The 72,089-nt window shown below is 33.6% G+C and overlaps 3 protein-coding genes across 3 annotated transcripts; 1 reads left to right on the forward strand and 2 right to left on the reverse strand.

Moving 5' to 3' along the window:
* Positions 1-1,466: 1,466 nt before the first annotated feature.
* LOC123538569 (uncharacterized) lies at positions 1,467-2,243 on the reverse strand. Its single transcript, XM_053529850.1, has one exon. The coding sequence runs from the start codon at positions 2,241-2,243 to the stop codon at positions 1,467-1,469; it is 777 nt and encodes a 258-aa protein (XP_053385825.1).
* A 7,672-nt stretch (positions 2,244-9,915) lies between these two features.
* On the forward strand, positions 9,916-32,362 carry LOC123538390 (guanylate-binding protein 1-like). Its single transcript, XM_045322462.2, has 13 exons — positions 9,916-10,161; positions 15,882-16,027; positions 17,503-17,686; positions 18,492-18,568; positions 19,953-19,984; positions 20,329-20,516; positions 21,716-21,849; positions 22,593-22,702; positions 26,318-26,745; positions 27,403-27,677; positions 29,420-29,635; positions 30,760-30,856; positions 31,679-32,362. The coding sequence occupies exons 1-13, from the start codon at positions 10,116-10,118 to the stop codon at positions 31,849-31,851; spliced, it is 2,106 nt and encodes a 701-aa protein (XP_045178397.1). The 5' UTR covers positions 9,916-10,115; the 3' UTR covers positions 31,852-32,362.
* A 7,516-nt stretch (positions 32,363-39,878) lies between these two features.
* LOC128550583 (neuronal acetylcholine receptor subunit alpha-2-like) lies at positions 39,879-55,173 on the reverse strand. The gene is made up of 9 exons (XM_053529851.1): positions 55,110-55,173; positions 53,065-53,207; positions 48,575-48,619; positions 47,383-47,492; positions 46,081-46,186; positions 42,642-42,766; positions 42,077-42,192; positions 41,562-41,762; positions 39,879-40,793 (listed from the first exon to the last, which is right to left on the reverse strand). Exons 1-9 carry the CDS (start codon positions 55,171-55,173, stop codon positions 40,309-40,311), a joined length of 1,395 nt encoding a protein of 464 aa, XP_053385826.1. The 3' UTR covers positions 39,879-40,308.
* Between the last annotated feature and the right edge of the window lie 16,916 nt (positions 55,174-72,089).

The raw sequence follows: 72,089 nt of genomic DNA on the forward strand, positions 1-72,089 counted from the left end.
TTCCACAATAGACTTTATTCTGTCAAAGACCTCGATATCCACGGTTGAAAAAAAACAACTCTAGCCTATGATATATATGGTCATATATGGTTGCTTCTATCTTAAAAAGAGCGGACAGTGGTCCAGTGGAAACACTGACTATGAAACCAGGGGTCGTGAGGTCGAGCTCTGGCTCCTACAACTAAAGAACAAATATACTATCAATGGGATAATAGTCCCAGGTATAGGTGTTTTACACCTTTCTCGTTGAAGAACCAGCGAAGTATCTTGAATTAGAGCTCGCTATCCTCCAGCTAACAGCCGTCTGGAGGAGTCGCCCGTATTGGATACTAATAGCGGCTGTAAATAAGCTTTCATGTGAGGAAACCATCCAGATGGCTTACAGAACTTCAAGGCAGGTACCCGCTCGTGATGAAATAATGCACGGAGGGACACCTAGGGTCTTCCTTTACTATCAAAGCTGGAAAGTCGCCATATGACCTAAAACTGTGTTGGCGCGACGAGAAACTCAACAAAAAAAATTAATAAGCTTACACCAAAAACCTATCCTGTAACTATTACCTGTTGAATGTAAGGATCAGAACAGATGAACAAAGTGAATCTGACATAAAAATCAGTATACGTATTTGTAATTCGCTTATTCGATGAATATTTCTGACAACTGTTCGTAGGAAGATAGATTGGTAAAACGCATCATTTAAAAAAATTTTTTTCAAACTTTTTCCTCATTCTGCATTCTTAGTAAACTTGTAGGAGATTTGCCACCAGGAACGTATGAAGTATATACAAATCAATCTATAAGAAGATCTTTTTTAAATCTGTTTATAAGATGTATTGTGCAACAACAATGGCCATGACGCCCCGTTTCAAAACATACCAACGTAAAACGTGATTAGCCTAGAATTCTTAATGCGTTATGGTGTATCACTTGACAGCGAATGTATGTAGTTATATTTAATAACAATAGTCTGAAGTTTACGATAGAAATGTATTATACACAATACGATAGATCTGTACGCACGAACGAAAATAATTTTCACACATGCAAACATTCCGGACGAAAGGCAAACAATGTAAAGATACATAAATGCAGCAACATGATTAAAAATGACAATTATTTCATGCTCAAACAACAGTACTCATACAGCAGTTGCATCCAAAATGACATAAGCTTTAACATTATCTAACTGCTACCTAAGGTAGTTCTATATGTTAAGATCAAAATTGTTTACAAGGTAGAATAGACAGTGTAAGAAAATTTATATCTAGATTTTAATGAAAGTTCTCACAAATGTAAACTAACTTATTATCAAACGTACAGCACATTCATTTAGAATTTCCCTTTCAGTTGATTGCAATAATTCACTGTTAAATAACTGTAAAATTCGATAGAAAATAATTAATAATTAATTCTTAATGTCTCGCACATTACATTTCCTCTAGCTTTAAGATCATGTTTGATAAATTTAGAGTTCAATGACTTCACACATGTAGTTATACACATCCAAACAGTGCACGTCCTGCCATTGCATCTGGTAACCCTTGACAACTAAACACGATTCGCCCTCTCCGTTGCTAGGTTCCCCAGGGTACCAGTTGAAAAATCCCTCCGCGGAACCATAGCCGTACTCCCATGTTGAACTATCATTACTACGGAGTCCGTCTACCCAAAACTGAGACGTGAACCATTCTTTGTCGATAACTCCTTTGACATCTTTGTATTTCCTCATGCAGTCGATGTTTACAAGGTGGCCACCGTCGCTTTCACACTGCCGTTCCGCTTCCTCCCGAGTTGTCTGCATGCCACGATACAATTTCACACAATATCCGCTATTCGTAATGTTATAGTCGTCTGGACAGTAACCGTGACATATTTCAGTTTCTTCAGTCTTCGCTTTTGTATCGGAGTCGCAAGCTTTGTAATTTACACCGCATTCCCGGGTACGGAATTTAGCCCCAAAGTCATTGACATGCGCAAAGCATCCTGTCCATTCTTCCCACTCGGAACATGGATGAAGATCACATATTTTATCATTTATTTTGCTCTCTAGCTGTTCAATTGCTTTACCAATCAGCTGCAGTAATGGTTTGTCGTAGTCTGTCCCCATTTCCTGTAAAGCGTCTCCGTTCAGATCCTGGCTTAAGGACTCTTCATTGTCCGCCATTGGCGCTGAAAGAACGCTAGGGACAACTCCACAAACCAATAAACATAGTACCAGTTTTGCACAGTCTTTAGATTCCATAGTCTTTACGGTAAAATAATTTAGTGTATATTTGTAACTTGTATTTGCCTTATGTTGTCTCCGAACTTTTTATCTACTTGACGTAAAAGCTCTTGCTTGTCGAATATATATCTTCTAACCATACCCGTGTGACTAACCGTTTACGTGAGTTTATACGTGCCATATGGTGTTTATTTCCAATTGTTCATGGCCATAGAAAAATTATATTATATGTACATGACTTTAAGTCACGACTTTGTATATCATTAAGGTTTGTTTGTTGATACTTACTGTCTGCAATCAATATGAAAATATGTGCTTTTACAGTAAGTTGGCATAAATCAACGTAGAAAATAACCAAAGTAATATCCTTGCGAATAGCAAAAGCTGAAAAGAACAATAATAATTGGCTTTTCAAAAGCCCTGTCACAAACAAATGTTATACAAATACTGTTAAGTTGAAAAGGAGACATACTTGTGCGAGAAAGCAAACTAGATTAAGGGGATCTTTGCACTGCAAATAGTATGAAGTGAAAATTCAATTTATTCTTTCAAGCTAAAACCACTAAACAAAGTAATGGCCACTAGTTGCAGCCTCACTGTATACCAACATTTATTTTTCTCACGTACCATACACGTTTGGAATGCCCTACAAACCGCCGTTGTATCTGCACCGAGGCTGGACGCGTTATAAAAAAAAACAAGGAAAAATATCCAACAGGGAAAGCCACTTTCCAAAAACGCAGCCTCCCGTAAGGCACACACGAACAACACTCGCGCACCACACCCCACGCACGCACGCACGCACACACGCACACACACAAGGACAAAACAAACAAGTACAGGAACGCAGTGGGGCACCCCCTTGGAACGGTCTGTGGCAAAATCACCACTGGGGAGTTTAAACCGGTTTATGGTGCACCTAACCTCACTCTTACCCCCTCCATGTTCCAAAGTCACAAGACAGTCTAAATAAAAGTTATCCCACCAGCTGAAACCCTAACATACATAAAGGTAACAGATCGTAGTGTAAATAATGTATATATAATGCAATCCTTAAGAGCCTAAAACGCATTTACTCAATGCCTTTGCAGAAGACAGAGCATCAAGGGAAACAGACTTAAGGGCCCGACGAAATAGGCCAGAAGACGGAAATCATAACAGCTCAGTCCTGGTCGGATTAAAGAACTACTAATTATACTAATCTTCCGACCAGTCGCTCCCCGGACTCACTGTTTAGGTGAAGAATAGATTGTACAGTGTATATATATATATATATATATATATATATATATATATATATATATATATATATATATATATATATATATATATATATATATATATATATATATATATATATATATATATATATATATATACGTTTGGCATAAGCCATTTTGACAACACGTACGTTGAAGACGCAATGCGCAGTTTTAACCCTCTCCAGTCGATTTCTACAGAGGCGTCGGAGAGTATATCACAAATACATGCTTATGCTTTTTGATTAATTTGTACATGTATCGTTTTATTCTGTCTGTGTCAAGCCAACGTTCACATTTTGTTATGTAAAGCTATTCAGCTTGAACATTTAATCATGTTACTTTTGTCTACAAAATATGTCTGTAACAGTCAGTTCTGTGGTGTTTTTGATGTGGTTTGAGGTGTGTCATTGTTTCGATGTACTCGATTACAGAAAGCTGACCTTTGGTCAAAATAACCAGTCTGTACATGATGCAATTCTAAATTCGAATTTTTACCTCTTTCTCGTTTTACTTATAAAGTAAGTAGGTTGAAGTTGTATACAGTGTTATCATAATATATAATGAATCTCTCTCGTAAAGTGAAAGCTCAACAGTTGATATATTTGTCACATGTGTTGTATTTTTGTACAAGTCGAGTTCCACTTCTTTCAAGAGCTCATCCTGAATACATTGGGAACTGTAAACTCATATATAATAAATAAGTTTATATTATTTTCATGTGTATTTCCGACATTGGCTTTGAATATTTAAAGGTGATTAGTCCATTATTCGTGACTGCTATCTCGTAAAGGCACGAACCACAGTATGGTCACACATATTGATGAAGTTCAAAATTACTGGGATAGACGTTACGACTCCCTTGTTTGTCTTTAAAGGTTTAAAAAGTAACACACATTTTCATTGCAAATCTTTTTTATATCTTCATTGAATTATTTAGATATTGTATTATTTTATTTATAAAACAATCAAACAAATACGTAGTCAGTTTATAATTAATTTATATTTTAACATTTCGGCTACATGCCTTCTTCAGGGAAAAATAAGTACTAACAAAGGATATAACGTCATAGTTAGTTACTAGTAAGTGAAAATTGCGGAAACCAAATATATTGAAATACATATACATGCAATTACAAATTAAAATAACTTACAGTGAAATATAATTGATATCATTCACTGGTACGAGAATACAAAGTGGTACATCCACGGTTTTTTTTGTTTCACAATCTTTCATTTCTGAACACCTGTAATTACAATAGCCCCCCTCCCCCCACCCACCCCCTACCCACCACACACACACACTATTATATAGCTGCACTTTTTTGTTTGTTGTTTAATTATCGAACGAAATCTTAAATATTCGCCGTGAGAAACGAGTGAAGTTTTTGTGTGTGCTACTTATAGAACTGTCTTAGGTCATGCATATTAAATTAAAGTAGTCCGACAGCATACAATACAAAATGTACAATACGGATTTTTTTGCCTGTTCATATTTACTTGTGAAATACAAGCTGTATTTTTAACAAAATTTATATAAGGTATATAATAAATAGTGTTATTACATTTGTGGTGCTCTGCTAGCGAGACTATTGCCTCCGGTGTTAACACCCTGTCCGATTACAGATCACTGAACGAAACAATTAACCGGTCAAGATTTGTATTTAGAATTAATTACATCACGATGCTACAAATTCTAAAATAACTTTAAAGGGGTATGGGTGTACACTTATGATAATTATTATTATTCAATTTATAAGTGAAAACGCTATTGTTTCATTATTATTAATGCTTACTGTCGTTAATTGTAAAAAGGATACGCCATTTTTTCCAAAGCACTATAATCAACAACCCCTTGAATATTAAGAACCATTGTGCTGCTCAGAACAGTTATCATGGTCCGGATTTCTCTATACAGAGAAAGAAAAAAGACATTTCAATTTTAAAGTTTCAAATGTCCTAATGTCATATCTTAATTGAACACGTGTTGATGCATTTTCAATGAATAAGTTCAGTCAAAAGGAGCCTGCAGCATTTTGTTTTTGTCGTGTTGGGCGAGCCGGGAGTTTCAACTTTAATTATTGTTTAATTTCCTGCACATGTAAAAATCCGCGATATACATTTCAAACTTCCGCATTAATTATATTAAGGAAGCGATTGTCGATTGGTTTGTGTTCAAATATATTCGATGAAATTAATACAGTAAACAATAAAAGTTAAAATATGGAGCATAGAAACCTATTTATTGTATTGCCTAATGTAACGGGTGCTAATTATCAAATAAAAATTACAATGGCTTTAACTCGTGTAGCTTATATCAAAGAACTTCTCATACAATAAAACTCTGGTCTAGACGCCAAAGAACTTTCACCAGTAGCTGAATTTCGGAAAAAGATGAACTGATTAAAATATATTCAGTGTTATATGAATGAACTGACTTTTATGCGTAGAAAGCCGCTTAAAATCTACTTCTTGGAAATATGTTGTATTTTTTTGTTGTTATTTTTTTGTGGGAGGGGTTGGGGAATTATTTGTGTCGAGATTACAGAGTTCTGTTTTGAAAAGAATAAAATTGATGATCACAGTATTACCTCCTCTGGATCACCTAATCCTTCTGTATTGATAAGTACTAACATTTGATTGTGTTTTCGCGGGTCTGGATGCTGCATGCACCATGCCCATAATCCTTTTGTTTCTGAATGGACTGTGTCCTTAAGAGCAAAGCCTAATATATAATTAATTAATGTACCATTTTGAAATAGAAGAACACGTGCATCCCGTTTTGGATCCATAAGCTTAAAATGAGGAAAGTATCTAAAAGTCCTGCCTGGAATTGAGAGAGAAATAGGTCCAGAACTTTTAATTGATACATATAGCAGAAGCAATGCTTACAGATTATGGTTCACAGTTTACATTTGACCTTATTATAGAAATAAACAATCACGATAATGTTGTGATTTTCTTTTGCAAAACGTTATGTAATTTTAGTTGCAAGTATTTGTGTCTTCATATTTAAGACGCCAAAACATCGCATGAGCCGCTATTAAACTCTACTTTTGTATGGTGTGATGTCATTCTACTATAATGATTTAAATAATGTCAATAGCAAGCGACACTGGTTAAAACGGTAGCATTAATACTAAATGCACAGGGGACAAAGTTGAAGAGCCAGTCTACGTTGTTTAGATGGGGCCCAGTAAGAAAAGCTGCCACTTTTGTCTGACAAATTATTGTTGTTGGTCCAGTATCACAAGTTATAACGAAATATTTTGCAAGCCCGTACGTGAAATTTGTACATAAATGACCTTAGAAAGTCAACATCGGGTAGCATTTTTGGAAAATACCTTTTACTTGATGTTAGTCACGCAAATACGTCAGCTTACTGTTCAAGCATCATTTTAAGCAATGCTTCTAATATGTCTCATGGAACTTGGTATCAGGAAAGGGTCTTAAGTCCTCCCCGCCGAGGAGAGAATGACTAGTAATTAATAGGAGATTGAGGTCAATAATTCATATATTAGAGATTCTAAGAGTACAATGGATTGCAATGCAGGTATATTCAGTATTGGCTAGAAAGGGTCCAATAAGCCAGAAATTCAAGATTTGGACTAAAGTCGTCTTAAATAATTTATTTTTAGGTAGAATGGATGTATACCATGTAGTTTGAATGGTATTACGGGTGGTTAAGACATACGACTAGGGGATATCTTTTGGAAGTGTTAGAAATCGATTACTTGCGTCACAGCATAATACGAAATGCCAATTATCATTTTAATGGACAGCAACGGAACATTAAGAAATGTAACACCGTGGATATTTTGGTTATTCCTGTGTTGAAATATGCCAGTTTGTAAATATTATGTTTTACAAATTGGAATTGGAGCTTTTTTACATAAAATATTGGGCTTATTTACATTCAGATATAGATTCATAATGTGCATGTAAAAATGGGAAAGGAATATATGCAAACCTTTTATTAAAGCTGCAATATGGAATATGGGAAGTAACCTTTATATACATATGCACATGTTCAAGCCAGTGTGTACTGCCTTTGTATATTAGCGTGGATACTGAATACGTTGGCAGGTTTCCTCCCAAGTTACTCAGCATAGTGTGATGTTTCCATGGCGGCATGATGAGTACTGGCCAGTTTGACGGAGACATATTAGCCTAATTTGGAGTAAAGAGCATTGTCAAACAAGGCTGCCTACTGGACCCTCCTCTTTTGAATTTCTTTGCCCTCCTCAAACACGCATTTGGTACATCAAAAGACGGTGTTTACCTCCATTCCAAATCTTAGGGTCGACCATTCAATGTGTCCAGGTTCAAAGTCAAGACAAAGATCAGAAAGCTTCTCATCAGGAATATGCTCGTTGCAGACGACGCTGCAGTAGCCTCACACAAACACGAAAGGCTATAAAGGCTTTTGAACAGATTCTCAAAAGCACGCGATCATTTTAACTCACCATCCCAAATTTTGAGTCAACGCACAACAGAAATTTCAAGAATCACCATTAATTAAGATGAACTTTAAGTACTCCACCAAATCCAATACCTATGTCCTACCACCTCGAACATACTTTCTCTTGATATAGAAATCATCAACAAAAATTGGCAAAGCATCCACAGCCCTCTCAAAGCTCAACAAAGGGTCTGGAAAAAAAACGACAAAAACGACTAAAATTAAAGTCTATAAAGCCCGAGTGATCAGTACCCTACTCTATGGCAGTGAATACGGGACAGCGCATACAGCACAAGAAAGAAAACTCCAGGTATTCCATCTTTGTTGTTTGCACAGAATACTAGGCATCACTTGGAACGAAAGGCTACCAGCAATGAAGTCCTTACAAGAGCTGGACTTCCTTCAATGTACACCCTCCTTCGCCAACACTGGCTCGGTCATGTTCACAGAATGAATGATGGATGCATACCAAAGGACCTGCTGTAACTTGCCACAGGAGCAAGGAGCAGATAGCGGCCACACCTTCGATATGTTTTACTTTCTTATGATATTGGTGAACAGATAAAGGTATCAAAAAAAACTTGTCCTCTGTAGCTAGCAGATGTGAGGAAAACAATGGCTTCCTTAATTCGAGGAGAGATACGATTTCAAAAGAAAGTTGTCTATTTACTGATTAATGACGGTACGTCTCGAAAGATAAGGTGTATTTTGTGTTAATAAAATTATGAGTTAATACATTTAAATGCACGGTACCTTTCTTAATTGACATCAAGAGTAACTTTTAACATTCAGCGACTACAGTTGTGCATAAGACCTCACTCGTTATCTCCGTCATGTCTAGTAGTACAGGCAAAGGTAAATAAAAAGATGAATTCATGCCACTTGCAAATAAAATCGTTATCACCATCATGCAATAAAACTCAAAGGTACTCCCGTAAATAATCTTTGAAAGAAAAACATTACAAATCTTTTTTTGCAGAGCAATTTTTCCATCAGCAGAGTATCGTCCAAAACTATCTTAAATCAACCTCTATGAACAAAGCGTTTTATAATTTTACCAAATCAAACTGGAAATCAACCATGATTAAGATTCTTACGAACTTTGTAGATCTAAATATGTATTGTTGCGGAAGTGTCTGGTAAGCAATATATGGCCCTCGTGCCTCGTTTTATTTCAAACTTACTTTTCCATTCTCATTCTCTTGTCTATTAAGTGTGTATTGAAAGCCTATTGTGTAAAGTTATCCGATGTGATCACACTGTTCGGTGAGTACTACATAAAGATATATAAGCCGTGCCATGGGAAAACCAACATAGTGGCTTTGCGACCAGTATGGATCCAGACCAGCCTGCACTTCCGCGCAGTCTGGTCAGGATCCATGCTGTTCGCTAACAGTTTCTCTAATTGCAATAGGTTTTGAAAGCGAACAGCATGGATCCTGACCAGACTGTGCAGATGCCACTATGTTGGTTTTCCCATGGCATGGCTCAATTATTATAATATAATTCATAAGAAGGCCATTTAGTAGTACAGATTACAACCACGCATACAACAACAGACACCGTTTATAAGAGGTAATGATATGCGCAACGGTTTCACCCCTCAAGCTTCTAACACAGACTTAAGAAGATCTAACGTAATACCAATGAATTAACTCAATGTTTACATAAAAAGGTGAAAATAACAACACCAAAACTGTCCTTTTCATATATTAATAAAATGATGCAAATATGCTGCAGATATAATCACATTCGAAGACATAAACATGTTAAATGGAAAGACTGACAAGGTATTTGTAATTCATTTTGAATTAATTATCATTTTTATTGGTTAACCCGATCTAATTATGCATTGATACATGTCAATGTTTTCTTAAACTTGTATTGTTTATGCATAGCACCTACAGTAAAGGCGTATCAATTTTTTTTTTTTTTTTAACAAATTTATATCGATATCAAGAAAGTTAAATTGTCGCTATGTATCTAAATTAAGCAAAGGATTTCAAGGAAATGCGCTTCTAGATAACAGTACACAATCGGCTCAGTGATACTTGAAATGAAATATTTAAGTGCATGTATTGTTTTCTTAAAATGTATTCATTACAGTCAGTTATTTCAATTTCTATTTAAACGACCACATCATAGTAGTGGACAGTAGATTGGACTTAAATGGTTTTTGTGTCAACAAGTCCAGCCCAGAGTTTCTTCGTGGATTGTGAGTATCTTATTTTATAGTGAAATTCAAAATTTGATATATCTCCTGTAAGGACATTCATTGATACTTTTGTAGTCTAAAACATCTAATTGTTTGACAAAACTTAATGTGATAATTCTATCTTATTTAAAAAAAAATGTAATATCAGAATTTTTGTTTCATACCTAATCATTCCTGTTAATTTTGTAGGTTTCAGTATAATTATGATAAATTAAATGTAGCCGTACTGTATACTTTCTGATAAGATTGCCATTTGCTTAAAAATAGAATTTGTAAGACGATCCATTGGAAGCAATAGAACGCAACCAAGCAAACTCAGTTGTACGCTCGTTTTGACTGAGTCTCTTGATGAGAGGTAATGAAATGTGCTCTCATTGCCATTAGCATCTGCTTAAAGACACTGATTCTGGTATGCCTGGTATGTGGCCTATGGAGATGATAAGGTCTGCGTATTGGCGATAAGGGCCAATACACAAGTCGGGACCATTGGTAGACTTGCTTCTGTTTATCATAATAAGCTACTGTATAACTACTGTGCAGTAAATTAATTGCAGGTGATATTTCTCACCTTTATAGCAAATCGGTTCTCACCTTTATAACCAGTTTAGAAAGCTTGATTGAATTAGGGCTAAATAAACAAAGTGATAAGATACAACAGTGTTTTCATCATATTTTTAATAAAGTAAGTTTTTTAACAATTACATCTCATTATTGCTGTTTTTTATTACCAAAAATATAAAAAAAAATGCATTCAGGCACATAGCTGTTAGAAGTAATAAATGACTGTGTATTTTGAACAATGATATATCTTTATTGCTGGATTTTATTATACATAAAAAAAAGTAAACATTATTTAGACAACACAAGAGGAATTAAGCATTTTAATATATAACATCCTTCTGTCTATATACCTTCTTTATCTATTAAAAATGCAACTGAACGCTTCTTTAATTTCTAATAAAATCCAGCAATTATCTTTTTTTCGTTTTTATTTTGTTACTTTTGATAAACAGATCATAATCATTGAGTAAACAAACTTGTAATGTCTCTTATTAAGTTTTGAATGATTATTTTATAGTGAGAATTGCTTTGCTATAAGAGTTATAATTTAATTGGCCAGGACATTACTCAACATGACTGAGCAATCAAAATTAGTATCTTATCAATTAAAATAATTTTGTGTACATTCTGAAAAAGGACTAAAAAAAACAAAAACAGCATTTCAATTAATAAAATGCAAAACACAGGAAATAACCAATTTACCTGTAGGCAATAAAATTTATGATTCTCTGACAATAATTAGGCTACATGTCAAGTTTACAGGGGTTTTATGGACCCTTATCAGAGTGGACCAGACAAGATCTTGTATATTTGGGATTAAAAAGTCTGATATTTGGGGGGGGGGGGGGGGGGGGGGGTCACTTATATAGGAGATTTTCTTTGCCTTTAAGCGGAACTCTATTATCCGTTAACATTAAACGGAAAGTATAACAACAGTGAGTCATTACGGCAAGTGTGTACAATACGACGTGAAAAGTTTGCTTTCTGAAAGCACCTATACGGGAATTGTAAACTTTAAAGACTAAATAAATAGAATAACTTTTTTTGTCTCAGAAACTGGAGTTATTTTACGTTGAAGTATTAAATGTATTCACTAAATATTCTATCAGTACCAGCTGTGTTGTGATTGTGAAAACCCTTCATGCATATGATATAACCATACCACTGACCGTGTTCTATCAAATGATAAAAATCATTATCATGATCAGCGACACTTTTGCGACGGTCACCATAAAATTATTTTTTCGAGTCATGATGATTTTGGTCCTCTTAGCTGAATTCAGTCATCTGGTTTTTACTGTTCATTTATTAGTATATATATAAATATATTTACTGAATTGTGTTCATCTATTTAGGTATAGTATTTTTAAAGAGTAACATTTTGTTAACTTTGTTACAATGTATCAGACTCAAAAGGCCTTCAAATAAAATAAACGTTGACATGCTTGTGGTAATTATAGGTTCCATTACGTTTTTCTTGCACGTTTTTGTATATTGTGTTTATATGTAAATCATGTACACGTACATGTATACAGTGCTACAGAATTACGGTTTGAGGGGTTTGCGTTCTTGGAGAGTAGCCTTTGCTACTAGATATTTATCCTTGTTTATGAGTATTCTATGATATTTTCGGTTCAATGTCAGATTGTTTAATTTATATCTTCTGAGTATGTTTTTCAATTGTAATATTTTCCTTTTAAAAGTTACTGATATATCGTCGATTATCATGTAAAACTTTAAATTGTTTCTCAAATATAACAAGATAAAGACGCTATTTTGTTTTAAATGTTTCATTATGTGTACACAATTATAATAATCGCAGAAAGGGGGTATATTTCGAAGTTTTTGTTCTATATTTGCTTGAAATGATAAAACTATTCATTATCAATTTTGCGAAAAAATAAAAAGAAACATGTATGTATCAGAAGGAGACTAAAATGTAACGTATTATCAAGTGTTCTAAGTGGGACGAACACTCGACATCACATTTAAACGGAAACGTTCACTCATTTTTATCTAAATGTGCTTGAGTTTAAAGATTAGTGAACAATAGACAGACAATAGATACTACAACACGCTTTTAAATAATGAAAACCTCTAAAATATATGTTGTTAAACAAAATCAGTAAAATAGAAAACTTGGAAAACCACAGTGTAATATGACCCTTTGGCGTCACAGAAAGCAACGCTAAACACGGAGTCTCTTCACGAGATGTAATGAAATGTGCAAAACCCAAACCTTACCACCAGTTTGAGCGGACTATCTATTGCAGTAAAATTAGATGGACTCTATGATCCAAAAAGACCAGAAAATGTATCAACGCTTAAACTTATAATTCGAGTTAAAGGACATCAGCTCATTAGCTACGAAATATTTGAGAAACATAATACATAATACAGATGCCACCTTTGTAAGATGATATTCGAATGAGGAAGTTATAAGCTAGATTGAATGAGGATGTGATAAGCTAGTGTGTAACATCAAATATACATTGACGAATCCTTTACATTTTGATGATTATGTCAGTGAGAATATATGTTTCATAAGAGTTATACACTGTTTCAACTTTCATCATTATTGTGTTTAATACTTATAGACAATAGAAAATACAATGTATGGCGTACAAGGTACACGACCACTTAAATTTACGATTACTTTTGTAGTACAATGTCTGTTACACTTTCCCTTTAATCATAATTATTTTGTTGTTCTTCCTTACTGGGAATCGAAATAATTTTTGATAAGTTTTATCAGTAACCAAATGTTGATATTGGTTTATGTTGTATTGACAAGTATCATGCCTGACAGGTATCTTGCCTTTTTTGTGATTGTGTTTTCGCATCGCATTTCAGTACAAAGACAGTGTTGTTCATATAATGTAAGACAACTGACTTAGTACTGATAAGACAATATCACCTTTCAGATTATTTAGTATTCAGTAGAGAAAGAATTAAGAATTTGTAAAACTTTTTTTAAACTCCTAGCAGATATACATGTAATCAATTTGGTCATGTTCGCGCCATTTTCCGTCCGAACAGGTGTTGTGTTCAAGCGGTCTTAACATAAAATTTAGCCTGGTGACCAATACATTTTAGCCATTTTTATACTCACAATACAATTATTTATACACAAGAAAAAACAGGAAAAAATTCTATGAAACAGTTTTTTGAAAATTTAAAAACATATTCTTCACTGTGGGTATTTTTTCATTGAAAAGAGTTCACAAAAGTGAATATGAAACAATATTAATTTTTCATTTGTACCCATTATTGTAAGGATATAGTATTACAAATATGTCTATGATATCAAATAAGTAAACTATATAACAGAATCTGTAAAAAGAATAAACCTTATTGCGCTGTCTTGATGTATATTTTGGTTGGTATTTATAAAAAAGCAGAAAATTATGAAAATGTTGAAAAATCGCTGGCAGTTTCAGCAACAGTGGGTGTGTTCAAAACAATTTTGTTTTTATTTGTTCATTGTTTAAAATTTTCAGCACAAATTTCGTATCATATATGTGAATTTGAAAAAAAAAATCTATGAAAGAAAACTATAGGAATTCTCTTTTAACGCTTTTTGCAGTATAATAACTAATTCCAAGGTATTCTGCATAATTAAATTATGTTATAGCAATATATCGTGCGTTCAGGTTTTCTTGTAAGAAATACCTCTCTGCTGGTCAGCAATCATTAATTGTTTACTACAAGCGCAGGAATGTCAGTGTAGTCTTCTGATATAACTTCCCGTCAAAATGTGTAATCTTATTATGCGTTCTTAAGATGTAAAACATGTTTGTGTCGGTCATGAACTATGCTAGTGAAATGGTGTAAAATTTTCTTTATCTATATACTTGCCATTATTCGTGAGGAATATATGTTAATTTTAACATAACAAGCCATGTTTGTATTTGGCCATGAAAACGCGTTTCTGGAACGAATTTTAATAGCTGAAGTGTTTAAGAATATGTTAGCACACATTTAACCTTCCTGGTTAAACACACCCTGAACACGACTATGTTATATTTCAAGAACATTGCGTGTTTTGTTTCGTGTAACAACACCTGCAGAAGCCAATTAGGTTAAGGTTCGGTCCCCGCGGATTCTGCAAAAGCCTAAACAAATATAAACTTGTTTTTGTGTTTTCTTAAAGGAAAAGGAAGGCCTGACAATAAGTTAATTTCATATGAAAGCCATACACAAGCCGTACATAACACTGAACGAATTTTTAGATTCGGACCACTATTGAAAAAGATATGGCAGTTTGGAATTTAAGAAAATCACTGATCATGGAGGCAGCCATTTTTTTGTGTTTATGACGTCATTTACACACTGTTGAATTCTTTATTTAGCAAATAACCCTTTTAATAGATTAATATTATATTTTGAATGTAAGGTGTAAAACATGGTAATTTCTTCCACTATAGCTGGAAATAAGTAGAGAACTATTTTACAGAAATCAGTAAATACAACTCAAATATGTGTCTCGAAATTTAATAAATCCGCTAATTTGCTTTTTTGTTGCCATGGGAACAAAATGGCCGTTATTTTGATAAAATATTCAAAAGCTCATAACTTCCTCACTTTTAAGTCGATTTTGAAAATTCTTTCACTTCTTGAAATGCTTACAGAAATTCTAGCAGATGGAATTAACATCAAAACAACACTGCCTTTCCCTTTAATATAATGATGTTGCATACAATCCAAAGACGAGATCGTTTTTGTCAGAAAATTAACGTTATTTGTATGTATTTAAGTCGATAGCCCTTATAAAAGTGTTCTTAGCCACTGTATTCGTGAATAACACCACATCATACCGCATTACAATAAAATGAATAAAATGGCACACAGAAAAGCGCTGTTCAAATATTCCAAACTAACGTAAGCTATGTTTTTAGTTTTTAAGTTATGTACAAATACAATCATATAGATTATCATATGTATAGTGGGTTACAAATGGACACACTTGTGCGGGGGTGCACAATTTGGGCCATATTATGAGGATTCCTACGCTGCACCACCAGATAAATTTCCTTGCAAAGAATTAATGGCAAGAAAGTTAAGATGCGTGAAAGCGAGATCTTCTTGACAAAACAAGTTATCGAAAGGGAAATTGTCCGTGTATGTATGCATTGGAATATTGCTTTTCTTATTTGCAGGGTATCCGAAGATGGACAATATTGCACGAGAATTGTTGAGAACATGTCAGAACGAAATAAAAGACAATTTGATCTTGGATGATGATATTTTAGATAAGCTCGAGGCAGGCGGAACTCTGAAAACAGCTCATGTCGAAGAAATAAAGGTCTGTAAATGATTGATAGCTTGTTTCATTCATCAGTAGAATATGCTTCGCAGTTGGTTATCAAATGGAAAACGAAGTGTCATACATGCGTGTTATCTCCGGTACATATAAATGGCACGGGTTATTGCTTTATTAAAAGTAACCAAATATGTGATTTTATTATTTCTGTTGCCTGTTTCATTAACAGAACACACTAAGGACATCATAGCACATGTGTACTGGTTTTGCTATTTGTTAGATTCTTTTCACGAATCCTTTGATCAGCACAATACCAATGTAAACATGATTTGACAAATTTCGATTTTCTTTAGTGTAATTAAATATTTGAAATGTATGTATAGATGCATAAATAATTAAAACTAGTAGATATGAGAATCCTGCACTGATAGAACATTTATTCTCATTCTGTGATATCGTTGAAAGCTAGTCTCATGGGATTATCGTTCTGTTTTATTTGAAAGATCCTTTGAAAGGGACCATTATTTGAGCCGCGCCATGAGAAAACCAACATAGTGGGTTTGCGACCAGCAAGGATCCAGACCAGCCTGCGCATCCGCGCAGTCTGGTCAGGATCCATGCTGTTCGCTTTTAAAGCCTATTGAAATTTGAGAAACTGTTAACGAACAGCATGGCTCCTGACCAGACTGCGCGGATGCGCAGGCTGGTCTGGATCCATGCTGGTCCCAAACCCACTATGTTGGTTTTCTCATGGCACGGCTCATTTTATGCTTATTAATGTGTCAGACAAACTCAAATTTATACTCTGCGAAATTTCAATGTTAAAAATTGCAGCCAAAACCTCTCACTGTATTTAACAAAGACGAAATATCTTCTTATGTAACTAATATGTCATTTATAACATGATAACAGAAGATTAACATTACATGTATGTCTAAGACTAAGGTATCACACAACCTTTGACAAGATAATTTTAAGGTTTCCCCTGTATTCACTATAGTCTTCTTTATATAGATGAGACAAGGTAGAAATTAAGTGTTTTTTTTTTCGGAAGATACAATTACTAGTCAGGTATTTTAAAGCGAATATATCTCCCCCACCTCTTCGGCACTATGCATATTGTGTATATCATTTAGCGGTTAGATATTGAGACAGTTAGTTATCTTGCTAATATATCATACAAGAGACGAATGCTTCAAGTCTTTCGATATAGAAGTATTTTGCTATGTTTTTAAAGGCAATTTAGAGAACAATATAAAATCATTTGAGCCGCGCCATGTGAAAACCAACATAATGCGTTTGCGACCAGCATGGATCCAGATCAGCCTGCATATCTGCGCAGTCTTGTCAGGATTCATGCTGTCCGCTAGCGGTTTCTTTAGTTGCAATACGCTTTGAAAGCGAACATCATGGATTCTGACCAGACTGCACGGATGCACAGGCTTATCTGGATCCATGCTGGTCGCAAACGCATGTGTTGGTTTTCCCATGGTTCGGCTCATTTTAACTTATTTCAGGCTGAGAATACAAATTCAAAGAAAATATCACGCTTTCTGTCGATATTACCAAAAAGAGGTCCTGATTCTTTCAGTGATTTCATTAAAGCTATCCAGAGAGATTACTCGTTTCTGGCTACAACACTTTTAGAACGTTACAATGAAAAACATGAAAACACAGAGAAACATACAGGCATCGTTGAAGGTAACGTGACTGGAATTCAGTGTAAAGGGTCTGCGTTCTTGGAAAGTGTCTTTTATAAGATATATTTTATCCGTGTTTTAGTAGTTTTTAGTTTTGTTTGATATAAATGGGCATGCCCCACGCAAACTACGTTTCATTTCCTATAAAAACCAAATTGTGTTTATGTCTTATTTCAGAAATGGTCAAATTTAAGAATTTCTAAATTTTTACTCTTGAGTCAAAATCAATTATCAAAACTTACAGTACAGAGTAAATATCCAAGTTATTCCAGCTATCTGTTTGTTTGGGTTTCACGTCTCACCACACACTTATAGATCTGGTGACTTTCAAGCTTTTGATTTTGGGAGAAAGACCCAAGATGCCCCTCCTTCAATTATTTCATCACGGAACCACCGACCTTCTCTAACCTAGCTGGACGGCTTCCTCACATAAAGAATTCAACGCACCGAGTGAGGCTCGAATCTACATCGAAAACCCATTTTTTTAAGGGTGAAATAAATGCCAACTACTAGATCACATGCGAATAACTCATATTGGATATATACTGCATGGCTCAGTAGTTTTCCAGTATCGTATAGGTTACGTATTTTTACTAAGTAGAGGATTGGTCGTAACTATGTGTTACAATAGCTATTTGATTAGATAATTTATTGACGAGATATTTGAAAAACAAATAAAATGTCCACAAGACTTAGTATGATTATATGTTAATTGACATATTCAAACTTCCAGGATCATATTTAAAAGGGCAGCTGTAATAGACCGTTTCTATAACGTTGTATAATGCAGATTACATTTTTTTCAGATACCAAACCTATTCACCATGTGGACAGTTTTTCGTCGGAAATGTACGAAGACGATATTAAAGTCGGTTTGACACAAGTAAGTGAAGGATTTCCATTTGAAATAACCTTATTTTGAATTACTTGACTTTTTTTATTCTTTTTCGAACGTGTTTTTCTCGATGACTTATATCTGTAGATGGTAATGGAGCTATGCTGAAACATACTTTAACAAAGAATAATTGAATATAAAGAACATTTAAAATGACAATAGCCTAGACATTGCTTAAACATGACATTCACCTATCGTGTATAAATTTACACTAGATTGTATCATGTAACTTTGGAAAGAGCGGGAGAGTGATACTCAGTTTAAACTGTCCGGTTGTGTTTTGCCATTGACTGTTCAAGGGTAATACCCCATTGTATACTTTTATTTGATTTGTTTGCTTGTGATCCCATTGTTGTACGACGTCTATGTATTTTTGTGCAAATGTCACTACTGTTTGCTGGCTGTGTTCTTTTTTTCTTTCTATTTTTAGGAAAACAATAGTTCCTACAATCTCCGTTAGGAGACAGTGTAAATATTTATAACATTAAAAATGTACAACACGTTATCAATTTTAACAACATTAATTAGTGGAAAAATAACAACGTGAACGGATTTCCATTTGGGAATGAAATACATTGATTGTATGGAGTTCGGCTTGCACGCACTTAAACGCCCGTGTTAAAGCATAAATCAGGGATATTTGCACGATGTATTTGAACAAATATTTTGCAATTACTAAGGCTATAAATCAGGAATATTTTCAACAGGTTTTTGGCAAATTACAAAGCTACATCTTGAACTATTAGTTTTTAATATTTGCACGATTTTACCATATAAAGGCCTTATTACATGTTTTTTTTTTTTATTTTAGTAAATTATCAAAATACACTGAAATATATCTGGTATTTTCACAGTGAAAAATATCAAATATATTTTTCACTAGTAAGCAACTTTAAAATGGGTAGATTTAGCTAAAACAAAATATAAAAAGATTTTTTTTGTTTTACATATAAGATCAAAATAGCTTTCACTCACGGATACCATATCTTACATTTTAATTCGTGGCTATGCCACGTGTGAAAATATTACATCTGGTGTTCACTTGTGCAAGATATTTCAGTCTTACAATGAGACAAAGAGAGACTTTAATTGTAAATGTAGTACCCAAATGCCAAAACACGTTTACACTGTTGATTTATTTGAGCTTTACGATGCATCTACACAGTACCGGTTATGAGGCACCAAACAGAGTTACAACACAACTAAGTGATTAGACCCTATCAGTCGCCTATTACGATTATATAAGGGTAAGACAGTCGTTCGAATTATTTTCATACAAAAGTTGTCCCAACGTCCCATGGACCGCTAAATATATTTACATAATATATTTACAAATACATTTGTTTCAAAATATAACAATCTTTTTTTACAGGTACATCTATCCGAATCTTTATTACAGGAAAGGTAAGTGTGTAGATGTGTTTCATAATGTATTGACATGTGTTTTCAAATATTGTATTTATTCTTAAAGTTGCTCTCATAGTTAAGACGCTTCATAGTTTCAACAATGATCATTTATATGTTTGAACAATAGAGATGTGCATATCGTTATATAGTATACAGAAGTTGAACGAACTGAAATCTTTCTAACATAAAACAGTGTTATAATCTAGGTACTAATATAAACAAATTTTGATAAACACATATCGAATTTTTATCTATCTATATCGTATGTTTTGTATTGTTAGGTACAGAATTTCATTATTGCATATAACCAAAAAAAGATATTTTTCTGGTTTTAAACGTAGACAAGCTGAACTTTTAAACGAACCAGGATGTTTGATTTTTACGGATGATAAAGGGCGACTTGAGATCAATGGAGATGTTTTGAACAAAATTTCGCAAATAGATCACAAACTTAATATCGTTGGAGTATGTGGTTTATACAGATCAGGAAAATCTTATCTAATGAACTGGTTGGCAGGGGAGAAAAAAGGTTTGGAAAATTGATATTTTTAAGGAAAAAAAAAACAAACAGTTCTTTTTAAATGATGGTAAATGATCGGAAACTACGAAATTTTACCTGTAACATTCTTGTACTAACCACTCTCAAATGAGTTCAGCTGGTAATAATTAACTGTAATCCTAGTTTCTCTTAGATTCTTGAATAACACTGATGAAACATCCAACATGTTCTGGCCATAATATTTTATATGATAAGTTGTCAATGAAACCTATCTGAATCCTTAATTTGTATACCTTTTTCGTCAATCTAGTGAGAGTTGTTTTTGACATTGAAATAAACTCATTTGAGTTTCAAAGGCAGTCAAGGGGTCGGCATTTGCGGACAAAGGGACTTGATAAAATCAATATATGATAAAACACTGTATAAAAATAGCTTGGATTTTTTTTATGTGTTTGCCTTACCGCCTTCAACATCTTGTCTACTGAATGCGAACGAAACAAAAGTAGAAAACCCTTACTTCTTATTATAGGTTAAAAATAAAAAGGTTCAGCTGAAAGGGTATTTCTGGGTATATCTGTCAACACCTTTCAAAATTTCTCTAATAATGTCACTACATTTCTTTTACAAGCTATTGGTAATCATATTTACCTATTAAGCGTTACTGTACGGGACATAACATTCCTTTGATCTCAGTACCTATATTTGATAGTTCTTACACTTTCAATAGTCTTTCTGTTTTAATTTAATACAATCTGTTCTTGTCATTACTTCTTCTTAATGTTGCTGAGCTACTTGACAATTATCCTCTAATGTCTCCTATAAATCCATTACATACCCGTAAGTGTTTACTAGCCCATAGCTCTTTTCAGATTGTTCGACCACAAAGTAATTCAAAATGAGAAAAGGCTAATCTCTCCTTTGGGACTTTAAGATACGGAAAGATCATATCGATATTGTCTTAAATAATCCATTACACAAAGCGTTGAACGGCGTTGTAGTCAACTTTCAAAGTTGAAACAAAGTAGTAACATCAGCCATAAGATCAAATATAAACTTTGAACCGCAATGTGTAAGCATTTCCTCTACTATACGTATCGATTAAAAGTTCCGGACCTCTTTCTTTTTAATACAAGGCAAAACCTGTAGATATTTTCCTCATTAAGGAAGTGGGTCCAAAATGGGCTTTGCGTGTTATTCCTGTTACAAATGGTACATTAATTATATATTAGGCTTTGGTCTTGGGGACACAGTTCAGTCAGAAACAAAAGGCATTTGGGCATGGTGCAAGCAGCATCCAGATCCTCGGAAACACAACCAAATGCTATTACTTATCGATACAGAAGGCTTAGGCGATCCAGAGAAGGTAATTTTGTGATAATCAATATTATGCTTTTCTGTTTATGGAACTTCCGAATTCCGACACAAATATCCTTCCCTTGTTTCCCCCCTCCCACGCACCCCCCCCCCACCCCCCACCCCAAGAAAATTTCTAGAAGTACTTCTTAATTGGCTTTCCACTTATAAACAATCAGTAAACGATAAATAAGATCCTTTATTAAAATTGAACACATTTTAAATCAGTTCAGCTATTTCTCAAGTCAAGTCAAGTCAAGTCAATTTCTGAAATTTCTTTGGCGTCTAGGTCAGAGTCATAATGGTTCTTTGCATAAGTTACATGATTTACAACCATTCTAATTATCTATTTCATAATAAATTTAGGCAGTAAAATGAATAGTTTCTATTTTTATATTTCAAAAATAATTGATTACTGCTTTTTTTCGTTGGATATATTTGAGCGCTGATATCGCTGTACAAACCAGTTGAAATGGATATCGTCCCCTTCTCTAATTTTCATCATTTATTAAATATAGTGACTGTTAACAGAAATTTGAAATGTATAACTCAGGTTCTTTAACCGTGCAGGGAATCATAAAATAGTGAAAACTGAAATTCATCTGACACCTCAAATATGAAAATATTATGGCTCGTTTGACTGAGCTTATTCATTCAAAATGTATCATCACGTTTTTAATTAACTTAAAGATGGATTACATATTAACACATTTGAAACTTTCACATTGAAACGTCTTTTTTTTCTCTGTACAGGGAAATCCGGACCATGACAACCAGCTGTTCTGTCTCACTCTGTTAATGAGCAGCACAATGGTTCTTAACATTCAAGGGGTCTTTGATTATGGTGCTTTGGAAAAACTGGCGTATCCTTTTTTACAACTAATAACAGGAAGCATTCACTGAAAAATAGCGTTTTACTTATAAATTGGATAATAATAATAATAATAAAGATAATAATAATGACTTAATTTAAACGGTAAGCACAGTTGGTCATTGACCAATATTCGCTGTGGCCCTTCGTTTACATACACGTACATAATAACATTTTTATATTTGATTGACTTTTTTCTCGATCACAGATTTCGCGGACGTATATCTGCACTATGGGGAAATTTGACTTGTAAACAATTTGGATCAGTACTGTGAATAACTTGGTATATTAATATTGACATTTTGTAATGGATAATTCTTCAAATCTCATCAATTTGAGTTCAGAAAACAGTGTTTCAGACAGTGTGTCTAACTCCTTGTCAAATATATGTCTAGGTGCTTTCTTTTGAAATTTGATAACCTAGCTGGCCCACGAGTTCTTTACTATAATTGCCCTATATTGTACCACAGTAGTCAATGTGTGAAAGTACATAGGTATTGCAGAAGAGCTTCCTGGTTAGTTAATTTTAGTAAGCAGTGCGGAAAGTAACATTTTCTAAATTGTCTTTTTTAACTTGAGCTGACCAGATGAGGGAGATGTCAGTAGTCTCTCCTACGTTTTTCTTTTCCAATAGCCTGATACTTTATCTGTCCTGTTTTTGTTTTTGTTTTAGACAATATCAGCTTGGTATAGAGATGGTACCTACCAAGTAAATCTAAGGGAAACAACTCTGAATTGACCAATAAATTGAAGCTAACATAAAACATTGGACAAAAGTGAAAGAAAAATCAGATGGGTCCTTTTTCCAACAACTGATCAGGCAGACAAAATATGACCTACATTTGTTTAAATCTCATTGTATTCAATATACAATATGCACACTTTTCTCATGGCTTACACTGACAGTTATTTTATAAGTTGTAGTGAGGCCCTGATTGAAAGTTTAGTAATGCATGAAGATAATGCAAAATAATGCATAAATTCCTTTAAAGAAAATTTACGAAATTAAGAAACGTTATTAAGTTCTGATCTTTTAGTCAATGTTATTTATTGTTCTTAATGGTGATACATTGGTTTACACAAAATTTATATATTAAAATGTAAAATTTCTATATCCAACAATGAGAAATAACAAAAAAAAGTTAAACTAGTATCACTTTTGTGTAACAAAGTAGCTAGATTGCGTATATTTATCACTTAAATGAATCATTTTGAAAGTGTTTCTTATGCTTTAGTCATTTGGAAGAGTTTCTCTTACTGTTCAGGAGTACTTTGCTTCAAATAATGTAACACAAAAAATAATTGTAGTCAAATATAATTACAATGTTTTAAGGTAGTGGTTGTAATTACAACATTTGAAGGTGACTAATAGATAATGACTCTATGTAATGTATTTTAAGCAATTCAACATTCTCTGGATGGAACTATCACGATCATTGCTTTAATTGAAAAACAAATAAATGCTGAAAAAGTATATGGAGTTTGCTTTATTTGATGATTTTCGATACAGGTCATATACTTAAACAAGCAATAAGATGTTTTATTTATTGTTTTTAACAAAGTGAGCGAGTAACTTCAGATATCAACAATAATTTTTTACCTAAACTGTTTACAGAACTTGAAAAAAAAAAGAAAAAAGTTTTTGTTAGGGCCTCCCATTTACAATTATATCTGCAATTATCACCTGAATTGAGTGCATTTATGAATGGGAAATATTGATGGTAAAATGGTGTAGGGGTTTGTTTACATTATAAAATCTTTAATAACTTATTTCAGGTAAACTTTTGGTATGGTTTTGGCAAGCTTATGATAAAGAGCATTTCATTCTCTTTCACACAGAATTTTTTCAAGCGTTTTAGACTCTTGGCTAGTCTTGGATTTTGACTTTATTAAAAGACAAAAGGAAGTTCAGTATAGGCTCTTTCAAAGTGTTGAAAGTAGACTAAACTTACATTATACTCTATTGAATTTATCTACCTGTGGAAACTTTTGATAAAGACTATAATGGGGGAAATCCTAAAATCATTGAAAAGCTGTCAATACAAGAGTTGTCCATTTTGCTTCAGATATTTTGAAAAAGTCGTTTTTTAAATATCAAATAATTCTATTTTTACATGGAGAAGAGGAAAGTATAAATATATTTAAAAAAGTGGTGCACTTAGCTATCATTTCACTCTGAAAAAAATATGTAAAGATGAATTTGAATTTTTTAGGTACCATCTCTACTTGGTATGTTACATTTTAATGCCATACTATTCGTGACACACCGTTCCTGCCTACTATGCAGGTCTGCTGAATGGTTTGCCCGATTTTGAAGCGCTTGTTACCACACCCGCGAACGCCCTTCGAAAAGTTTTCCGCTATTTTATCAGTTGTTTCATCCGTAGCAGTTACAATCGGCAAATATATTGAAAATCGAAAGTCTAGTGAACATATGTAGAATTAGTATGACCATAACCACCTGAATTATGACAAATGTGACGTAACTGAAGACATTGATACAATTGTTGATGGTCGATCAAATTAAAAGCTTTATAGAGATCAAGAAATCTGTACATGAGAGGATGATATTGTCTCTAGCTGTATAAATATCATTAACCATTGCAATAAGGACAGTCTGGTCTTAATCCTGATTAAGTTTTCCTAGATATTAAAAATCTAGTATTCTGTTTCTCACAAACCGTTTCTGTTTCTTATGTTTTAGATATGACATTATGACATTTAATATAGATACGGGATGATAGTTATTTTGATCTTGTTTACATCCCTTTAATAAAATGGATTACCTTGGCCATTCTAATTGTTTTTGAATACAGACCAGAAAATATGCTAAGAGGTTTGACAATATTATGATAGGCCTTCATTATGATTTAAAATTAAAGATACATTTTGTACATCACAACCTAACGACCTACTTTCTCTCTCCATATAACCTTCATGAAAATTACGAAAATGATGATACAGATATGATACAGCTAAACATCAGGTGGACAATTTTGGCCTTCCTGAATAAATATATTTTCACAACTTCTTATTCAATTCATCTCTTTTCAGTATAGTTTAAGAAATTGAAAGTGCTGTACATAATACTGTAATAATTCAATATTAGGTTTAGTTGTTAAACCCATTGTCTTGACCTACTATATACCAATGTCAATTTGTAACTAGATACATACATTTATAAATTCGTTCATGCAAACCATGCATTACTACCATCTTGTAAAGATAAAAAGTACATGGCGGCTTTGATTTCAGTAGTTATCTCAGCGGTAGGTCTACTTCCTAGTTTGCAGAGGGAATATTAAAACTCCCTAGAAGATGGCAAAAGGATACAGACGTAGAAGAGGAACTACAAAAATAATTTCTGAAAACTATTGAACGGTTTGTGAGAAAGAGCAAAACTCCGGATATTTGGTGATCACCACTTAAACGGAGTATACAACGTTTTCCTTAAATGAAGTGTAATCTAAAAAAAAGATCTCTTTCTACCATAGAACGAGACCAAGAAAAATAATATTGGACTAGATTGAGTCTGTTTAGGAGAGGTATTTAATACTTATTTATCTACAGTATTTTAGAATAAGATTTCTTCCTTAATCATGTTTAGTTTCATCAGCATGCTGACAGAAAATATCAAAGTGATGAGTGGTGATAGCCAGTACAACGATAGGCATGTTCCTATTGTGTCTCCACATTTGGTCATTTGCTTGCGAGATTTTCACTTGAAGTTGGAACGAGGAGGAAGGAAACAGACGGCGGATGAATATTTAGAGACAAATCTCCAAACGACCTTAAAAGCCGAACACGCTAAATTCGACAAAATTAAGGAAAGTATTAAAAGTTATTTTCCGAAGAGAAAATGCTTTACTGTCGCACAACCAGCTGTTGGGGAACAGCTTCAAAATATTGAACAACTCGACAAGTGTGATCTCAGGAAAGAATTTGTTGAAGATGCGGACAAGCTGAAAACATACGTGTATGGAAGAAAGCCAAAGTATATATGTAACGCAAGTAAAAAGGAACTAGATGGCGCAGGTAAAAAATATTATTCTCGTATTGAATTGTTTTCCTTATTTTTTTAACGATGTTACGTAATCTGTCAATGGAAAGAGTATAGAAAGTAACGCATTTGATTAGAAATTTCGTGTAACAACATTGCAAGATTTTGGGATTACATATAACACCCGTGTTTATGTAGTAGTTCGTTTTTTTCTGCTATCAAATGAAGAATAGAATAATACCCTACTCTTCGAGGATGTGTTTAAACACCATGCAAAAGCACTTAATGACCTTAAATACCTCTCGGAGCGTTTACAGATATTTTTAAGCATTATAATATTATTATAGCGCTATTTCAGTCCAATCGAACGAATTTAATAATGTTTTGGTAATCAAAAATAGTTTTTGGCAATTACATGTTTGTAATATATACTGCCAAGACTGTATTCATCCACTGCATTGCATCATTATAACCTCAACCGGGTAGAGCTTTGATTCAGTTCAATACTTTCTTTGACATTTTGTCATTTTTACCAGTCACATTTAACAGTTGTTACTTTTTTTCAATCTGCAAATCTGCAATTTCTTCAAAAAATAAATGTTCTTGAAAATCATTTCCCCGATGTCAATGTTAATTTTGCATAACTTTTGGGTAGCATATACGTACAAAGGAGAAAACATTGTCTTTTCCAGATTTTGCAGCGCTTGTTACAACATACGTGAACGCCCTTCGAAATGGGTCACCAATACACTTCGAGGATGCTTTCACAAAAACCGCCATGCAGCGAAATAAACGCATCTTAAGCAAAGTTTTGTCGCAATTTAAGAGCGATATGAACAACGAAACACTTCCCAAAAGCAAGCAAGCGTTGCAGGATAAGTTTTTAATCGCCTATGAACAAACGCTTAAAAAGTATAGAAAGGACTCTCTTCTGTTTCGTCAGGACGATTTTGAGGACCAAGCAACAGTAAATATCATGTTCAAATACTTGCTTGTTAATTCCGTATATATTCCTGTTGTATAAGTGTTTCACTTGGTTGTAATGAAGCTGGCTTATGTGAGGTTGTGTTTTCTTCCAATGTACGTAACCATGTCTGAAATAATGTCTGGAGATACACGTATCGTCTTACTCCTCCACGGAAAAATTGGTGCCTTAAAATGTCTTAAATCTACCGTTACCTTTCATCTTTATACGTATAAACATTTTACGGCTTTTAAAGTTCTTAAACTGATACTGATACCATTCGATCTAAATAGAAAAAGTGGAAACTCCTGAGGTTGCCAAAAACAACAAAAATGAAAATGTTGTATGCTCGGTTTGATAAAGCTTGTTCGTAGACGGTGAAGTAAATGCAAGGTATCGTTCTCTAGCCGCTGGGTGGCAGCACTGAAAATTTGCAAATGTTCCAAGTACCAAGATAAAATTTAGAAACTTCCCCAGATGTGCTTAAACATGGAACCTTGAGTGCAATACCACGAAAGGCAGAGTCAAATTTAAGAAGAACAAACTTCTAGAATGTATTATATATCTCATTTGGATTGTAGTACGTTTTGTGTGTATCATTGGAACATCCTTTGAAAGCATAGAACGCAACCAAGGAAAATAATAGCAGACTCGGCCTGTTTGTTAGAGATAGTGAATCACGCCTTCCAGCAACAGCTTAAGCGGCACTCTGTCAATACACTCCATGATTCCAAATGAGAAGAATGATATAACAACACAGAGATTAAGTAGGGAAATATTTTTCACGGCTTTTAAGCCATATATTTAATATATTTTGGGAACAAAGGAAGCATACATTATTATGTTGTTACTCACCATGGCACGTTGACTTGCGTGTATCAGTATGTTTTTTTTCTCAGCGTGCGTCTAGATTCTTATTCTTCATAGCACTGATGATTCAATATTTGGCTTAAACTCTCAGCATGGTTTGTAGTTTTACGCGTATGTTCAGGGATTAGGTTTAGGCAAGCTTTCAAGATAATAATAGAATCTATTAGATGATCCTTTGGGAAAATGTAACCAAGCAAAATGATATCAAACTCAGTATGATTGAGTCTGTTCATGAGGGGTACTAATGAAATGTGCACAACATCCCTCAAGCCCACTATCACCGGTCTTATCGGAATTCTATTATAGCAAAACGGAATGGAAGTCATGATCCCAAAGGACAAGAAAATCATGGAGAAAATAAAACAAGATTGTAATAAACCCCAAATACTGTTCAAGCTATTGAGGATAATGAATATTTTTCTTACACTATTTCCATAAGCAGTTCTATCTATTTTAAATATTGAGAGTAGCCATTCATAGACTTGTACAGAAACTTGAATTTTATTTTACTTGTTAGTTGAAAATCATTGTGTAGTTCCAAACTCAATCTGCATATACTAAACACTTTCAGTTAACCACATTAACAACCATTAATACCTTTATCACTGAAGAGCTAATCAGGCTCCCAGGCAGGGTTGATGGTTTTCAAGCTGTAGTGGTCGTACAGAATTACCAAAACTGTAATTGGTCAGTTACTTCATAAGTGGGAGTAGTTATATTAGCGGGATTGACTACCCTACCGTAGCTTTCTTCTGAAAATGTCCTGTTTATTTGGTAATATTCGAAAGGGGTCGGCGGGGACTATTTTTTAGTTATTTATTTCGATCAGGAAATGTGCGAAGTGAGAAGTAAATAAGTAAATGTTTATTTTACAGGCTGAAATGAAAAAACACGTCGAAGGTCTAAGAGTGGAAGTCAGCAAGAGATGTCAAACTGATAGCCACGAGATATTGAAAAGCATGTACAAAGACTTATTTCGAAATGCAAAGGGGAAGTATGAAGAAAAGGATGGTTACCAGCTGTACGAAACTGATATGGCAAAGCTGGAGACAGATTTCTTTCAGAAAATGACAGAGTACGATAAGGACGAGGTATTTATCTTTTAATTCTAAAATAACAGTCGAAGCCTCTTTACAAATATGTTCATATGTGATTCTTATTATATATACACAAATAATTTAGACTCTGCAAACTCTTGTATGTCTTCGCCACTTGTTTGAATTCGCATGTGAATTGTGCTTTCTTTCAAAATAGATTCAGGTGATAAAGCATTATTCTGTGGTCAATATCGTCTGTAAATTATCGTATAAAGTTTGGTTATTGCTGTCATCAATGTTCATGTAAATTACAAACAGACGTCAGTCGGTTTATTTTTCTGAAACCCTAGTGCCATAAACAAATGAAACGACAGCAGGAATTTTAAATTGAAACGAGAAGAGATATTTAAATCAATACACTGCAAGCCTTATCAATTATCAATGCTACATATAATTATGAAAATTCAACTGCATTCTGAGTCTGTAATTATGAACTAGGTAAGACTTGAAAGGTTAGAAAAATGATAGGTTCATGAGAGATAATGACATAATGCAACACCCACCAAAGCCCCCTAGCATTGGCCTTCATTAATATACAGATACATTATTGATTAAAAGCATTTGCTTACTGAATTTAACCTAGTTTTGTTATATTTTCTGGTCATTTTGTATCATGGAGTACATATATTTTTACTTGAAAAGCTTAAGCCTGTGGTAGGGGCTTGAATGGTGTTGCACATACCATAACCTCTAATGAACAGACTCAATCAAACTGAGTCTGCTGTTATCTTTCTGGGCTGTGTTGTATGCTTCGAAAGGGTCGTTCCACAGATTTTATTTCTGTGATGGTTGTGGCTATTTCATACAGGTTGCATTATTCAAATCAAATAGATTCATTAGAGAGATGAATGGCAGTTTTGGCAGACAAAGTCGCGTGGCTTAACAAAGATACATGATATTTTTTATTGCCCTGACTGAAGCCTGGTAAATGATGCAATGTTTAGATAATTGAACCTGTAGTTTTATCTGTTATTTAAACGAAAGAGTCTGTCTGTCTATGTTGTGCATTTACTTTCTTCACATGTATCAAAAGCAAATAACGTGGAAAATTGAATGAATACTCGATTTTGAAAACTATAAGAAGCAACTGAACTATTATGAACTTAACAATTTTCCAGCTCTGTATTGCTTTACGAGAGTTCAAAGCGAGCATTCATGATGATAAAATGAAGATATACACCACAGCAACAAAGCGGGCTGATGACGAAAGATATGGTATGGTTCATTAACATTAAATGCTTGTAGAATTAAAAAATAGATTGTTGTATTTAAAACATTTCAGCGGGTAGGTGCCACCAGGGAAATTATATCACATGGACAGTTTAAAAACGAGAAAGTAATAACGTAAGCATGTTTTTGTTAATAAAAAGTTAAAAACATGTTTCCCATACCATCAACTATTGAATATGCCCGAAAGAAATAACGGGTATTTACTGTTTGTTGTATTGTTGTATACGTTATATTTTAGTACAATATGAGTAACATTGTGGTGCAAAAGCTGTTACATTGTAGTGCAGTACAATATGATTTACATTTTAGATTGTATTTAAGATAAACCTTGTTTTAATCTCCAGATAAATGAACTGTGTGAGACAATGCCAACAGATAGACAACAAACATTTGTTGTTGTTGTTTTTCTCAATTAAAATAGCATATAGTATTATTTTACCAGTAATTCTAGAAAAGAAAATGCCAGCAGAAAGACAACAAACATATGTTGTTGTTTTTTTTTTCTCTGTAAAAATAGCATTTAGTATTATTTTATCAGTATTTCTTGAAATTTAGAAATGGCCTTGCATACAGAAGAGATTCGGATGATATGTTATTTCAAAATTAATGAAAATTTATTGTTTTACTTTGTAAGCAAACTCCTATCAGCTCTAATACCCTAATAACATTGCAACCAGTACAACTGCACTTGCAATTAACATTCATTTAAAACTCTGCATTCAGAGTTCTTTTCAATACGTCTAATGTTTGATTAAGAATAATTATGATATTACACCACGTATTATTCAATTACAATATATGTTACAGAAATGTTACATGAAGAATTGAATAAGCAAATGCAAGAACAAATGGACTATGCTCACGATAGAGAGTTAGAGATGAGAAACAAGTATCTACAAGAAGAGTTGAAGACCCTCCGTACAGAATACGAAGACCTCCATGAACAGATAAACCAAAAGTCACTTTGTGTAGTAATGTAAATACAAGAGAAATGCACCGATGTTAACGTTTTCCTTAACTTGCTGTGATTACATTTGTACATGATTAAATATCAAAGTATAAACAAATAGAAACTGCGTTGGAAAGATATAGAGGAGAGAGTACTTCAGATACCCATCAGCGAGATTCAGTCTAAATATATGAAAACAATGCAAAGGTTTCGAGAAATGTTCACCTAAATATTATCAAAGAAACAACATTTACTATTTCTTAATTGTAAAAATATGTAAACAGATGACTCAAACTGGAATGAAGCGCCTGTGTGATAATTTCTTGAATTTGAAAAAAGACAAAACAAAAAAACGATTGAATACTGAACTACTACTTACTTGATGAAATCTGTAAGAAGATCCTTTAAAAGTATAAAATGCAACCAAGCAAAGTAATAGCAGACTCGGTCTGATTGATTCTGTTATGAGAGGTTATAGAAAATGCAACACCTCTCACTCTCATAATATTCTATTAAATAAAGCATTATCTGGTTGAAACTAATCATAATAATATCATACCTAAAAGGACTCTAATATATTTGCCGTGAGGAATATAATATATTTGATCCCGCGATGTCACACCCGGTATGCAAGATTTTTAAATCTTTATTCCAACCACCATACGTTCTTTGAATAACACGGACCATTTCACAAACAATAGGACCATATAAGCAATAATTCGATCTCCTCCTGGATGTTAAATTACAACATGACAATATGAAGCCTCATTTTTGAGTCGGCTAAACGATGAAATCGTTTTGACGAGTCCTTGCTGTTCAGCGATTCTCTAAATTGACCAAATAACACAGTGAAGGGATGTAGTTCCATTAGATTTCTCAATTCAAACAGTTCAGTGCATGAATGAAGTTAAGTTGTGTGAATTCCCTTTGCTATGACCAATATACGATGTAATCTGTCATATTTATGACTTGTAATTGTGCAATACTCGAATGTAACTCATTAAGCATAAATGTGCATTTTATGAATTGCGCAGGCTTACAAAGCTCGCGTAACATCCAGTGAAAGACAAAAAATAGTTCCACAGGGCTACAGATAAGATGCGTATTAGCGTAAATTACGTATAGAAATAATGCAAAATTTCTAAGCGTATGAAAACGTATATAATATTACAGAAATGCACACAATGCTTTTTTAAAAACAAAATCTGAATCGTCTGGATGCGTAAGGTAACATAGCCGATCCCGATCAGCCTTAATTCTCCCATATTGAACGTATACACGCATCGTATGATTTCTATAAACTTTGCGTGGGTTTCTACACACATACATGAATTTTGCAATCAGTAAACGGATAAATTATCGGAAGAAGAAGCTCTTACTGGTTTGTTTAGTTACTACAGATATTAAAAATGATTTTAATTCTTATTTTTTGAGAAATAAACAAATCGGCGAAACATTAAATTGTATTTTCTTGTAGTTTTTGAAATCGAAAGTAGATCGTCTATGTTTGGCTGCTTTCACGAAACGAAACAACTTTTTTATGAAAAGATTTAAATAAGAGGTAATTTAACCGTAAACTTCAATGTCAGATACTGCCAATTGCTGCAAAATGTCTTCGTATCATCACAATTTGTAAAATATATTGTTGAAACTTGAGAAAAGTGTAATCGTATCCGGATATAATATTTTGGGTAAATATCGAGCTGTGTTATGAAATTGTAACATTCATGTAACATACATGATAGATATTATTGTAACAGAAATGATTCTAGAATTTTTTTTATTACACCTACATATAATCTATGTCAGACTCGTATTCTAGTCCTGAGGCATGATCTGAAAGTAAAAAGATGAAGTGACAGTCATACTTTGGATATTGTAATACTAGAAAGAATTTAGATCGTAACCTTTCTGGAATTTTGACTGGTTTGGATAATTTGCTTACGATTCAGGTTCGCAAAAAAATGAAACCGTCACCCATTCTGCTTTTCATGATGACACATGGCTTGATTTTTGCAGTCAGTAAGGGGATAAATTGTCCCGAGAAAGAGCTCTTACTGATTTGTTTAATTACTACTGATTTTAAAAATAATTTTATTTCTTATTTTTCGAGAAATAAACAAATCGGCGAAACATTAAATTGTATTTTCTTGTAGTTTTTGAAATCGAAAGTAGATCGTCTATGTTAGAGTGCTTTGACGAAACGAAACATTTTTTTTTATGAAATGATTTAAATAATTTAACCGTAAACTTCAATGTCAGATACTGCTAATTGCTGCTAAACTGTCTTCAGATCATCACAATTTGTAAAACATATTGTTGAAACTGGAGATTTTGGCGGTATGAAAGAAAGTGTTATCTACTATATTTGCCGTGAGGAATCTAATATATTTGATCCCGCGATGTCACACCCGGTATGCAAACTCTTTATTCCAACAACCATTCGTTCTTTGATTAACAGCGTTTCACAAACAAGAGGACCACGTCAGCCCTAATTCGATCTCCTGGGTTTTAAATTACGACATGACCATCTCCTGGGCCTTGTGATCGACAGAAATATGATAGAGAGTTAGAGACTGTTGTGGCAGTTTTATTATTTATACTTTAAAAATCGATACATAAAAGTCGTTTATCTAAATATTCCGGTCATCTCGAACACAATTCCCGTCCCGAAAACACTTGCATAAAATATCATTGTAACTAGAATTTCGGATATCTCGAATTAAAATGCTCGACCCCTTGAAATACCGAGTTTCAGCGTATTTGCTAAAAAGATTGATCTAAAAATATTTTTGAAGCAAGGAACCGAACCAAGCAAACAAATGGTTATCTCAGATTGATGGAGTCGTATTTAGTCTTAAGGCTAAGGTATTATTCAAAAATGGTCAGTTCTGCTGAAAAAAAAAACAAAAAAACAACAACAACCGATGAAGCAATATTTTGTCAAAATGAAAGTTACACATTTTACCATTTTGCATTTATTCTTGCATAAAAACTACTTTTTTCACTGGATCCACCCATGTATTAATGGGAGAAAAATCGTGTGCAAACAAGGCAATTCACGTACTGTTAATACCCAATTTTTATTTTTAAAATGCTTTCCCAGGGACGTATATGTATTTCTGCACAGTTTGACATCTGGTATCTGCGTCTTGTTTCTTTCATAAAAACCTCTTTTTGTAGCAGAAAAGATGCAATCTAAACCACAGAATGTTTTGCTGTATCACGTACCAACGCCAAATGCGCTGCCCCCAACAATGTTCGTACTTACTTCTTCTGTTTACTTCCATTTTAGGACTCTTCGTCGTTTCAGTTTTTGTAGCTAACCGTGGATATTTAAGAATCGCGTGCAACTTGTACGATTTTTAGGAATCATATTTATGATTTTGGTAAGTAACAGTCGATATGTTTTTAACTATGACAGTGTAAAACCGAAATCATTACTGATTACACAAATTATTCTTAAAGCGTCGTTGGGCTATATCAGTGCTGAAGTATGGAAATTCATTCTACCAGTCTTTCTTTTTGTGGATTCACTTTCTTTCTTCTAAACAAATATAGAAACTATCTGTAAGGATCTGAGGATAAGTTACTACTCTCTCTGTCAATGCCCTGTCTCTGTCATTTCTTTTTCTTTCCTTGTGAAGATGTTTATCTGATTAATTTGACTTTTAACCCTAACTCAATGAAAGTGTCCATCTTTCAATTTGTATTGTACCATTATCTTTTTAACAGAGTGCTTACCAAAATATACTGACTGAATGGTGAACAGTGTAGATCTTGATCTTACACTGGTCTCAAAGGCAGAATTAGTCGTTTCAAGCATTATAAGTCATTTTTTCTCTACAAAATTTAATGGAGTGTTGGGAGGTCAAAGGTTAGTTTGTGGGGAAAGACGTGTTTTGAAGTTCTCTCTCAATTTTGGAAGAATAAACGTTTTAAGAACAGAATTTGAATTAATTTTCTAACTATCTTAAACGAAAATGGATATATTATACGGTGTTATGTGAAGAAAAAAGGATTTATAAGTCGCGGGAGTGTCTTTAGAGGTTATAGACAAATACACATTTCTGACGTGGTAAAAACCGGTTTTGGCGTGTGGTCAACTATACAGCGGCGGTCAACTATACAGCGGTTTGGGTAAATAGGCAATTTGAGTATATAGTAAATTTGTTTCAATTTGAGCTGAATAGTAAGAATTGAGAAATGTCGAGAAGAGAGAGCGCTAGAGAAAAATGCAAAAGCAAGGACTCAAAAGATGACAATTCTGATCAAAAAGATTCAAAAGACGGTAAAGAGAAAAAGAAAGATAAACCAGACAAACAAACAAAAATTGATTCTTTGCTTACACATATAAAAAGAGAGGACAACGAACCGACAATATCAGATTTAGTTACACTCATTGGTGCGTTAGATATCAAATTTGGAAATCTAGCTTGTAAAGAGTACAATGACCAGTGTCTTAAAAAACTAGTTACAGAAGAATGTGTTAAGTCGAAGCTAAATGACTTAAAGGGGGAAATAAAGCAGGAAATGTAGGAAGAGTTGGATATAGTTCATGAAAAAATGAGGTCCACAAGGGAGAAATTAAAAGCATATGACTCAGAAATCACAGACCTTAAAAACCAACAAAGTGATATTGAAATAAAATTGATTGAAAAAGGTTATGGAAGAAAATGTCAGGCTGAAAGACAAATGAATTTTTCTGACCCAAATATTCAGGTTTTTATAAAACAGATTACACTTCTTTTTAACAAGGAAAAGTTTAGGCAAAGCAATCAATGTCAATGAATAAATTTAATAAAATATGGGGCGGTCATGCATTATTATTTTGAGAAGACAACTAACATAAAAAAGGCATATTATTAATAACATTGTTGTAAAAAAGAAGTCCTATTATCATACACCATTTCCCATTTGACACACTAACCAAAGACTACCTTTGTACCTCTATATATTATAATTTACCATTTATTTTAGATAATAGTGACTTATTACTATACTTGCCAAAAAAACACACTTACAATTTACTTAGAACATTGGAAGGAGTCTGAATATATTAGTTTTGTTTTCTTATGATAAAAGTAAGCAAATTAGAGTATCAGTGCAAGGGAGAGAAACCCTTTAAATACATTACTGAATATGTCTATAAGTTAATTCCCTTGTTTGTATGATGTGATCTTGTGTCTCATTTTCAATTTTCCAAATTGTGGAGTCTTGCCATTTCGAATTTCGTGCAAGGCACGCAATTATTTATCTATCCTGAAATTAAGATGAATATTCTTAAGACTATCCTATATCTATATTCAGAGAAGTATCGGATAGAAGTATGCAAATTGAATAATTGATATAAATGCAGGATATTCTCGTAATTATTCTTAGCTCGTTCATTTATTAACTGTTTTTGTTAAAGTCGCAAAAATGGTTTTGTTTATTTCAACCTTTTTATATTGAATAGTACGATCGAAATTTCTTGCTCACAAGTATATACAGTGCTATATATATTGTTCTCACTTATGTACAATGACATTAATTAAAAAGAAAAATGTTAAGGGACTTGTCCCGTTGATAAAAGGCTAGAAAGCTTGTTTGTATATTGTAAGTGTGGCTGAATCATAAAATGATATAAAAAAATTAATGGAGTGTTTGTAAAAATTGAATGCTGTGTTTGTTTAATGTGTATTTAGTACATTGATCTTCACCCTTTTTCATTATTATATTTTTTATAGAGAAAATCAAATTTAACTGTTAGACTGTTCTCCTCTGGCTGATATCGTACCATACTAATCTGCTATTTTCAACGATCCATTGCCATTATTAGATCAAGCGCAATGTTTTGATAAAATCATCACTGAGAACACAGACCTAGCTAAGATATCTGTCTTAAGACCATTGATCCATAGATCTGTGCAGTCCCTTCTGAGTTAACCATGTTGGTTTTGTATATTTTCTTGTAACTGAATATAGGCTTTATGATCATATGACTGAACAAATCAATAGTAGTGTGTGTTTTATTGATAATGTCATTTACAGTAATTGTTATGTCAATTTAGAATGAATCTGAAACATAGAACGGGTAATATCATTATATGTCAGGAAAAATATATTAAGTAAACAGAAGAAAATTATCTTAAAATTTAATATTTACAATTTAAGTAAATCAGTATGTAATATTTGAAGTTTCAATTACTTCTTACTATAACCTCAATAGAACCAACGTTAACTGTGACGTATCTGAAAGTGCATCACGGAAAAAATATCACTGTCTTACAAGTTATGAAGTGCCCCGTGCCAGACAAGTAAACCTGATGTTGATAATGTTTCTATAGTATATGTTAATAAATAAGTGATTTGATATTGGCCCTGTTATTTGTCTGAAGGCAGTCCCATTGGCCCGATGCTAATACGACTGTCCCGAGGACAAATAACAGGGCCAATATCAAATCACTTATTTATCGACAATTTTATTAAAAATGTATTTACAAGGATTCAAAATTTTAACACTCAATTTATTACTTGCGAATCTATATCATGTTTGGCCCTGTCTAATTAGCCAATCGAATTCCTTAAAATGCGGGCTTTATATCTATATCACTTTTCGGCCCGGGGTCGCTGACTGATATAGATATTGGCACTGTTATAGCGGAGGCTTTTGTATTATTTGACGAGGCAAACGCTGTGTTTAAAGGCTGGTAATAAATAGTTATTGAATAACAGTTTCTATTAAATAACTGAAACAGTAAAGCAAGATTAATAAAATGGTAACACAATATGAGCCGCGCCATGAGAAAACCAACATAGTGTGTTTGCGACCAGCATGGATCCAGACCAGCCTGCACATACGCGCAGTCTGGTCAGGATCCATGCTGTTCGCTTTCAAAGCCTATTGCAATTAGAGAAACCGTTAGCGAACAGCATGGATCCATGCTGGTCGCAAAGCCACTATGTTGGTTTTCCCATGGTGCGGCTCAAATACTGATTCCTCCTTCAATTAACTGTTTACTCTATATTTTCATAAAAATCAGCTCATTTTACCGTCAATCTATTGATTTTAATTAATAATCATATCAATCCGTTTTGGTGATATTTTGTTTTCCTGAGACATTTACTGTAGTACTCATTCATTTTATGCAAACTGGTTAAGCATACCTAGTATGAAGTTACGAACGTACTTTTTCCAGAAAACACTGAGAGATTTTAAGATCAGAAAGTTGTTTAATGTATTGAAATTGATTTAATACGTTACAAATATTTTATAACAATGTTTTTCATTTTGTAACATTCTCTTCAGTAATCATGAATATGCAAATAGTGGTGATGTGGTTAACAAACTGCGTAAGATACTGGGTCATGGTAATTTTCCAACTGTATTTGGTAAAATTATAAAACGTTTTTTTAAAAGAGGTTACGACCCAACTGTTTTGAGGCATACCGCATGTTTAGTGTTCAACCCGTTTATAGTTGGACACTACGCTTCCCTCTTTGATTGTGTCTGACGGAAGAGGGGGAGGACTCTATGATAAACAGTTTTTAAATCCCACTAGGACTGAACTGTTTTGATACCTGTCTTCCGGCCTGTTTCGTCGGGCCCTTAAGGGTGTTTTCTCTTGTTGCTCTGTCTTCTGCAAAGGCATTGAGTATATACGTTTTTGGTTCTTAAGGTTTGCTTTTTATATATTTATACAGGAGCATTTTTGTGTTTTACATGCCATGCCTTTTTGTTTCCATTACGTGTGTTAGAGATTCACCTGGCGGGGATTACTTTTATTTACACTGTCCCGTGTCTTTGGAACATGGTGGGGGTAAGAGTGAGATTGGGTGCGCACAATAAACCGATTTAAGCTCCCCAGTGGTGTTTTTGCCACTGACCGTTCCAAGGCGGTGCCCAACTGTGTTCCTTTATTTGTTCGTTTTGTCCTCGTGTGTTTGCTTTGTATGCGAGTGCGTGTGCGTGTTTGTAGTGTGCATGTCTGCGTGCTGTGGGTTTCGTTTTGGGGAGGCTGCGTTTTTGGAACATGGCATTCCCTGTTTGATACTTTTTTTGTTTTTTTATTAATATACAAACAGTGTTTATAAATAAAAGACTGTATCCAAGCATTCTATTTTGGTACCATTTTTATTAAATGGACAACAATAGCAGCATAAGGTTCTGATATGGTACATTTACTCAAATAGGCGGTCAAACTGACCAGTGACAATTAATATATGATGTTGAACGTTCATAACACTCTGCAAAAACACAATATCTTAGAGTTATTGAAATAGTCAGTTAATTTCCTTTATTTTGTGGAGTATATCACGTCGTACTGAACAGCCTTAATTACCATAATTGAAGAATCAATCAATTTTTATTGATATTTCATATTCACTAGCAGCATTACTTGGAACCATTAAAATAGTTCAACTTGAAAAGAAAAAGAAACACACAAAATATACATAACAGTGCCAACATATCAAACCGTCTAGCTTGGGTTTTGAAGGTAAAGTTTCAGTGTCCGTTTGTTCGGCCGCCTGTAGCAAGAGCAACTACAAACGAAATATTCATTACTACAGTAATGATTAGAAAGACGTAGAAACAAGCTCTGTCTAATATTTGTGCCATAACCATCCATGTGAGTTCAATGCTATTGTCAACGCAAGATTGATCTCTCTTCAGAGTGTCACCTGTGGCGTCATTAAGCTTCTCATTAGATGTTTCACATGTGACGTCATATTGGACGTCATTGAGCTTCTCAGTAGATACGATGCCACCAGTTTCCATTTTTGCTGACACTTTCTTTGGTGAAACTTTGTCATATGACATTGAATTTAAAGCCGACGAATTCCAGCATATCATTTTGGCCGTGCACCTGGTTATTGTAACAACGAATGAGTTCTCTTTTGGTTGGCCTTCTTTGTGGTTCATGATTAGAATAAGAACTGTTATCAAGATGCTAACTGCTGCCAAAATCAGCACAATGCCAAGATACAGACCTGCAAACAAACACAATGTTAGAATTGAAAACGTGACAAAATCATCCCGAAGCAAATAATGATAATGGGGACAAACGCTCCCTGTTTGCTACGAGGAACTGTGTTGCTTGCAGTTTCAGAAAGAACGATCGACTGCAGGTCATTTAACAAGTGAATTAGATGAATGCATGACCGTCTGCTAATATGTATTGAAATTTTATTCTTTTGTTGGTTTGCTTTACCTTCACTTTCTTAAAATTTTGCTTTGTCTATATATCTAGTTTTTTGATGATATTCACGTCCATACATAAACTGTTATATGTTTTCAGTATGAGGAGCGTTCTTTAGGAAATGGTCCCGTAATACTTTTGGGCAATGTACGTCCAAAACGTATTCTCTTATTGTTATTTAGGCACTCTACGACCGCTACGTATTTCATACCAGCAATCAGCCAGAGAATGCCGAAATCACTTACGAAGAAAACATGCTCATTTGGAAATTGCCCAATGTCATTTCATTACGTTAAGGTAATGGACCCGTAAAGTATTTCGATTTTTGTGATTACGTATTCTCCGTATATGACTTCGGCATTATCCGTCTGGGGGCTCATATAAGCTACATAAGCAGCCGGAAAATACCGAAGTAGTATCGGGATATAACGTAATGTCACGTAAATTGCCGATTGTCATTACGGGTCCATTACCTTAAGTTGTGAGCTTTTGTACCGCCCCTTTGTACTTCTTTCCTTTATACTTATACAGTTCAGATAAAAATAACACACTTATTTACTTAAGACTGAAATTGTTATTGAAGTTGGTGGCATGGAATCTGCGACGATGGTCAGAAGAACAGCAAGCGACAAAAAAACCGTGAGAACGTAGGACAGTTTCTCTCCCGAATCAACAGGAACGATAAAAACCAAGGCAGTCATCAGTGATGTCAAAATAATTGGCATCATAACATTCAAGCTGTAAAACTGTGTTCTCCGCCCTGAAGAAAAGAAAGAAATATAGTCGCTCATACTTATGCCAAAAATCATTCTGTGATAGAAATGACGATATCACAAGTAATGACAAAATTATCTACAACTCAGTCAGCGTATACGACATTTATTTGGACGTCAAGATGAATATCAAGCACACATTAATAAATTAGACATACTTAACGGTCATACAAATATTTGAGCTACTTTACCTGCGGTGACAGTTAATGCTTTCAAAAAGTGCCAGTTTGTTTTGTAATTTAACAAATGTACAACAACAATCACTTAAGCCGTTTTGCTCAATAGACGTTGTTGTTCTTACTTAGATGAATCCAGAAATCAAGCTGTGGATACACCCTTACTGTTCCGTCCGGCAGATGTTCTGTTAGATTTTTATCCTCATTTTCTGTATGTGTTATTTCCCATTCACCGTGTTTTCTGAAACATTACTTAAACACGTAAATATATATGTTCAATCAAATAATCCCAGTACAGGAAAGAAAAACGGAAAACGAAATACATTTTGTTATCCAATGAGATTATGTCTATCAATGTAATAATCACATTTGATACCTAATAATTAAGCTTTAATTACGAAATATGGCACGCGCCTAATGACATTAGTTATCAAAGCTACAAAATCCATTAATGACACTAAAATTCAACGTCTCGAACATAATCAGGCTGGTCTGGATCAATGCTAGTCGCAAATGCACTATGTTGTTTTTCACATGGTGCGGCTCATATTTGTTGTTGTTTTTTGTTGTTTTTTTTTTGTTTTTGTCGATTTTTTGTTTTTATTTTCTTTTTATTATTATTATTATTATTTGAAAATGTAGAATAATCACCGACAAGATCAAATTGAAAATCTGGGTTTGACAACTTACTCAAAATCTTCAAGATTAATTTCCTCATATAAGTGGTCAAGCCTAACTTCTTCTATGGTATATGTCCAACTGACGATTTCAATGGCACATTTTTGTTGGTCATACGGGTAGTATGTTATATCCACCTAAAATTGTACTAAATTGATTATACTGAAAACAAAATTTGGCGACCAGATTCAAACATACAGGCTGACTAGTTGTGTCGAAGCACAAGTTCTGAACACCAGATGCAGTATTGTTATGATGATTATTCACCGGTGCTTGGTACGAGAAAGGTTTAACACATTAAATTTCCTCTTTTGAACAGATTTGACCAAACCTTACTTTAATGTTGGATCCCTGCGTTCTATGCTTCCAAAGAAACTTCTAATTGTTTTATTAATAAGAAATAATGTATAGAAAAATACGTATTTAAAAGAAAGAGGTTATACGTCCGTGGAAAAATTTCACAAGCCTTAGGGCTTTTCCCGAGTGAACTTTTCTGGCGACGTATAACCGGTGTATTAATTCAGGTAAATCACGATTTTGCTATACAATCTTTCGATTTTAAAATGCCCTTGATCTAGTAGATAAACTTTATTAGAGCTCTTTCTTGGTCGCAACAAAAACATTGACGTAATCGCACGTTAACATGACGGCATTTATGCGTAAACGTGTTTTAATAGAAACAAGCATATTCGAATTGATTAAGTTTGCATTCTGAGACTGATCTCCAAGTTAAGGTGGTCATGTTTAATATATATACACTGATAAATAACATAAACATACATATGTATGTTCAACAGTCACCGTTGCACAGATGAATAAAATGTACAGAAGTCAATATTAAGCTTGCTAAACACGCCTAAGATTTCTCGTCTTTTAAAAAAGAGCTTAAGAATTAACATTTTTTGTTAATTATGTTTTCAACTTATTTTCTGTATTTAAATGTTTATGAATGTTTAATCAGAACAAATGCATAATCATTTATACGACGTATCGTCCTAGATGTGAATTTGATACACAGTTTTATTTCGAGTGTTAAAGTCAAGTCGGCAAAAAGCTTACATGCAAAGATGTACACAAAAGATAAAAGATAGGGGCAGATATCTACAAATGTAATACAGAAAACAGAAAACAAGCACTAAGCGTCCACGCACCTCACAATGCACAACAAACAACACAGACGGTTCCCAGTCCACCGTACCATCACATTGCAGGCGAAGAAGGAAAGCATCATGTGAAGATATATCTAGATATTGAAAGCTGGAAATTGTAAAAGTTTAAGAATATGAAATTCATATTTTGCGTTTTTACTGCTTTCCAAGTTTGCGCAACTACTAAACCAATTAATTTGCATAAACTCAGTGCAATCCCTCTTATTGGCGTAAGCAAAGAAATGACTGAAAGCGATGTCAAATAAGATTATTACAATATATAGTAGCTTGATCTGGGATGCTATATTCGGCTCAAGTGGGTTTGCCAGTTTGGGTACATGAGGCGCACAACTTAGCAAAATCAATGAGAGCCGAATTAGAAAATCTCAGATCTAGCTAGTTTTGTAATGACCCGTTTAATATATACCTCCACTTTTTTGTTTGTTGGTTTGTTATCAATCCAAATCTACGATGTTAACCGATGTTAAAATAGAACTGAGTGTATAGGTCGACCACATGTTTTAGCCGTGACTAATTTATGCAGGAGAGTTGATTTGCCAAAAAAAGGTAGGAGCATATATGTAATACATAGTAAAGCGGTATAAGTTATCAATGAGTGTAAACGAATGCATGGGCCAAAGATTATGGCGCTGATTTAACAAACCTGCTTTCCGAGGTTCGAGCCTTGGAAAGTTCGCTTTTTGAACATTTTTAAATCGTTTGTATCAATAAACATCGCACTGGAAAATCGTGCAGTTCATTGAATCGATAAGTCAATGAAGTGTTAGCCAGTCTAAAATACATACCTGTTTGTCGTAGTTACCGTGTAATTAAATTAGATTAAATTGAAATAAAAGTAGCAAAATATATTAAAACATAGAAACAATGAAACAAATTAGTCCAACATTTTCATTTAAATACATAAAATGGTTTTTAAAAAGAGTTTTCAAATAGTCTTGACTAAAATAAGATGAAAAATAGTGTATGCTAGAGAAAAATTACGACCGTAATCTGGGCTTGAACTCGCATCTCAAGGTTTGTAGTAATCATTACGCTTAATCGTTGCGCCATTGATATAATCAAGTTCATGGCAAACAACACATACATATCAACTTACTCTATAGTTTTTTTTTCAGCCAGGTATGAACCGAATAACCGACATAACTCAATTGAAAAAGTGTATCATTCCGTTACGGCTCAAAACACGCGGTCGAACTATTTTTTTTGTGTGCTCTATCTATAGAAATGTGTCGGGTCATGCGTAGTAAATGAAATTAGTCCGGCAAAATACAGTACAAAATAAGGATTGTTTCTGCCTGTTCTTATATACGTACTTGTGAAATACAAGCAGTATTTTGACAGAATTTATTTATGTAGATGATAAAAACATTTATTGAGGGATAATCGGTCTGGAACTGTGATACTGAAAGACATTAAATACGCCAGAAATACGCGTACTGAAACTATCTGAAGTGGTGTTTTTGATTACAAGGAATTCCATTTTGTAATAATTCTATCTTGGAAAGGCTTCTCTACTATAAATTTGAAGCAATATATTTTTCTAATAATGATAGAATTATCTTTTTTATTGGCCATTCGATTCCTTTTTATATATAAATTGCAAACATGTGAAATGTCGACAGATTTTATTTATTTTGTTGGGTTTAACTTCGCACCGACACAATTATAGGTCATATGGCGACTTTCCAGCTTTGATGGTGGAGGAAGACCTCAGGTGCCCCTCCGTGCATCATTTCATTACGAGCGGGCATCTGGGTAGAACCACCGGCCTTCCGTAAGCCAGCTGGATTGCTTTCTCACATGAAGAATTCAACGCCCCGAGTGAGGCTCGAACCCACATCGATGACTTGATTTGAAGTCAGCGACCTTAACCACTCGGCCACGGAGGCCCCGAAATGTCGACAGAGGTTGATTTCAGGGTACTGACAGGAATATTTTATGTTAGTAATTTATTAATCCGGTCAGCATATAAGGGGAAAGAAAAAGCTTGTTCAATTAAATTTTGTGTCATATTTTTCGACTTTCATCTTCTAAAACACAAGACATGCAAATATGTATTTCTTCATAACTCAGCCGAATATTAGTAGAGTATAATGCTATTTTCGTGACAAATTTTGAACATATATCTATGCCTAAAATACGAGTTACTAACAACCGCGTGAATGTTGCGTTTTACTGTCTTTCAGTGTGCACTTATAATAACGTCAAAGCGATGCCTATATTGCATAGATAGTCCAATATACTGTGTAGACATACTTCATACAGCTTTGTGCAGTTTTTACCTGACAGTGGGTTGAAATTAGCATCCGGGGCTCCCACTCGACCTCTCCAGTATATTTTACTCTCATTAACAGATCGGTACTCTCTATAGCTCCTAGGTCAGCAAGGCTTTTTAAATGAGATTTTACAATAAATTACGGATATATACGACCTAGTGTATATGTGTAAGTTATTGTTCGATATCTTAAGAGTTGAACTATACATTACCGGGCACATCTAAAACCCTACATTTTATATATTCCATTAAAATATCAACATAAAGATTTTTTTAACTTTTGTAGCTTTTAAGAGCCACCACAAATTAACTGTATTCTTTCGTATTTCCATGGTGGTAATTATACATAGTTTGCATGAAAAATATGAGATATACAAGAATTAAGTTTCAAATTGACAGCGACATATATTCGGCCAAGACAATGTGTTTAATGTCTTAACATTTTATGGAATTAATGTAGCAATGTGTACATAAAACAGTTAAATTTCAATCAAATTTCGTTTCTAGAGTGTAAAACAGTTATTTAGCTTTATTCTTAAAACTATGCTGAAAATTGACTGAATAGGTTTGAAAAAGTAGCGAAAACATATTTATTCAGGAAGGCCCTAAATTGTCCACCTGAGCTATATATTACCTGTATTATAAGGATGATTTACATGAAGTTTTCCGGGTGAAAAAGTAGGTCACTAGGTCGCGGTAGGTCTTTAAGAACAGTGTTACTTCGGGTTTTGCGTCTTTTTCGAAATTTTTAATCTATATAAACAACGATGTCTGCTTGAGGCGGTGCAGTGCACGCAATACCAAACTTTATAGTGCTACTTCGTTGCAATATCATATCGTGGCTATGTGACATAATGCCCCATCCGGCCACATTATCCTCATTCTGGGCTGAGCAGTCCTAGAACTGTCCTCTGAATGTTGAGCGCGAAGCGAGGAAGCTACTAGTATCAGTTTACAATCAACATTGAAATTATTTTGATTATATTTACTTTCAATTAAATGCGTAATCTATATTTAATCCTTAGCCCTTTGGCGGCATCTGATTTTACTTTTGCAACCAGTGCAGACCAAGATCATCCTGCATATCCGGTTAGGCTAATCTTTGTCTGCACTGTTTGCCATTCAGTTAGTATCTCTTTTCGGTGAGCACCCTTTCTAACATTAATGGCACTGTCCAAATTAAAAGACGGACATGTTTATTTTAGAAATTTAGCATGGTAAGAGTGAAATATAAATGTAACTGCATACTTTTATCAAATCTTTGCGATAAAGTACCATGTGAGATGTGTTATTATAAATCGCTACTCACGCATTGTCAACTACAAGTTCCGGTCTCCATATATATTTTGGCTGTGTAAATATGTACTCTATGTCATCTTTGGCTGTCTTGTTCCAAACAATTCTGTCGTCTTTCCATTCCTGTAAGGAATTAAAAGTAGTACTAAGTTTTCTTATATTTTAGTCCTTTGGGATCGAAGAGAATATCCGATTCAAAGAATTCCGGTAAACCAGGCACTAGAGGGCATGAGTATTGTTGGCCATTCCATTACCCCATGAACAGAACCGATCAAACCGAGTTAATCTGTTGTTGAATTGCTTGTATGTGCTTTCTACAAAAGATCTTATTATAGGAAAAAGCAATATTTGATTTATTATTATGTTGTTTAAATGTTCATTCCGTCTCTTATGTTTTCATTAGGCAGTGAAAGAATTTTCAAAATCGGCTCAAAAATGAGAACGTTACCAACATTTGAAAACATGGTTTAAAAAGTTGTCATTTGGTTCCCCTGGCAATGTAAAACAAAATGTCATATTTGATTTCAGTTATAATAATTATTTGAAATGTTTTCCCTTCATTTCGAAAAGAAAAATTCATTTTCAGACTAGAACGAAAGAAGTTATTATGCTTTACATAATGGTATAAATAAACTATTGACACTAATTTCATTGCAAGAGTAACCTTGCTTAATGAATACTTCAACATTGTGTAAATGAAATAATAAACACCAAACAAGATGCCGTCGTGGTAAGCTTTTTCAGTTTATACATAATTCATTTTAGGTCGAATGTGAAGGAAATTATACAACTTATATTAATCACTCTCGACACCCCATTCCTGATGGAATCCATCGCCACGAGGGTATGGGAGAAGAGGCCACTTTCCTTTTTAATGCTGAGCGCCGAGCACGGGAGCTACTGGATCCATTGTTCACGTCTTTAATATGACATTACGGGGTTCAAACCCACGGCCTCCCACACTCGAAGCGGACGCTCTACAACTTGGCGGTATTCTTAAAACCTGGATGAACAGCTGTTACATTAAGCCACTTGTAGCATTTTTCACGTCTTCGGTATGAAACGGTCAGGGAGCGAACCAACGAGTCCCGTATTCGAAGCAGGCGTTCAACCACTAGGCTACCGAGGCGGTTACTAATCCTTAAAAAAGGAATGCATAATCTGCAGTACCTTATTTTATACTATCAAATCCTTGAAGTACTTACAAGTCTCAACCAACCAGCCAATGCGAGTTTCTGTCCCTTTAAATCCTGAAAAAAAATTCATTTTTTGTTATTTTCTCATGCAACATTACATCGTGGGCATCACCAAAACTCAGTACTTGAAGGTAAGAAAATCCTGTTCAAATAACAATGCATTACTTTTTCTGCTACTCATGAAAAAGAATCATAAACTGATGGCAAGACGAATCTGTGCACTTTAGAGTCAAGTAAAATTCCAATGGAAGTTCATCGGCCATAAAGCGGACAGTCTCGTCTATTTATATTAATCAAGACAACACAAATATTGATCATAGGCCGGGGCCTGTAAAGTCTACAATGACCTCTACCCCCGATAATTTTCACATGTACAAAACTGTTTAACATTTCTCATGTACAAAATTGTTTGACAGGGTCATCTGAATTAAAAAATGATCCTACGAAAACAAATCCACCAATAAAAAGTTATAAAATGAAAAAAAGTACCAATTATGGAGCTGAGCCAATCTTTTGCCAAAATATTATGACAATAATAGTTGTCAATTTTCCAGAACATTATGAGAAGGGTTTAAATGGTGCAATTTGATCCCAATAATAATTCTTATCTTATATGGGGCTTTGTTCGAATTAGTTCTTTTAAAGCACTTTGAACTCGATGTGAACTCAACTTTGACATTTATTTTCTTATCTTATAGAACTGATAAGTATTTTATGATAATAGCCTTTGGCAACAGAAACATGATATATATATATAGATAAATATTCTAAAAGGTTATACCTGTCAATACTCGTTAAAATTGTTTTATATGTAATATATGGGGCAGTCACTTTTTTTCCTAACATAGAAATGAAAACTGTAATAAAACCCTGGCTATTAAGACCAGGTATGGCGAACTAGGTATTTCTATATTTTATCATTAAGCATTAATGGGAATAAACTCAATGTTATTCTGGATCACCCACATATATTAATAAAACATAATTATTATATGCATAAAACATTAACTAACAAGAAAATTCGATGAATTGGTATCCCCCGCCAAAGGGCTTGAGGTGAAGAATGGCAAAAATATCTAACTGGCAAAAATTTAAGGATGTTACTAAGAAGCAAATAATTTCATTCGTCAAAATCATTTTAACAGAAAATGAATGCTTTTTATTTTGTAGGGGTGGGGGCAGCTGGGGTAGGGGGGGGGGGTGGGGCAGCTGGGGTGACCAGGTGAGGGTCATAAATTTCACATGTTGATTATAAATATTAATGGAAAATTAAAAATTAAAAAAAAATGGGTGGGGAATGGGGATGCATGATCGGAGTGGTGGGCAAGACTGAGTGGAGAGTGAGGTTGGGGAAAGGTACAACTTTGCATGTTAATAAATTTTCATGGAAGGTTTGAAAAAAAAAGAAATCAATGATTTCTTTTGAGGGGGGGGTGGCGTAGGGGGGAGTGGGTGTGACCAAGGCAAGGCGGTGACCAGGTGTGGGTACAAAACTTCACATGTCTATAATAAATGTTCATGGAAAAGAATGAAAGAAGTTTATTAAAATTCTACCAATTGGTTGGTTTGTTAAGTACAAATCTGTAGATTTTTAAACAATTAAAAGGCAATAACTGTATGGAATATTGACACATTAAAAAAAAAAATATAAACATCATCGAAGTATTGTTGGTTTATATTCATTTCAAGTTTCATGAAATTCTAAATTCTAAAATTCTACCAGCTTGTTACTGAGAAATGGCTGCAGACGTGGATTTTTCATTAAATCAAGGGCAATAACCCTAAGGGAAATTGACCAGTCCAAAAACAAAAACTTAACGCGCATCATCACAGTGTGTTGATGCATGTTTCATGAAATTCTACCAGATAGTTACTGAGAAATGGCTGCGGATGGACATTTTTGTGCATTTTTCATTTAATCAAGGGCAATAACTCTAAGGGAAATTGACCAATGCAAAAAAATAATTGACGGACATCATTGCAGTATATTGATTCATTTCAAGTTCGGACGGACGGACTGACGGACGAACAACGCCATTTCAATACCCCCTCCCTATTTCATCGGCGGGGGATAATTAGTAAAAGTTTTATAAAACGCGTGTGAATTACGACATCTTGTCACTAATTAATTTTCATACACCATTTTCTCCAAATACTAATTTATTCTCCTCAGAGTAGATTTTTTGTAATGATTGAAATTTATCCTTATTTGCTATTGTTTCACGATCCAGTATGTGTACCGAAATATCATTTATGTATGCATACAATTTCCTAATTGATTATAACAGAGAAGCTCAATTGAAATGTTCTCTTTTCTGTCCTATTAACAGAATATTACATTTCGCGCGGTATAATGATTTTTTGTCCTTTAATCAAGCCGTGTTTATAAATCGCGCCCAGTAGCTAATGAAAGTAATTACATGCTTCTATAAAATCTAGAAAATATTCAATACATCAATAAATATTTTACCAGATAAATACAACTGGAAATAATGGTCTTAGTGAAATGTTCATTTCGTTTTTTATGGTTTGATATGTAATTCATTTGCTCGTTCATCCCATTAGTTAATGGTGGCCTGTATTTTGTAACCTCATGCAAGGCATGTTTCCATATTTATCGGTATACTTTCTCCCAATTAATTTGTATATTTGCTTACGTTAGAATTACTGCAATGCATTAAATCACATAACACTGAAGTTTGGGAAGGTCAATACCGGTACTTCTTCAAAGATCTATTAGTTTCAAAAATACGAGTCATGTTTATAGTGTGAGAAGTTTAAAAAATCGTATGTTTGTAAAATATCAAAGGTCGCTTTGTTTAAATATTAAGGTGTGCACTAACATTAATATGATAACCCTACATATATGCTTTGTACCCGCTTAAGTGCAATATTTGTTTGTCTATTAAGTAACACTTACTTGCAAATCTATGAAACATAATTCCTATGATATGATTCATAAATGGTGGAATAGACTAAACTTACATATTCTTGGCATTCGTAAATCATATTTTAACATACAATGTATATAAGTCCCAATTTATATATGCACGACATCTGGAACTTCCACTGTGACATACGTCCCAACTTACCTGTTCCAGGTATCCGTAAATCTGATTGTGGCATATAGTTATATTCTAGCTTACCTATTCCGACATCCGTAAATTCCACTGTGAAATACATTGTATATACTTCATAACTAACGTATTACCAACATTCGTAAACTTCATTGTGACATACAGTTAAATGCTTCCCAACTAACCTATTTCCGACATCCGTAAATTCCACTGTGACATACAGTGTATACTCTTCACAACTTGCCCATTCCCGAAATCCGTAAATTCCACTGTGACAAACAGTGTATATACGTCCCAACTTACATATTCCAGACATCCGTAAATTCCATTGTAACATAGTGTCGTTTCATATTGAATTTATTAAACGAAATAATATAAATGATAAATAAATAATTTTAAATAAATATAAAATAATAATATACGATGCTCTGCTTGGTATTTTATCAATTTTTATTCAGAGAGCTTAATTAGTTCAATTAGAAAGGCACAAATGTAATTTTCTTTTTTCATATGTTAGCCTTCCCTGTCGAAACGTTAAAGATCTTCTTTCTTTTACCATATTATTAAGTCAATTTGACCAACGTCTCCTATACTGTAAACGACGTCGACATCAAAGCTTTATTACACATGTGTATTATCGTGTTAATGTAATGGCTTTTTCATACTCCGGCGACGTCTATGTGCGATAAATATAGTTATATTCGTTCCATCTTATCGTAAATTCCACTGCGATATATAGTGTATGTAAGTCGCAACTTACCAATTCCGTAAGTCACATTGTAATTTTCATTGTAACAATGTCACAAAGCATCTTTTCTCGAAATGCCTAAATTAAACTATGACATACAGTGTATATACGTCACAACTAACAATTTCGTTACATCCGTAAATTACATTGTGACATAGTATTACGGTTTATATTTTTCGCAACCTAGCAATCTATTAATTTCCAAGATCCTCAAACCATATTTTGAAGTGTAGATGAGGTCATTGCATGTTCTCTGCATGGTGTTCTTAATGTCGTATAGACGTATAGCACGTTGACCGTCTCGTGCAATAATCGTGCGAGCATAAGCAAGCCTCCCAGTTTTCCAAATCCTTGCGATGCTCGCACAAGCCTATCCGGGGCCAGTGCGGTACTCGTACGTGGCTCTTGTGAGCTGCTACCAACTTCGAAAAGCCCTGCGAGTTCGTAACGACCTCAGGAGTTCGGTGAAACATTTTCACCCAGTACTAGATTCTTCTACGCGTTCAAAAAATCCGTACGACGCTCGCAAAATTCAAAGATGTCGATACGAACGCCATAAGAGTTTGCCAAGATTCGACTGAAAACCTACTCGTACGGAGCTCGTAGCATTCTTTTCACCAGGGTTTAACAATTCCAACAACCGTAAATCACATAGTAACATACGGTTTACTTACCAATTCATCTATGGCAAGTACATTAAGACCTGCTTTAACGTGCGTTTGTGACTTAGGCCGAGAAACGGGATCATATGAAGCATCAAAAACAGTCTCGGTCCTGATTTCCGTTTCTTTTGCCGCACTGTAGGCTGCATCTGCCACTGAAACAGTAATGGAGACTATGTTTCGCCATATATAGTAAAACTCTTTGAAAAACGACTTGATAGTACAATGAGTTATTGATCCACACACAACTTTGCGGACATACTCGTTAATGTATTTGCAAGACTGTTTTCAACAAATATTTTACTAAAGAAATGTGCGGAGTTTCGCGATATTATATATACAGCACGCTTTTCCATTCAGTTAAAGAATATGAAGATATGGACAAATGTCCAGTAGAGACTACTACGTTCCAAAATTGCATTTCTACCCAAAAAAGAGCCCGTTTTCATCAACGCTTTAAGTCTAAAACTTTTTTTGAAGTGCTAAGATTACTTTTTTGACATATATATGTAAATCTTATACGGATTTAAATTAATATTATTTATTTAATGTCTTCCACAATATGAAAATTGCATATAGAATAAGTATACAGACAAGACAAAGGAACAGTAAAACATGCAAACTTCAAATCATATCAACACATATACAGTATTAAACGATCATTCTGCAAACAAAAGTAGATATCAATGTACATTATATAAAAACAGTCTGTATAAGAGGATCAAAAATGCCTTAAACTGACAAAAATCTAAACATAAATATAAACGTGTATGAGGTTTAGAATGCGAGTATTCCTGTAAAAGTAGGTTAGAAGCCAGCAAAATACTTTCAGATATGCTCGCACAACGAAATTTAACATTATTATGTCTAATTGTTTATGCGAAATTGTGAAATTTACATTGCAACTCTATTCTTTATGTTAATAAATAAAGCAAATAAGACATAGAGTCATGTACATTAAATATATTAAGAGAACTATTGTTCCTTAATAACTGCTTTCTGATTATTTTACGACACATTTATATATATTTTACTTAACTGAGAAGCATACTTGAACTTAATCTAAAAGCAACTTGTATGTAACACTACCATTTAACCACTTGCTGAAACAAAACATATGAGGCCAGAAAGCCAAACAAGTTCTTCTCCTATCAATGCCGCGACCTTCATCTTAAATCCTCTAACACTTCATGCAAAACTTTCAAAATTCTAATAATTTTAGAAAATACCTGTATCGTGCATTCATCTACAACGTCAGTATTAATAAGATCAATCACAATTATTATGGCTTGCTTTGACGGGGTTTGCAAGGTAAATTGTTGGAAAAAGCTCAACCCATAATTGTCTACAATTAGACTCCATAATTTCATAGTGTCGCATATGTTTCCATGACAATGGCAAAGCATGTGAGACAAAAGATCATTTACTTACCTATTGCATTTCAAGCAAGTCTGAGGGAATGTTCGTGAATAGATCTAAATTTAGTCTTAGAACTGTGATGAATACAGCTCTAGGGTATTTAAAGTGCAGTTTGAATATACTGAAGATAAACATTAACTGGCATTAAACATTTTTGGAATTACATACAAGTTTGTCAAAGTTTCAAGTAGCACATTTAAAAAAACAGTAAGCTGAAGAACGTTCAAAACTGCAATACTTTTGAAATGCTGAGATACTTTTTTAAAGTTTTTTTACCTCTATATGCAAATCGTTTACGGATTTAAATGAAACTTTATGGTTAAAGTCGAAGTCAAAATTTCAGACGTAAAATTATGATAAATACAGCTCTAGGTTATTAAAAGAGTAGTTTGAATATACTGATGATTTAAACAGTTGGCATCAATAATTTGTAGCCTCTTGAATTGTAATGTTTCTACTTCTATTTTTGGCTGATTTTGTCTCAATTTCAAGCACCACATTGAAAAGGAATCTGCTACAGAACGTTCTAAACTGTATGCAAAATTTAAAACTGTTATTTCTGTCATTTTTAAGCTATTGGTAAATATGAAATGTGCACAAGTACATTCCGTACACCATATACCGCTGCTTAAACAAACTTGGTCCTGTTTCAAGGGCTTTGAAAGAAGTTTCCATAGCCATTGAAGTGTATGCATTGATCATGATTGATAATTACTTGCAAACTTTTATTCGAGTTATATTAATTGATACACTTTGTAACAATAGTTGACACAACGTTCCTAAAATGCGATTCTAGCTAATATCTGACATGGGTACAAGTAAAACTATTACCTTCACAAGCTTGTTTACATATTGAAATATTTCATAGGAGAGTATATTATATCAAGGAATACTGTTTATTTAGCATTTGAGAATCTGTTGACAGTCTCTCAGGTAGCTCAGTCTCATGCTAAGCAGTTTTTCAAAGACATATTTTCTTAATGCAAATTGTACGGGGAAACTTTTAAATTGAAACTGAAATAATACTTGTAACGAAAAGTTGGTATGGTGTACATGGAACCTAATATCTTTATGTTTCGCGATGGGGGAAGCTTGTAAAGACGGCTTCATCCGTCCATATGTCCATCTGTCCGTCCTGCAGTTCTTGGCAAAAAAATTCTCAGCAACCACTGGTTGGAACTGAGCAAATTGTCATAGGAAAGCTTCACTGACAAGAGGAGATGCGCAAGTTACTTTCACATTTAGGTGTGATGACTTTTTACTGAAATATTTTCCTTTGGTTATTCAAAGTCTGTATACCAGAGCAACATCTCTTGTTCGGGAGTATTTGTAGGAAACCAATGACGCATACAAATATAATTTACATAGAGAGTTTCACTCCCTAGAGGGGATGCGCATATCATCTTCCTAGAGTTATTGCCATTCTATTATTCAACATTTTTAGACTTTATCGCCACTCCTTGACCAAAGTAATCCTCAACAACCATCACTTGATTTCGAGGAAACTCCATACGGAGCTTCACTCAAAAGAAGAGATGCTCGTATTATTTCATGTTCCGGTTGCTAAGTCATGACCTTTTCTTTATTCGACATTTATAAACTTTAGCGCAGATCTTATCATGAGTGTTTCTCAGCAACCATTAGATTGAATCCAGACGCTTCGCTGTCAATACGAGATGCGCATATCTTGTACGCACTTCTTCTGAAAAATACTTGCTAGAAATCTACAAAATTCTTAGAAGCATCATTATGAAGACGAGGTGTGTGCCCATTCGATGATTTCCGCTTTTGTGATTTTAATATCTAATTATCATATTTCAGGGTGCATCCATATGTTTTAACAATATTTTATGTGTAAATGTGGGTGTCCATGTTTCATATCACCAGCTCTATTGAAACACCACAGCTCTATTGAAACACCAAAAAAATCTCTGTTCTTAAAATCACCTGTAGTGAGCCGTAGATTTAATTATTTGCCTACCTGGCCAATTCTGATAGACACAATAATTGCAAAATAGTTTTACAGACTTATATTATATAATATGTATACTGAAAATGTTTGCTGTTTTGGGCACAATGTTTCTATTTATATTTGTAAATGGTCATTGTTATGTACCGATTTACCATAACATGACATAAATATTTGGTAAAACTTTAAATTGATGAATGGTAATGTATCATAATCATATTGTAAAATCTTTAACATTAATGAATAGTAATGTAACAGAATTATATAATGAAACTTTAACTCTATTAATGATAATGTTACATACATGAATAATATTGTAACAGAATTATAACGTTAAAATTTAAATTTATTGAAAAATAATGTTCACATTAATCACACAGCTGATAAAAAATTCTGAAATTTCCAATTTTGAAAATATAAAAACAGAAATACTTACATTCATAAGTCATTAACATCTCGATTATAACATTTAATAAAAAACAGGTAAACGTATTTCTTCTGGCGTTCATGACTTCTTATTTATTTTTTTTATTTTTTTACATTTTCAAAATATTTTTGAACGTCTATGATACATTTACAACCTTTATCAAAACATTTTTAATTCAGAAGATTCATGCTTTGGATACGAAATGATGCCTCGATATCGATTTAACACTTGCTGCACGTAACAGACACGATAAATTAAAAATATCTTATGTCTTCTGAAAATGAAATTTTATATCAATAACTTCTGACTTGAATTTTTTTAATTTCCATGTCACTTTGTATTTGTATTTTTCTGCTCTATCCTTTCGTTAAATAGAGATACTATCTCGCTGTGAGTAAAGTGATAGTTAATACCAGTCTGCGATTTGAAATTTAGTTGTATAAACTAATTTTTTTTCTTGTTAGACACAAATAGGGCTTAGAGGACCTAGAAATGCTACAGGGTGAAAACTAATTTTCTTTTTTTGTTGTTGTTGCTGTTGCTAGGTACAATTAGGATTTAGAGGACTTACGCTAGAAAGCAGCTTGATAGCCTGATTAGTCCACTAATACACTGGTCTTTGGAAAGTGTGGCATTGGAGATTATTGCATTACTGCTCTTGCGTACACTCAATTAAACCGCGTCCGCTTTAGGTATATTCTATTCATCCAGAAGAAGATTGTTTTTAAGCTAGGAAAGCTTTCAAAATTGCAATTAATGCTTTTAATCGGCAGAAAAACGCTGAAAAGTGAGGCTTTGGTAAATTCCCGAACCTATTAAATCAAGGTGAAAAATAAAGCAAAAAGGATATTTAAAATTAATGAAGGTAAGAGAATCTCAGATCTAGCAAAAAAAACCTAGAAAGTTTTGGAACAATGTAAAAAGCTTAAATAAATCAAATTCAGTTAAGGCAGAAACATTGAGAGTAGATGGTCTATTTGAAAATTTTAAGCATTCATTTGGCAAATATATCCCGGGAGACGGAAACGCCGAACCTGACTTAGAGCAAAACGTATTAATCGATCGTGAATTAAATGGACAAATACCGAATCAGACTTCCACAGTGCAGTATTCTCACAAAATAATAAATATGCCGGCCCTGATAACCTCATAGCAGAATTCTTTAAAGCATCGTATGATATTCTATCACTATTTCTATTAACTAAAAACCTTTATAATAGCTTATTTACAAAGTTTACAGATGAATATCGAGAGTCATGGGGTAGAGGCATCATCACACCAGTGTTTAAAAAGGGGGACGTAAATGACCCAAAAATTATCGTGGGATAACACTTATAAATGTCATAGCGGACAAATGTTACTAAACAGAATGACAAATTGGACCGAAAAGTATGAAAAATCTCAAACAATCAAGTTGGATTTCAGAAAGGGATGTCAGTAGTAGACTGTGTTTCCTGTTCAACTCAGTAGTTTCAAAGGTTTTAGACAGCGGGGTAGCCTGGCTCCCTGGCTGCATGGTTATTTTTTATATAAATACTGCAAGCAAAATTTAAAAATCTTAAGCCTCTAAAATAGCACATTTTATCTGATGGCCAGTGTAACCCTAGATTACCCCTGTAAACTGTTAACTACTGAGAACCCTATCAATTGTAAGGCAATTAACTATCCTACCTAATGACAAGTTCTTCTTACCAATTTGATAAGGGTCATTTGAGAAAACATCCAAGATGTTGTTATTTTCTGGAAAAGTATAAAATGAGCCCATTCTTGATTGAATAGTTTAATAGTAAATGTAAGTGTGAAGATATTGTATGCGGATATTTAGTTGGAATTAACATATACTCTTGATCTTTTTATGAATTAAAATTTTTATTAATTGTTAATTATGGAAACTCCACTAAATGAAATTGGTATGGTAAAATTAACCCTTACATCAAAAAAATTCAAATGTATTCTATGTGCATAAATGAAAGAAAACGGAAAAGAAAGACAGCGCTTCTTTCATGGTCAAGAAAAAACAGACTTGTGGTACATAATTGAGCAAGTTTGGGTATTAATATTTCGGAAGATGAGTACATCGAAATTTGCTGTAGAAATTGTGCTAATGACTCGACTACGTATGACTCGCGCGTTGCATATCCTAAAGTTTTTATATAAAAAAGTACATTTATATGGGGCATACATTGGAAAATTGTGAAAATATTTAAATAAACAAATAATTAAAATAGCAAGCGCTGTCCGTAAGACAGCCAATGCTCGACTATTCGAAGTATTGTCCCAGAAGCAGGAAAATGTTACCCTAAATGTTAAAATATATTTAGAGTTTCAATCCAGAGTCTGCATTAGTTTTGGGTAACTTGCATGCAAAACTTTAACCTGAAGTTTTATGTTCAAAAGGGGGCGTAATCTGATGTACATGTCAGAGTTATGGGACTTGTTCCAGTGAGGTTGGTAATTTAGTAAAAGAAAAAAAAAGTTTCAAAGCTATATGCCTTTAAGTAATAGCTGTATGTACTTGCATGCAAAACTTTAACCAGGATTTTCTAAGTATAAAGGGGGCATAATTTGGCCAAAATGCAGGTCAGAGGTATGGGACTTGATGCTATCAACTAGTTTTATAATCCCGAAGACACATGTAAAGTTTCAATTCAATATCTACATTAGTTTTTGAGATAGTAACTTCCATATAAAATGTTAACCAGGATTTTCTAAGTCCAAAAGGGGGCATAATTTGCCCAAAGTACATGTCGGAGTTAAGGGATTTGACCCAGTGAGGTAGGTATTTGATCTAAAAAAAGAAAAAATAAGTTTCAAAGCTATATGCCTTTAAGTAATAACTGTATGTACTTGCATGCAAAACTTTAACCAGGATTTTCTAAGTATAAAGTGGCATAACTTGGCCAAAATGGAGGTCAAAGTTATGGGACTTGATGCTATCAACTAGTTTTATAACCCCGAAGACACATGTAAAGTTTCAATTCAATATCTGCATTAGTTTTGGAGATAGTAACTTGCATGTAAAACTTTAACCAGGATTTTCTAAGTCCAAAAGGTGGCATAATTTGTCAGAGTTATGGAACTTGACCCAGTGAGTTTGGTAATTGGCCTAGAAAAAGGAAAAAATAAGTTTCAAAGCTATATGCCTTTAAATGATAGCTGTATGTACTTGCATGCAAAACTTAACCAAGGTGTGACGCCAACGCCAGTGTGAGTAAAATAGCTAGACTATTCTTCGAATAGTCGAGCTCAAAATGTCCAATGTCTATTCTTTGAATAGTCGAGCTCAAAATGTCCAATGTCATTTAGTAAAACTACTTTTTGGTGGGAAGGGTCTGGCTTCGACGCGGGGCGCAACCTCAGTGTATAAATTCATTACTTGTATGTTAAATAGGAGTGATATTTTATGTGATTTTCTGTCACGTAGTTTGTTATGTTGCTCTACATTTCTGTATTTTTTTATTCATTTATATCTTGATTTATGATATTTATAATGAGTTAACTCTAATTTATCGTTATGTATTATCATTGTATGCTACACATACATGCTTATGAAAAACTTGGAAGTCATTTCTTGCAAATTTTCTAAAAACGCATTTTTTCTGATTTTCATTTGGAAGAGACTTTTATTTTCATTTGATTGGAGTCCAATTTAAAAGAACAAAATCTGTATCATGCTCATGGATGCCTTTTGTAACCAGTTGAACTACACTAAATATGCTTACATAAAACAGAAAATACCAGAAATTTGGCGATCGTTTTGTGTCTTTAGATAGAGATAGGCTTACAAAAAATATGAATTTTAAGTTTATAAGAAAGTAATAGCAATAAATGTTTGTTTTTGTGTATATTATGAAAATGTGATTCATCGATTAATGCCCAAGAAGAATTTATTATTTGTCTATGTGAACACTAATATTCTATTTTTGACTGTACATCACAAACATGATGGTATTTTACCAAATCACAACACTTTTGCAGGTATATCAGTTATGAGACTTTTGCAAGTAAAACAAACCATTAAATCATCAGACATTATATTTTCTCATGCCATCAAAACTTTTCTCAGGCTATAGCCTGTATTTTTACAGTAATTGGATCCTTGAAAAAAATACAGCAAAATTACTTTAGGGGTGTTGATTTGTATCATCATGTAAGCTTTTTGTATAAGTATTTAGCAAGATAATTATTATGATTATACTCTGTTAGATGTAAGACCTATTTGGTTAAATCATTAAATTGTTTTAATATACTGCTGTCATTTCATATTGTACTAATTTCTACAGAGTACAATTAAAATGTTCTTTGATGTTTCTTTCTGACTATCATTTTTCCATTATTTATTCAATTTAGCTAAACTTTGTGACAAAATGATATAAATAATTTCATTCAAACTTCTTTGTGAAGTGTGCTTCATCCCTGAACATTGCTTTAAGGGCCCTGTTCTTTGACAGATCAGTGACTCTGGACTAGCAAAAATTATATCGGCTTTGCATTCATGTAACTGTTATATATATTTTACTTCATTTTTTCCTTTGTATATATCCTGTAAATACACTGCCTTTACACCTCCTTTTTTTAATTTCACAGAGACACAAGAGATGACACAACAATGATGGTACATTGTGTGCTGTCATTATGGAAAAAATCAAATGCAAATGGAGCAATTTCAAAAGTTAAGCTTTTGCCACTGCCAGAATAAAACATCATTTCCTTTCAAAAACCCTTTTACAACACGCTTTTGGTTTGATTTTATTTGTTCATAATTATTTTAAATTATTTAGACCTTTAAGTATAGCTTCACCCATTTCTCTATTAAGGTATAGAATGATCTAATTCTTGAAAATACATCACAAATCCTTTGTTAATTAATATGCATCCCTTTTGTATGAAAGTACGTTCCTGTTGCCTGATAAGCCATTACAAGCTGAGGGCAGGCCATAAATCGGTAAATTAGCTTCGGCTCATTAAATGGTGGCTAGCACATGAAACCCTTAGATAACATGTCACAGTGATAGCAGCTGATTATCACTAAAAGAAATTAATGGGAATTTGTCTCACAAATTTGTGAGACACTGTAAGCCAACTTTCACCAGTCCCTATGTTCGGAGCCAGGGGCAATAAAAAATGTCAATGTAGAAACAACCTGCTGGAGTTACTTCCCTCTTAATGAATAAACTTGTATATATGTAAATAAGAACAAACATAGGGACGGGAGCCAGTCTAACAGCGGGGATAAACTTTACTGCATCTTTATCGATAACCAAAAGTGCTTCGACAAGATAGATCGATCATTTTTTGTGGCCAAAAAAATATCGATGGAAGATGTAGGAAGCAAATTCGTCAAAGCTGTCTGGTCAATGTATTTTTCAGTTAAGCGTGTGTAAGATATAATTATTCCACTTATTCAGAATTGTTCGATTCCTGATTAGGCTTGAAACAAGGAGACCTGATTTCCCCTCAGCTCTTTATGTTTTTCGCGAACGATATCATTGATAATATTAATACAAACCATGACAATAAGTTTACAATTAATGAACTAAAGTTGTTCTTAATATAACTTGCAGACGATCAAGTCCTTTTTGCGAAATTTCCGGAAACACTACAATCAATGCTTAATGACATAGAAAACTGTTGTACACGTTGGAGATTGAAAGTTAGTACGTCAGAAACGAAAGCAATGATTTTCGGAAAGGGTCGACATCACACGCAATATGATTTTCATATTTATTATTGTAAAATAAATATTGTTGAGACATTTAAATATTTTGGACTCACGCTTTTCAAATCGCTAATTGGTATAGAAGGCATAAAAAAGGGAAGGCAGCACGCTTCCTTTGCTTTACATAATCTTTTTACAATATCCAATTATATAGAATTGCCGATCTTTCAGAAATATAAATTTAATGTTTTAGGTTTTATATTTACTATATTTCAAAATGGACACTGAGAATTGGTTAATATCCGCAAAGGTTCATTATTTAGTACTGTTCGCCGGTAAAATTCTTCCTATGGTACTGCTGAAGATGGCAGTGCTGCAGAGTCCACATGCCGCTAATATTATGTTACATTGAAATATCGTGAAAACGGGCATTGCGAATATATTAAACAATTTGCAGCTCTATCGATAATCTATCTATCTATCTATCTAGTATCTTCAACTCACTTGTGGGATCAATACTTAATTTCAGTTCTGAAATATGGGGCAATCACGAAGCCACCGATATCAAACCAATTCATACAAAGTTTTTACGACGAGCTGTAAGAGTTTAAAAAATGACAAAAGCAGATTTATATGGAGAATTGGGACGTTTTGTCGTTTTTTCCCTTTTTTTTGTATATCGTAAAATAACATTAATTAAATACTGGGTAAAGATATTTAAACAAGAGGAATACATATATATCTACTTTTAAAAGTAGACGCTGATTCTAATAGTACTTATAGCGGTAAAAATTGGTCGTCTCATATCAAAAGCATTTTATCAGACCATGGAATTTTGTATGTTTGGCAAGAACAAGCTTTTATGGATATCCCTATAAAACGCAATTAAGCAAAGAATCATTGATACTTATCTTCAGAAATGGTATTAAGATATATGTAACTCTAACCGACTACAGCAGTATTGCATTTTTAAACATAATTTTGACTTTGAAAAGTATTTACAAATAATCCCAGAGAATAAGTATAGAATTGCATTATCTCGCGTTCGTGTCTCTTCTCACAGTTTGCATATTGAAACAGGAAGGTATATTGATACTCCTCGAGAACAATGACTTTGTTAATCATGCAATCTACTACAAGTTGAAAATGAGTATCATTTTTATCATTTTTGTCCCCATTATCGTGATTTAAGAACAAAGTATTTAAAACCTTATTACTGTCACTGGCCCACATTGAATAAGTTTGAATCTATGATGTCTGCAAGAAACAAAAAGTCATTTGCAACCTGACTAAGTTAATATATTTCGCTAACAAACTTCGTATTTCTTAGGGGTTTCCCGAGAGAGTAATAATTCTGATATAGATCTTGTTCTCTTGTTTAAACATTGAAACATATTGCTATTATATTACTAGTAATGTTTCACTTAATATATCTGTCCTGAAAATTCTTTTTTGTACCATCTAGAGCCAGATTTTCGTAGAACTACGTTTACACTGTACATGTTTTTGTATATGCTATACACATTGTCATGAAATGTTTTATATTTGAATAAATTATTCGTATTCATATAATGTTTTCTCGAGAACAGACTCTATCAAACCGAGTCTGCTATTATTTTGCTTGGTTGCATTCTATGCTTCCAAAGGACCCTTTTACAGATTTTATCAAAATAGTAGTAGTTCTCTATATTTTTTTTTTCAAATTTAAGGAAGTATCACACACAGACGCTAAATTTTAGTTAGAGGCATCTGTTTACCTATTTCTATAATTAAGAAATGTTAGATAATATTTAGGTGTATATTTCTCGAAACCTTTGTACAGATGTCATATAAATAAACTGAATCTCGCTGATGGGGATCTGAAATACTCCGTCCACTACATGTTTCGCTACAGTTTCTATTTGTTTGCATTAAAACTTGTAAAGAGCCCCGTATTTTGGCTCTGCATTGTTATTATGTTTGGTCGTGTGTCTCTTATAGGGTTTTGCCTTAGCCGGTACTGTAACAACAGGGAGTGAGGGGCATATTTTATGTTCTCCGATGAACAGACATAATCAGACAGAGAGAATTTCTTTTTTTCTTGCTTGGTTTATGCGTCCAAAAGATTTTCTTTAGGATTTCATTCATTTTAAATGTATGTTAAAGCGTCTTACGTATAAAACCTTGCTAAAATGTTTTCTAACACATTTTTCTTAGACAGCAACTTCTTTAATTAAGAAATAATAAATATGTGCCTATATTTTATCAGTTAATAAAATATGGGCAGGAGTTCGGATGCGTAATAATTAAATCACGAGTGCGTAGCACGAGTGATTTAATATTCGCATCCGAACGACTGCCCATATTTTATTAACTGATAAAATTATTGGAACATATTTATTATTTCGATTCTAACCACGTAAATTCTTCGCATTTTACAGCACTACATTTTAGCGCGATTGTCATTCGGTTGGCCATATGCTATTATAAAAACCTCCCCACGAATGGAAAGCGTTGCATCAAACGGAATTTTCCGATATTCAGTAAATTTTAATTAAAGTATTAAGTAGTTATTGCCGCGAAAATGTTATTTTCAATAACATCAAAGGTCGGATATAGAAATCAGAGGTAAATACTTAATTCAAGGTTTATATATGCAGTTTCTAAAAATAGTACACGTCACCTACATGATGGCACTGAAACATACACGCCAGAACACTGCGGCGGCATATAAACACGTAAAAACTTGAGTCTGGAAGATTGGAAAATTAATTATAATTTATTTACTGTCAAAGTAGAATCTAGTTGACATTTGTGGTGCCTACAACGCAGAAATTGTAAACTACACACACGACCAGACATAGATGCACTGATGTTGAAGTTGAAACTTACCGGGCTGAAACATATTCTTACGGTAAAATATAAACAAATAAATTCATCAGTTAGATATTGTTTGTTTCAGAAAAGTTGATGTACTTTTTATTACTACTACATAACACTGAAAAAGTCGAGTATTAAGTCGGTATATAACGGAAGCAGAGTAGAATCTCAGTCGTGTTACAATCGTAGGGCGGAATGGAAGAGCTATATTTTATCGTAGATTCATGTATAGGCGATTTCGCTATATGTTTATATAGCAACTGCTGCGGATCGTGTTAGAATTGGTTTTATTGTGTAAAATCATAGTGTTTTGTAGAAACAAATACGAGGGTTGTCCCAGAAAATCGCTAACGTTTTTAATTATTTCGCGGCGCATGAAATAATTATTTCAACTGATGCTATTTCAATATATACTCGACAGGACTACAGAGGTTAAAATAAAATACCTCTCATATTATTTTACCTTTTTTAAATAATGGACGGCAGTCAGTGCTAGTCGGCGCACGCTTAGTTTTCCTCTTACAGAAAGAAGCGGTTTCCATTTGAACTCACGTTGTAACTTACCCGATATACATCTCATATGATTAAAATTTATATCGTCGTTAATGACAACGTGTGGCACGTAATTATGTTGCGTTTCAAGTCTTTGACATAACTTCCTTTAAACTGGTGATGTAATTTTGAAAGTGATGGTCGCAAGCACTTTCAGAAATTGCGACGTCAGATAAGTTCGTGGCGCAGAAAATATTACTAAACGACTGCGCGGATATTACTATATGCATCTCATGCAGCTGGCCAAGTTACACCTTTATATTAAGTCATCTTCATATATAGAGGATATTTGTTTGTTTTGAGTGAATATGGAATATATCTCACTGAGAAGTGAGAAAATTTCAAATATTGAAATATTGAAAATGTGAAAATTTTCTCACTTCGGGGTGAGATATATTCCATATTCACGAAAAACAAACATATTTTCATTTTATTTTATGCTTAATTACGTTCAGATATGCATTTTGCAACAATTTTTAATCTCAGCGCGGGAAACAGACGCGCGTAAACGAACATGACGTCAGACGTGCTGTGACGTTAGAAAGACGCACACGAATAAAGGTTTTTACTTTATTTCTTGCTGCATAACGTTATGAAATTCTCATAAATTAAATTAATTTGAATCGAGAAATATACTATAAAGAACAAAGTCCGACTACAATTTTCATCCTGTTTTAAGCAAATAATTTAAAATTCATACTCAGTGTACAAGTAGACCAGCAAAACAGTGAGTGATAACAGTGAGTGATATGGATTATATCTCACAGATATAATCCGGTATTTTATCAGTCAGCATAAAATAAATTTACATATGAAAGCCAGAAGAACTTCTTATAGAATTGATTTATTTCAAAATTAAGTTAACGAACTTTTTTCCAAGATGTCTTGATTAATAATTGAGTTGGGTTTATCAGTATATGGTGTTCAAAGATAATGTTTTGTTTAATACTTACATTTAAACAATGTAGAGTAAATTCATATATCATGTCTTTCGTTGACGAAAATCGATTGATAAATTCAGTCCGTTTGGTCATAAACCAAGAAATCGTAGTTATTACTATCATATTTAAAGGGAATTCCTATAGTTTTTAATGCGCATCTTTCTGCGCAGCCGACACTTTCTATGGAAAACTGAACTGAAGTCAACATTTGTTGAAACATGTTACAGACAATCTTAAATATGAGGAATCTTGAATGAAATAACATTTTTGATAAGTTATATCAGTAATCAAATGTTGATACTGGTTTATGTTGTATTGACAAGTATCATGCCTGACTGGTATCTTGCTATTTTTTGTGGTTGTGTTTTCACATCGCATTTTAGTATAAAGACAGTGTTGTTCATATAATGTAAGATAATTGACTAAGTACTGATAAGACAATATCACCTTTCAGATTATTTTGTATGCAATTATAGAAAGAATTAAGAATTTTTAAAACTTTTTTTAAACTTTTAGCAGACATACAGGTAATCAATTTGGGCAGGTTCGCGCCATTTCCGTCCGAACAGGTGTTTGTATTCTAGCGGTCTTAACATAAAATTTAGCCTGGTGACCCATACATTTTTAGCCATTTTTATGCTCACAATACAATTATCTATACACAAGAAAAAAAGTAAAAAATTCTATGAAAGAGTTTTTTCAAAATTTAAAAAAAATATTCTTCACTATGGGTATTTTTCATTGAAAAAAGTTCACAAAAGTGAATATGAAACAATTTTTTTTTTCATTTGTTCCCATCATTGTAAGGATAGAGTATTACAAATATGACTATGATATCAAGTAAGTATATGATAAAATCTGTAATAAGAAAAAAACGTATTGTGCTGCCTGGATGTAAATTTTGGTTGGTATTTATAAAAAAAGCAGAAAATTATGAAAATGTTCAAAATCGCTGGCAGTTTCAGCAACAGTGGGTGTGTTCAAAGCAATTTTTCACAAAAACAAGCCTGGTGACCTATTGTTTTTATTTGTTCATTGTTTTCAGCACACATTTTCCTATCATATATATGAATTTAAAAAAAATCTATGAAAGGAAAAAAAATATCGGAATTCTCTTTAATGAATGGAATACCGTAAAATTAGCACTGCAAATACCGACAGAACTAATAACTTAACTGAAGCCATTCTATCTAAACGCATTCAGTCAGCCTTCAAATGGGCTATTTTATTAGAACTGAATATTCTGAAATTAACGTATCATGTTTATTTTTGATAATGCATGCTAAGTCTGACGTCACGTTGGCCTACTTATCAGGGACAAGATAAAGTACTATCATATTTTGATTATATATGAGATACTAAGATCGAAATAAAATGTAGGACAAAAGCGTTTCATATTGGTAGAAACTATCCAATCCGAACTATTTATATTCCGGACGGAATAAATTTTAGTAGGTCTTGGTTAGGCGATATTGTCCAGAACTATAGTTCACTATTTTCCGCGCAGGAATATTGTACTGTACAGAAAAGGGGAGGCAACACTGTGTTGGAGTTTGATATTTCACAACTTATCCGTATTTGTATCTCTATATAACAAGATGTTATATAACGTATGCGGATTTTTCTTTGACATTAATAACGTTAGATAACATTTATTTCCACATGTATACACTTGTACAATTTTACTCGATGCAATGGTTTTCAAAGAAAGGGCAAGATACAAATTGCTAAAAATGCTTCCAACTCAATTTTCTAAAACGGGGACAGTCAATCACTGTATACTGGGTTATATTCGAATTATTTCTATTTTCGCTTATTTCGTGAAAACATCTCTCGAAAACTATCTTCAACGTTTTGTATAACAGAAACACGTTTTGTGTATTCGGAACACCGCGAATACGGTTGTTAACCATGAAATCGCTGATTAAAGCCTTCGCATAGTTTACATCATATACGTCTTTAATGTATAAAATTCAATGAGATGACACACAAAGATAGCGTTGTTTCCAATAACTCAGATTTTTAGCAATATATATAGGACTGTATAGACCAAAATCAATTTTACTAATCACATGAATCAGGATTTTTTATTGTCGAAAAACGTTAATTAATTATAGTCTTTTTTCCAAAAAATTCATAATTATAGTTATTTTGTTTATTCAAGGGAAATTGTTGTCGTTGCATATATATCGACAAGGTTACCTTTTACACAAATTACGCATGTTCTTACCTCAGTTTAACCTAAGATTGACCAATCTTCCCTTAGATAAAATTCAACCCTTACATCGATGCTTGGAGATATCATTTATTAATACAGAAAAATGAAACAACATTTTTGTCAATTTTTTGTGACAACTATCAATAAACATGGTTCTCAAACCTCACCAGTTGATCACGATCAATATTTCTTGCCTGGTTTTATCCTCAGAAGTTTCGCCCTCAGAAAATACTGATACATTGATATTGTTTTACATAAACAACCGGATGTATTGTCACCATCAGAAATTAGCTCAGCTGAAAATAATTTCATTTGCAGTAAAGACATGTAATGTTCGGCAAGCCATAAATTCATTTAAACCTGAAGGTCAAGATAGCATTCGTCAATAGGTACTCTCACGGAAATTGTCGATTGTGGATACTTAAGCTCACGGAAAATGCCGATTTTAAATACGTACTATCACGGACATTGCCGATTGTGAACACTTACTCTCACGGAAATTGTCTATTGTGAATACGTACTCTCACGGTGATTGCCGATTGTGAATACTTAATCTCCCGGAATTTGTTGCTTGTGAATACATACTCTCACGAAAATTGCCAATTGTGAACACGTACTCTCATGGAGATAACCGATTGTGAACACGTACTCTCACGGAGATTGCCGATTGTGAATACGTAATCTCACGGAATTTGTTGATTGTGAATACATACTCTCACGAAAATTGCCAATTGTGAACAGGTACTCTCAAGGAAATTGCCGATTGTTAATACGTACTCTCAAGGAAATTGCCGACTGTGAATACGTAATCTTATGAAAATTGCGAATTGTGAACACGTCCTCTCACGAAAATTTCCTTTGTGAGCACGTACTCTCACGGAGGTTTCCGATTGTGAATACGTAATCTCACGGAAATTGTCGATTGTGAATATGTAATCTCACAGAAATTACCGATTGTGACTACGTAATGTCACGAAAATTGCCAATTGTGAATATGTACTCTCACGGAGATTGCCCATTGTGAATTCGTACTCTCACGGAGATTGCCGACTGTGAATACGTAATCTCACGGAAATTGTCGATTGTGAATACGTACTCTCACGGAGATTGCCGATTGTGAATTCGTACTCTCACGGAGATTGCCGACTGTGAATACGTAATCTCACGGAAATTGTCGATTGTGAATACGTACTCTCACAGAAATTGCCGATTGTGAATACGTAATCTCGCAGAAATTACTGATTGTGAATACGTAATATCACGAAAATTGCCAATTGTGAATATGTACTCTCACGGAAATTGCGGATTTTTAATGCGTCCTCTCACAAAAATTGTCTATTGTGAATAGGTACTCTCAGGATAATTGCCTATTGTGAATTGTGAATACGGATCTACTACCTTAATTAAACACATTGGTCGTTCCCATTGGGTCTTTTTTATTGTCAACATGATTTTTTTTATATCATTTTATACTTTAAGAATATTTAAGTGTGTTTTGCGTTTTTAATTTACACCTGCCCCATTACAGTAATTTTACAGATGCAATTAATTCTGAACATAGAGATCTTGATCAGTACCTTTAAATGTTATTCTTTTCTTTCAGTGATAAAATTGAAATGAAATTGACCGGACTTGGAGTGAACACTTTACGCAATATTTTCACAAGCAAAAACAAACAAACTGGTTTTCACATATGAAAGATTGTGAAACAAGAAACTTATAGTTTTTAAACCAAATTTTACCAATTTGTGTTTCTGTACTAGAGAAAGATATAATCTGATATGTTTTGCTATGAAGTAATTCCAGTTCATAATTACAAGTCTTCAATACAATATTTTTATAACTCGCTGGAAAATACAGTAGATTTGCAATGAAAATGGGCGTTTCTACTGTTAAAACATTTTAAGACAAACGTCTGCCCCAGATATTTGTGAACTTTATCAATATGTGTGATCACACCATAGTTCGTGTCTTAACGAGGTAGCAATCACGATTAATGGTCTAATCTCCTTATAATATTCAAAGTCAATGTCGAAAATAATACAACCTTATTAATCATCTACGAGTTTTCAGTTCTCGAGGGATATATAAAATATTTGTAGTATTGTAGTAACACTGATACATCAGCTTTTTCGTTTAATTAGTAAATTGAAGAAGGCGCTAGAACTCGAAGTATTGTTCAATCTCCAGTTTGATCATCTTGTCCAAAGGTCAGTTTTTTTAATCGGGTACATCGAAACTCTGAAATTCTTCTCAAACCTCACCAAAACACCATATATTTAGCATAAATGTAGACAAAAGTAACATGATTAAATGCTCAAACTGATTAAATTTACATAACAAAATGTGAACTTTGGCTTAACAAAAATAGAATAAAACGATAAAAGTTCTCCACGAGTACAAATTATTCAAAAGCATAAACATGCCATTGTAGCTTAGAGTATAAAATATTTGTTGGTCTTTTTTTAACAACTTGTTTAAATAAATTGAAATTTCACATTCTTGTGCACTGTATTAAAGGGAAACGAAACTTTGTTTTGATGTTAACTTTGTCAGCTGAGATTTTTACAATTATTTAAAAAAAAGTGAAAGAATGTTCCAAATCGGAGTAAAAATGAGAAAGTTATGAGCATTTCAATATTCGGTCAAATTGGCGACAATTTTGTTTCCATGGCAACAAAAAATAAAATGGCGGATTTATTATTTTTTTTGATACACCTTTGAACTTCATTTTCTTATTATTATGAAATAATTTATCTACTTTTTCCACCTCTAATGAAATAAAGTATCATGTTTTACACCTTATACTCATGAAACATATAAAAAATAGTCTTTGAAAAGGTTATTTGCTAAACAAAGTATTCAGCAGTGTGTAAATGACGTCATAAACACACTTAAATGGCTGCCTCCGTTATCAGCCATTTTCTTAAATTTCAAACTGCCGTATCTTTTTCAATAATTGTCCGATTTTAAAAATTCTCTCAGCGTTATAA

The sequence above is a fragment of the Mercenaria mercenaria genome, chromosome 18 (assembly GCF_021730395.1).
Source record: "Mercenaria mercenaria strain notata chromosome 18, MADL_Memer_1, whole genome shotgun sequence".
Lineage (NCBI taxonomy): Eukaryota > Metazoa > Mollusca > Bivalvia > Venerida > Veneridae > Mercenaria > Mercenaria mercenaria.

Bases quoted from the DNA above. Each gene is read 5' to 3' on its own strand.
- LOC123538390 (XM_045322462.2), top strand. From the start codon at position 10,116: ATGGTTTTTGTGTCAACAAGTCCAGCCCAGAGTTTCTTCGTGGATT. The intron at 17,687-18,491 runs GTAACGTGACTG...CATTTTTTTCAG, and splicing joins ACATACAGGCATCGTTGAAG to ATACCAAACCTATTCACCAT. The intron at 20,517-21,715 runs GTTTGGAAAATT...ATTATATATTAG, and splicing joins GTTGGCAGGGGAGAAAAAAG to GCTTTGGTCTTGGGGACACA.
- LOC123538569 (XM_053529850.1), bottom strand. From the start codon at position 2,243: ATGGAATCTAAAGACTGTGCAAAACTGGTACTATGTTTATTGGTTTGT.
- LOC128550583 (XM_053529851.1), bottom strand. From the start codon at position 55,173: ATGATCAATGCATACACTTCAATGGCTATGGAAACTTCTTTCAAAGCC. The intron at 53,208-55,109 runs GTTTGTTTAAGC...TTACTGTTTCAG, and splicing joins AGCCCTTGAAACAGGACCAA to TGGCAGATGCAGCCTACAGT. The intron at 40,794-41,561 runs GTAAATAAGTGT...GTTTGTTTGCAG, and splicing joins AATAACAATTTCAGTCTTAA to GTCTGTATCTTGGCATTGTG.